Here is a 71,542-nt window from a genome sequence, read left to right on the forward strand (position 1 = left end):
ATGGTGATAAGAGTGAGAATGAAAACCTTGCAAGAAGCAAACACCTACCTGGGGCAGGATCAGTAAACTACTCCAGCAAAGGTGGGCCCAGAGGAGTGAAATTATCTTGAAAACAAGAAAACTGATTTCCTGTAAAGTCATATCTGTATTGCCCTCAACTGCTTTGTTCCTTATCTTTTTAATTAGCTGAAAGAAGTACATATCAAAAAAAAAAAAAAAAGGCACAGAAATAAGATTTCTCACAGGTTTCACTTTTCAAAAGGAAAATTTTCTGCTACGTAACCACCGTACCCTTTGATATAATACCTGCATCCTGTTATTGTTTTTATGAATCATAGTCTTCCACTTGATTCATAGTGATGAAAGCCAACAAAGCAGCCCTGAGCTCATATCCCTGCTGGAAAATGAGCATCACACCTGAGCACCGGCCTCACTGGAGCCATCCCTGAGCATCCCCTCCCCTGCCACCCTCTGCTGATTTATCCCTCAGCACCCTCAGCTGCCACCAGAGGTAGGAGAAGCAAATCAGAGCTCACTTACATTTTTGCCAGTGCATTCTGTGGTGGGATGGAGCTTTTCCCCCCTTTCTTGGCTGAGGATAACTGGGCTGTGAGTGTGTGTGCGTGACTCCTGGGTGGGGATGTGACAAGTGAGGGTCAGGATGTTTCTTTCAGCTTTTTAAAAGCTCAGTGTTCCCGCTGAGCCCTGTGACATCATCACCCCTCCAACCACAGCCACTTCTACATTTTCCCTTTGCTCTCTGCTGCTTCTTCTTCTTCTTCTCCTTCTCCTTCTCCTTCCCCATGCTCAGCAGCTCCTCTGAGGAGATGTTCTGCATACAAAAGGTGTCACCAAGGTGGGTTTGAACGGCCAAAGGTGGAACCTGCCTCTCCTGGGATTTTCACCACAAATTTGCAAAATCAGGGTGAAAGGTTGGGCAGCAGCAAAGGGTCTTTCAGGAAGGTTTTGACCTCTTGTGGCACTAAGGATGATTTTTGCTCAGTTTCTGCTGCTCTGGATGGCACAAACTCTTGTTTTCACACAGCCAAAGCAGCCCCCAGGCCATGCCAGCCTGGCCCTTTAAATGTTCAACCCTTCTAAAACCCAGAATTTGAGACTTTGCTCCTGCCTTATGAGAATCTCAACTCCCCAGGGCCACTAAATTTGAACTTGTGAGGAAACACCTGTAAACACTTCAAGCCCCATTAAGCCAGGGCGTCCTTCATTTAAAAAAGAAACCCCTTTTTTTTCTGTTTTGCTTTTTTCAAAATACAACACTTCCTACCCAGGGAGAAGCAGCCCTTCCAAAAGAGCCTGAAAAGCTGGAGGAAGGCCACAAAAGCCTGGAGAACTTCTTGGCATTAATGACACCATGAACCCAATCCTCTTCCCTCTAAAAATCAAAGCCCTGGGATCAATTTTCACAATTAACACTGACTCAGGAGCTTCATTCCCAGAGAAATGTTTGCTGGAGTTGCACAGTGAGGTCGGGATCTTGTCATTCCCATGTTGCTGTTCAGTTTTCAATCATTCCCCAAAAATTTGCTCTCCCAAATTTCTCTTCCCATAAAAAGAGCAAGGCAGGGTCTGCTGGGGTTTTTGGCCAGGATTCTGCTGAAGGAATTTTTATGTTTTCAGGTGTTTCAGGCAGCTCTTGGGAACAGATCCATTCTGTGAACCATCCCACGACACACCAAACTGCATTTAGTGAGGAAACACGGATTAATCAGGTGAACACTTCATTGTACTCACTCTACTTCAAAGACTTGTCCAAAACCCAAACAAGAAGCAAACCCCAGAGCAAGTGGAGTGGAAAGAATTAAGGGATGTGCCTGTCTGCCCTCCAAAGCAGCCCCGAGCTGCTCTGCTCTCAGGCACCAGGGCATTGTTCAGCCACATTTTGCATATCTGAATTATTGCTGAGTACCAGCCCCACGCTGGGACATCCTCCCTGCTGCTGAAGTGCTTAGTAACAGCTGATACTGCAGAACCAGCCAGCCAGCCTGGGCCAGAGCTCCCTGCCAAGCCAGGAAAAGCCTGAGATTGGTTTCTCTGGAATTTCAGCCACTCCAGGGCACAAAGGAGCCGTGGGCTCTCCTGTCTGTGAGACATCCATGTTGTGTTTCTCCCTAACCTAATGAAACTCCATTTTAGAAAGCTCCTACGTGTGTAGAATTAAGATAATGCAGCAGCACAATCTCTTCCTGGCAAATTCCAGCTGAAAGGCAGGGCCCTGAAGGACAGGGCAATGCCAGGGGGAACTTCTGGAGTTTGGCTGGAGCAAAATTTAGGGGGGTTTGAAGTGTTCTCTGCTGAAGTTTTCTTGTGGATTCTGACAGCACAGAGCTACTGGGACAGAACAAAGTCCAGGATGGAAACCTGACCACAGAATCAGGAATATCTTTATCCCTGTTTCTTTTTGCTGTTCATGTTTCCTAGTAGTACAATTCTCAGTGAAATCCTTCGTGCTTCCCTGCCTGGCTTGTTGGAGGGGTTGTGTGGGGAGAAGAATCTCATTGACAATGTTTGTCAGTGCTGAGCTTTCTGTTCCTGGAAGATTCCCTGCCAGGCAGCACCAGGAAATCATCAATTAGGAGGATCTGACTGAACAAATTGCTCACTCTCAGACTGGTACATTTATTACTTTTGCTATTTACCAGATCACTTCATTTCCCTCAGAGCCTGAATTCAAGAGCTCAGGCAGGACCCTGGGCTGGTTTTTCACCCTGAGAGCTCCCTCTGTGCACACCTGGGTGTGACCGTGCTCACAGGGGTCTGAGGGCGAGAGACCAGGATCTGACTCCATGTTTCAGAAGGCTGATTTATTATTTTATGATATATATTATACTAAAACTATACTAAAAGAATAAAAGAAATTATTTCATCAGAAGGCTGGCTAAGAATAGAAAAAGAAGGAATGATAACAAAGGCTTGTGGCTCAGACAGAGCTGGGCTGTGATTGGCCATTGATTAGAAACAACCACATGAGCCCAATCCCAGCTGCACCTGTTGCATTCCACAGCAGCAGATAACCATTGTTTGCATTTTGTTCTCAGCTTCTCAGGAGGAAAAACCTCAAGGAAAGGATTTTTCAGAGAATGTGTCTGTGCACACCTGGGCCCTGCAGAGCAGCAGCAGCGCAGGCTGAGGTTTGTACACAGCGGGTCTGAGTGCAGCTGAAGGCAGCCCAAAGTAAATATACAGGCTCATAGTAAAAGAATCTGTATGTGCTTATCATCCTGCCCTTAACTGGGCTTTAATTGAGCTTAGAAAAGCTGTGGGTAACATTAAATAACTCAGGATTAAACCGGTTTTCAGGTCTTTTCATCGATAATTTAAAAATACAGAGCCAGGCAGATAAAGTCTTATTGTAATAAACATCTAAAATGAGGAAGTTGCAGAAAAGGGGCATGTTTTCCTCAGATAAAACTGTTTTGGTGGCTGATAATCATCCATTTCCATATATTACACATCGTTTCTAGATTAACTTTTGAAGTGCTTAACAAAGAATCGATCTCCAAAAAGTAACTTCAGTTGTACATTAAGATATGAAGGGCCACATCACCCCACACCAAGGAAAGTAAAAATATGGATTTTCCCTCATTTAATGCATTTTATAAATGCAATTTAGTCAAGCACAATTTATTTATGAGGTGCAAAGGAAGAGACAAAAGTAGAGAGAAAGATCAAAACCATCATATTTGCCTCCTCCTCTGAAAACTCTGCAATTCATGATTCAGGCTTATAAATGTGAACGTAATGATTATAAACTATCAACTTTAGGTCTATAAATAAGTCTGCAGCCTCAAAGCTGTTGCAGACCATCCATCCTTCCCTTTTTTTCATGGCCAACCCTCCCTCCAGCCCCCATCCCTCCTGCCACTGCCTCTCCTCAGCACAGCAGTGCAGATGGAGGCTGAAGTCATGGAGAGAAAGCAGATTTTTGGTGATTTTTGCATCTAAGCTCTCTGCAAAAAACGTGTTTATACTCTGAGCTGATGCTGCTCTTAAGGGGAACTAAAACCAAGAGCCGGCCCTGCTCAGTCTGGTCTGGCCCTGCAAGAATTCTGAGTGACAAATAGAAATATCCCAATGATTTTCTGTCCATGTGAACCTGAGCTTTCATTCACTCCCTCATCTCTCTGATGTTGTCTTCCCAGCCCAGCTCCAGGGAATCAGTGATTTTCTCCCCAAGGTGGATTAATGCTGTTGACAGAAGTGTTGGGTTTTGTTGTTGTTGTGGGGTGTGGGGTTCATTCTCCTTTGTTTTTAAACAAGTCAATATTAACATTTCAATCCTTATGAGAGGTAGGAGTATATAAGGAGTAGTTTGACATTTCAGAAAGCTTTGTGGTCTGCAAGCACAAACATTTACCTTTGAGAACACAAAACCTAAATGAATGAATAGATCTTTGGATGGGTTTGCAGGACAACCATGCCTAGAAAAGGTTCTCATACTCCTTTCCTAATCAAGAGAGAGAATGGAGGAAATGGAAACCTGAGTCTTATTTAAGGCAACAAAATCTGACATAAGACTGGGAAGGATTTGTTATTTCAGATCACAAATTCTACAATCTGTGTCTTTACTTTGTAGCTTGATATTGAAAGGGAAAATATTGCAGGGAACCACCCAGAGGCAGAGCTCAGAGAGGCTGGATGTGCTCCAGCCAGCTGATGTGAATCCATGCCCTGCTTTGGGAGCATCACCGTGCCCTGTTGGGTGAATTCCCCAAGCAAAACCCAAATCCCACCCCTCAGCTCTCCTGGCAGGACTCAGAGCAGGACTGAACCACTCTGGAAGGGATGAGGTGATCAAACAGCAAAATTGCTTTGCTCAAAGTCACCCAAGAAATCTGTGCTAGGGCCAGGAGCTGAGGCCAAATTGTGGGGGAGCCTTGTGAGCAAGGTCCTGCTGATCCTGAGCTTCCCAAGAAGTGCATCACCCTTTCTTTCAGTCCCATAATTAACATTGAAACGAGCGTGGTGCAACAAACTCAGTTTTGTTGGGTTTTTTTCTTCTTCTTCTTTCGTTTTTTAATATCGATATCAGCCTCACACCTCCCACTGCACCCTCTGAAACGAGTTCTGATTCATCCCTCAGCTCTGATAAGGAACAAATGATGCAGCCCTGGGGTGTGCTCAGCACTGGAGATGAAATCCTGGGGCAGAATAAACCACCAGAGCCCTCGCAGGCAGCCAGGAGCTGATCCAGGTCCCCTCCAGGGCTATTCCATGGATCTTTTCACACAATTAATTATCCCTCACATCAGGCACAAAGGGAATAATATGAATTTTTAAAGGGGAAACCCTTCAGAACTCTGCCTGAGCGAAGATATTTCTAAACATCCTCAAGAAAATTCAGAGCAAAAAATTCTGGAGTAAAAAGTTCTGGAGTAACGAGTTCTGGAGAAAAGAGAAAATAAAAACAAAAAAAAATCCAACTCAACCATATTTGCCTGCACTCAGAGAGCTGAGAATTTCCCATCAGCAAGTATTTCTGGGAGTTTTAACACACATCAAGAACTAGAAGAGCTTTTCCCAGGGTTTTTTATCCTTAGGAAATGATCTGGTCCATCCCTGAGCTCCAAGATGCCACCAGTCCACCCCCTCCAAAAAAGCCCAGATGGACACAGAACCACCCCAGCACTTCTGAAAGGTTTAAGAACATAGAAATATTTAAGAATATTTAAATATTAAGGGGATGACTGCTTCACCCCCTCCAAAACAGAACCAGATGGACACAGAACCACCCCAGCACTTCTCAAAGGTTTAAGGACATAGAAATATTTAAGAATGTAGAAATATTTAAGAATGTAGAAATATTTAAGAATGTAGAAATATTTAAGAATACAGAAATATTTAAGAATACAGAAATATTTCTGATACTGTTTGCTGTGATCACCCCCTCCTCTCAGCCCTGCCCTTGCCTCTCCCCTCCTGCTGCTCTCACAGCCCAAGCCCAGCACGGCCTCGGGGCTCTGTCAAAATGAATTTTGCGATCCCCTCAGAGGCTCCTAAAGCACCTGGGCTGAAAGGAGAAGGGGCAGCAGCATCTCTGTGACTTCCCCACCTACAGCAGCATCCCCCTGGTGCTTTTCTGGCCTCCAGAGCCTTGCTCAGCACCACACACGGGGCAGAGCCCCCATCCCAAGAGATCTGCTGGGAAATGACGGGCACAGAGCTGCCCCCAAACACAGAGAAATGACAGAAATCAATCACAAACCATTCACTGAGGGAAAACAGGGTTAAGGCTATCACTGAAAGGCTCTGGGAGCTGCCAGGGTGAGTCCTCAGGGGAGCCTGGGCTGGGAAATAAACCCAGCACAAAGTTCCACCTTCCCTCTGGGCTCGCAGACTTTGCCCGTCTTGCATTGAATGAACAAAGATTTTTTTGCCCAAAAATATTTTGCTCCTTCTTTGCCAAGTCTGCCAAAGCCCAGCAGGATTTTTAGGGTTTTTTAAGGGGTTTTTAATGGCGTCTTTCTCCTCTCAGAGCAGAACTGAAGGGCAGGGAAGGTGTAACATGAACTCAGGGCTGCTTCTCACGCCCTACATTCGCCATTCGCAGAAGAGGCTTTCATTCCCAATTCCTGTTACTGCTGACACCAATCTGCCTTCTGAGAACAGCACCTTTGACTGAAGCACACCAAGGCAAGCCCTAGGAGGGCATTTTGGAGCTCACCCTCTGTGTGCTCAGCTCACACAGTGCAACAAACCCATCCCAAAGCCTTCCAGAAAAGCCACACTCAGCCGAGCCCTGTGCCCAACCCAGCACAGCAGCCCAGGGGCTCCAGCACCTCCTTCCACACTCAAATACTGGCCCAGGCTTGCCAAAACTGGCCCAGGCTTGCCAAAATCAGGGCAAAAGCAAAATCAGGGCAAAAGCAAAATCAGGGCGAAAGGTTGGGCAGCAGCAAAGGGTCTTTCAGGAAGGTTTTGACCTCTTGTGGCACTAAGGATGATTTTTGCTCACATTCTGCTGCTCTGGATGGCACAAACTCTTGTTTCCACACAGCCAAAGCAGCCCCCAGGCTATGCCAGCCTTTAAACACTCAGCATTTCCTCAAGACAATGGTGGTTGATATTTCACTATCAGGTCAGAAAATCAAGCTGCTTCATTTATCACACATTGACTCCGAACATCGACTCTGCCACCAAGGCAAAAGTTCAAACCCACACCGAGTCACAAGCAGAGTCAAATCCCCTTTGTCTGGCACCTTTTGGAAAACAATCATGCTGAGAGCACCCTCTGAGCACGAGAGCTTTGAGGGGGGACAGGACCCAGCAGCTTTGGCAGCATCCCCTGCCTGCCTTGCCCCAAATCCCTGCAGAGGGGTGGGCAGAGAGCTGCAGAGAACAATAGCGAGCTCGGAGTGTACACAGCAGCTCCCCTGCTTTCATTTACTTTTCTGTGGTCTCCTCCAAACCTCTGGGAAAGCCCCCTGAGGGTGCAGCTGCTGCTGAAAGCTCGGGAGGTTTACTTTTCCCAGGACATGAGGAGTGGGAGGGCTTGGACAGCTCTGCCTGCGGGGCTGACCCCGGAGCCCGGCTCATCTCTGCTCTCAGATTATTGCTCGGCTCGGTCCTTTAAGGCTCCACTAGGAAGCGGGGGGAGAGGGGAAATAGGAGAAGTTTTGTGTTTTTACTCACTCCATTGTGTTTTACTCACTCCATTGTACTTTACTCACTCCACTGTGTTTTACTCACTCCATTGTGTTTTACTCACTCCATTGTACTTTACTCACTCTATTGTGTTTTACTCACTCCATTGTGTTTTACTCACTCCATTGTACTTTACTCACTCCACTGTGTTTTACTCACTCCATTGTGTTTTACTCACTCCATTGTACTTTACTCACTCTATTGTGTTTTTACTCACTCCACTGTGTTTTATTCACTCCACTGTGCTTTACTCACTCCACTGTGCTTTACTCCATTGTATTTTACTCCATTTGTGTTTTACTCACTCTATTGTGCTTTTACTCACTCCATTGTGTTTTACTCACTCCTTTTGTGTTTTACTCACTCCACTGTGTTTTACTCCATTGTATTTTACTCCATTTGTGTTTTTACTCACTCCACTGTGTTTTACTCACTCCACTGTGTTTTACTCACTCTACTGTGTTTTACTCCATTGTATTTTACTCCATTTGTGTTTTACTCACTCCATTTGTGTTTTACTCACTCCATTGTACTTTACTCACTCCATTGTGTTTTACTCACTCCGTAGATGTTCCCCTCCATTTCTGCTGTAGCTGTGGTAGTGTTTGATCAAAACAGCAAATTCCTGGCCTCAAAAAGCAGCCACAGCCCCTTCAGTCACCTTCTCTGCCCTGCAACAGTCACAGAGAGAAGGGCATGAGGCAAATGGGCATTTTGGGGTTTAAAACAGCTCCTGCTCTGAGGAGAAAGTCTCAGCTCCCTGTCAGGGTGGATGTGATCTGCAGCTCCTGCAGGGCAAAGCTTCCAGCTCAGAACAGCCCCGAGCCAGCCCAGCCTTGGGGCAGAGGTGTTTAACAGCATTCAAAGCACCCGACTCGATTTTCTGCCACAAAAAACCCCTGGGACACCGAATCCCACCCAGCGCTGAGCCAGAGCCCAGAGCATCCCCACGACCCCAGCCAGAGCCGCCTCCTCCTCCTCCTCCTCCTCCTCCTCCTTCTCCTCCTCCTCACTGTCATTGTCCCCAGACTCCAGCAGGAACAATAAAAAAATTCCAAATGACAAATAACAAACTCCAAAGCTCAAGCAAAAGCCATAATTTAGCTAAAACCAGAAGTTTTGCAGTCGGCATTTATATATTTATATAAAAATTAATTTATCTTAACAGAATTGCATTCCTTGGGTGAAGCTGCCACCTGCTGGTCCCCTCCCTGCTGCTGCTGCTGATTAAGTTGTAAAATCAGGGGAAATACTCAAACAAAATAAATCAGAAACAACCTTGTTCCCCTCATTCCATGCAGTAAATCACGATTTAAAAGAAAAGAAAGTGCAGCAAAGGGAAAGATGCGATGTGAGAGCAGCATCCTGGGGCAAACAGAGAATTCGGCTCTGGTTTTTGCTCAGGACTCACAGGCAAATTTATCACACATTGTGTAAAATACCCCATAAAGCAGAAATTCCATTTGCAGACACGAATTTTCTGTTAGCCAGCTCTGCCTGCAAACTTTTCCTTTAACCCAATTTGTTCTTTTCTTTAAAAAAAAAAGGAGATCTAAAACACAGATGTTTAAAAGTTTCATCATCATGGCAGTAACATCAGCAGCAAAGAATGTATTTGAGAAAAAATGTTCAAACCAGACATTCCCAATTTAAATTTCTGATTGCTCCCTAACCATCCTTTCTGCAGATTTTTGGATAATCTCCCTCCTCTCTTGCAGTGCAGAGAGAGATAAGGGTGCTTTCTTCTACCCCAGATGTACAAAAATGATAAAAATAAAGGGGAAAAAAAATAAAGGTTTTCCCTCTGGAGGACTCAGCTGTGAAAATTCCCCCTCTCAGTGCCTGGAGCTCCCACTGGGTGAATTTTAATTGTGTTTAATCGAGGCAGAGAAACCAGCTAGAACTGAACTGGATGATTCTGCTGCAGGAACCAATGAAGGCATTTAATTTTCCATTTAATTCTCCCCTTTGTTCACCTGTCAACAACTCTGCACACTCTGCAGTTATTTATTTTCCACACAATTTCACCTCTGAGGGTGCTTTCAGCCAGGGAGAGACTAATGAGGGAAGTTCACCCTGCCAGGGAGTCTGGCCTCAGGAATCCTCACCTGCACCGTGAGCTGGAGCTGCCAGAATTCATTCAGCTCCTGCTCTCCTTCCTGCAACCCCGGGTGACCCAAATCTCCAAAAAATCAGAATAAATTCGGTTATTACACTCAGCGGGAGGTTATAAATGAGCCTTTCACTGTGGCTATCACAGTTAAATGCTCATTTGCACTCTCAGGTGGATTTTGTGTTGGATACACAAGTTCTGCAAGGAGAATTTGGGGATTTCCCTTCACACAAAATGCTGAATAAGTAAAAAACCCAATAAAACAGGACTGGAACAAACCTGGCTTAAATGATTTCTTTTTTTTTTTTTTTTTTCCCCACTAGAAAACGTCACTCCTAGCAAAAAACCCACAAATTGCAGGAATCCCTTCTGCCTTTCCGTGCTCTATAACGAGTCAGATTTACAGGGATGCCAGAGAACGAGGGGAAATCACAATGCTCGTGGGCAAAACTGGAATTAAATCCTGCAGGCATTAAAAACGAGGGGTTTTCCTTGTAATTCAGTCACTGAAAAGCATCAACATCCCATGAAAATCCCAGATCTCCCCTGGCACCCAGATTCTCTCTGGATGATGCTGTGGCCTGGCCGCTTTTCCATCAGCACTGGTTGTAAACTGCAAATGTCACATTTTGGGAGACCTAAACCCAAAGACTAAGACATATTTGTGGCTGGTTTTTTGAGTCTTTTTCTTTTCCTATTAGACCAGGCCATGGGACTTCCAAAAAAAAAAAAAAAAAAAGATTTTAATGTGATTTTCTCTTTATAAAAGGGCAGAATTTTCTTATGGGGTCAGAGCTCCCCGTGGTTTGGATCACACCTTAAACAATGTTTAAATCCTTTCTTCCCTCCCAGTTTCAGGCAGTGAGTTCAAGTGCATCACAAGGGCAGGCAGGTGAATAAATTCAGGGAAAAAAAATCAGTTTTTTGGGGAGAATTTGCCAAGAACACCGATTTTCCATGCCTGCCATCCTCTGCACTCCTGGGAAAAACAGCACCTCGTGCTCGGCTGCAGAGAGGACGCAGCAGAGCAGCTTTTCCTCACATGGAAAAGGGGAAAATCCCCTAAGTCCTGACAGGCAGCAAAAGAAACTTTGCCTTTTCTCAGCAATAATTAATTTATCTGCAGCCTTTGGAAGGCGCAGGGTCAGGACAGCGATTTCTGCGTCCTGCTGAGGGCTCTCCAAAATTTGCATGGAGTTTTCTGTTCTGATAACAATCAGAGGAAAAAATAAAACAAAAACCAAACCAAAACAAATCAGATTGTGCTGTTTCAACCATCAGTTGCTGCAAGCGAGGTAAACGTGGAATTTCCCTGCTAAATCTCTCGATGTTGTAAAAATATTGTGACTCATTTATTCTGATGTTTCCTCTGGCTTTGCAACTTCTAAATGAAACTTCAGGAGCCAACACACAAATGAGCTGAGGTGCTGCACGTTTTCATCTAAGGAAAAATGTTGTTTTTCAGTTTCCCTTCCAAGCTTTGTCAACACTCGATGGATTTTCTCAGCAGCCGCAGCAAATGGAACATTTCAGATTTTTCAGTCAGGCAGAAAGAGGCAAAGCACAGCAATAAATCCCATCCCGCCATTAAACCACTGAATGCTCAGAAAATGAATGAGCTTTTTGATTTTTCTGTCTGAAAAAAAAAAAAAACCCACCCAAAAAAGCAAAAATCAACTCAAATAACCAAATAAGACCAACCAAAGCCAAATTCACAGAGCATCCAGGTCAGGGCTCAGGGATGAAAGGTTCCTGCTGTTCCCACCCTTGGTGAAAATGGTTTTTTGTAATATTGCTAAATATCTGACTCTTTTCAAAATTCTGCCATAGATTTTAGCATCTCTCCACAAATCTCAGGACTCAGGAAGCAAAAATTCTGCTTTGTGTGAAAATCAGTCCCTTATGAGACATTAGGAAATGAAATTATTTCCTCACATAACAACAGCATCCACTAAAACACCTGAAGTTTTAAAATCAGTTTGCTCCTGTGACAGAGATGATTCCTTTCCACAGAGACCTCAGTCAGAGTTCGTTTTTTGGTGCATTTTAACCCAACAAATTCCATCCTGCAACCCTTCAGGAAGAGTCAGTGCTGCTGTGCTGGCTCTGGGAACAGAGAGACTGAAAGGCACCAAATCCTATTTAAAAAGCACCAAATTCTATTTGAAAGGCACCAAATTCTATTTGAAAGGCACAAAATTCTATTTGAAAGGCACAAAATTATTTTTAAAAAGCAGTAAATTCTATTTGGAAGGCACAAAATCCTATTTAAAGATCACCAAATTCTATTTGAAAGGTACCAAACCCTATTTCAAAGGCACAAAATCCTATTTAAAAAGTACCAAATTCTATTTGAAAGGTACCAAACCCTATTTCAAAGGCACAAAATCCCATTTAAAAAGCACCAAATTCTATTTGAAAGGCACCAAACCCTATTTCAAAGGTACCAAACCCTATTTCAAAGGCACAAAATCCCATTTAAAAAGCACCAAATTCTATTTGAAAGGCACCAAATCCTATTTCAAAGGTACCAAACCCTATTTCAAAGACACAAAATCCCATTTAAAAAGCACCAAATTCTATTTGAAAGGCACCAAGCCCTATTTCAAAGGCACAAAATCCTATTTAAAAAGCACCAAATTCTATTTGAAAGGCACCAAATTCTATTTGAAAGGCACAAAATCCCATTTAAAAAGCACCAAATTCTATTTGAAAGGCACCAAGCCCTATCTGAAAAGCACCAAATCCTCTTTTGAAAGGCACCAAATGCCATTTTGGCCTCTCCATGAAGGCTGGGCATGGTTAAATGGAGATGGGCTGAAGGCTGCCCTGTGCTGGGTGTGAGCTGAGCTCTCCAGGGGTGCCTGGCTGTGCTTGGAGCCATTTCACTGCAGGCACACAGAGATTGCAGCCAGATGCCACCTCTCAAACCTGGCACAAAGCTCCTCCTCGTTAGGCAATCAGCTAATTAAAATTAGCTCCAAAAGCTTCCAAGCGCTGGCCCCCATCCCCTGTAGCCAGCCGAGGTTTCTGGTTGATCTCCTGCCTTGGCTGCTTTGGGAGAAAATTTAAAGGAAGAATTCTCTAAAATTTGGGAATACACAGAGCCAGGCATGGCTGGGCCCTAGGAATTGTTCAGTAGGAAATGGATCCATTAATTAAACTTCATTTCAAAGCTCTTCCTGGAATTCCTGCCCAGCATCACCTCCCAAATGAGAGGAGCCTTTGGCTCTGCCCTCTATTTTCTGAGACTTTGGCTCTGCCCTGTATTTTCTGAGGGAGAACAGTGAATTAAACCTCCAATAATACCAACACAGCTCCCAGGAAATACAAAAAACACAGCGAATAATCCAATTTTAGAGCTTTTGCCCAAACATTCACCCTGTTAAGAGCAGAGAGCCCTGCGGGGAGTGAGCTCAGCCTGACAGGACTCAGCCAGGCAGGACAGAACCTGTTTTATGGGCATTTTTCTGCCTGTCCCTGTTTCATGGGGACCATTCCTTTCTCTGGAACCTTTTGGATGTGGCTCCAGGCAGGAGCAGCTCCTGACTCACCCTAAAATCCACTTGTCCTGCAGGAAAAATGGGATTTGCTCAATCAGGAGCAAATTAACAACTCTCTGAGAGAAGAGGGTGAAAAACTGAAATATCTCTGTGCTACTTCATTGCCAGGTCTGAGGTGCCAAGATTTTTCATTTTTTCCCTCCCCCCCCCCCCCCCCCCTTCCAACTGTTCTGGTTTATTTTCAAATTTTTGACATTTAACATTTATCTTCAAGAAGCAGCACCTGCAATGGAGTGGGTGAGAGTATTTCTGTAATTAATTTATTTTTAAAAAAGGCAAATCCAGGGACTTCAGCTGCAGGGAAGGACTTGCAAACATGAGCTCGAGTGTGTTTGAGGTTTTAGAATAGACTACAAATATGAGAAACACTGAGGTTTATTTAATCCTGCTAATCTCAAGGCAAGATTAATTAATTTGGTGAATCTCCACTGGATCATAACAATGAAATTATTTATGTTAAATATAAAAATTATTTCTATTTAATATAAATAACTTTTAAATAATAAAATTATTTCTATTATTTCTAAATATAGCTTATATTTAAAGCTATAAATTGAAATTAATTAAGTTCAATAATTGTAACACTATAATATAAATCTAGGCAATTCAAGGCAATTGTTGAGGATCAGATTGGGGATTTTGAAATATTTAAGATATTTATATGCATTATGCAATTGTTTTCCATGTCAGACCATCCCTGCAAATGGAACCTCCCAGCTCTGCACTATATTTATGTATGTAAATATATATATTTATATTATAGTGTTACAATTATTGAATTGAATTGAATTGATTGAATTTAATTGATTTAAATTTATAGTTTATATTTAATATAGATAAATTTTAAATAATAACATTATTTCTATTAAATATAAGCTATACATTTAAATCAATTCAATTCAATCAATTCAATTCAATAATCATAATACTATAATATAAAGATAGGCAATTCAAGGCAATTGTTGAGGATCAGATTGGGGATTTTGAAATATTTAAGATATTTATATGCATTATGCAATTGTTTTCCATGTCAGACCATCCCTGCAAATGGAACCTCCCAGCCCTGCATTAGAAATCCACAGGAAAAGTGCTCTGAAATCTTAAATTCAGGTTTGGATCACGAGCAATGGAACAGCTCAGAGCTCCCTCGGCGAGCTCTGCTGACTTCATCATTTCCTGTCTGCTTGTGGAGAGGAAATGCAAATGCAGGTGGGGTTCCACGGAGCAGCAGTTTCTCTCTAAAGATCATTTACATGAATGCAGAGTCATGAAAAGCTGTCACCCCCTCAGGTGACACCTCCCAGCACCGTGAGCTGATGGGGAGGAAAAACACCAGATGGAGCTTTGCAATTATTTCTACATCAAAATAGGGGAAAACAAACCAGGGGGGAAAACCCCAAATATCTGAGGGCTCTTCTCACCTGGTTCTGCCCCTCTCAGGGCTTGTGAGTTACCCAGAGATCTGAAAACTTCCTCCAGAAAATTCCATTCAGCGCAAAATTCAGAGCATCCACCACCCACTGGAGCTCATGTTGAACACTGGAAAAAACCTTTCGGCTTTGGTGGTTCTTAGGCATAAATCCCACATAAAACTTGACCTGGAGCAGGCCAGAATTGGGGTGGGAAGGGATGGAAAGGGAACAATCCCAGTGTTCCTGGGGGTTGCTGCTCTCCCTTCTGGCTTTGTCCCAGGAATTTGCTCCTCCTCCAGCTCTGATTTTTTGTCCTGGAATCATAGGAATGATAACAGAGAACCTGCATATTTAATCTGGCAATTGGCATTTCCCTCACTGGGTAAATATTGAATTCTTTGCCTTTTTTTTTATTTTAGCCAAGATCCCCCTTGTGTGAGCTGTGTTTTCCACCAGCCTCTTAACCCTGGATAAAGAGGAGCAAATTCCAAGCAACACCTGTATTTTTGCATTTTTCTCATTTCCCTACCCAAAGTCCCCCTCTGCCAGCTGCATATCCCAGAAAATTGCATCATCCTCCACCTCAGCTGCATGAGAAATGTCATTTTTTGGGAACAAGATGCTGCTTCCTGCAGGAATTCAGCACTCAATCCATGTACAGGCTCAGTTAGCAAAGCCCTGCTGAAATCCTGAATTTTAACAGCTCAGTCAGTGGTTTGAAGGGAGAGTTAGGAACCTTTTTTATGAGAATGAAACTTTTCTTTGGCGGGTATTTTTTATGGGTATTTCCATCCTCTTTTTCCATCCACACTTTTTTTTTTAATGGGTATTTCCATCCTCTGGCCAGCATGGCCCTAAAAACCTCAGGTTTTCAGGATTGTGTTCCCATTTTTCTGCGCCTCAGGTAAAAGGATTTCCTATAAAAAAGGTAAAATCTCTGATGTTAAGGAGTTAAATCTTTCAGGGGCAGGAATTTTAGGGATTTAGCAGAAGGAAGTGGTGCTGAATTTCCCCAGCAAGGAAGGATGAGCTGCAGCTTTGTAGCCATGGAGAAATTAGGTCAGGCTCCAGAAGACACAGAATGATTTATGCTAATGAAATATTAACTCCCAGCAAGGAGGGGAAGCTGTTGGCACTTTCATGGGAACTGAGCGCTCGAGAAGAATAAAAATAATAATAATAATAATAATAAAAAACAAACACGTGGCAAGAAACCAACCCAAACAATGCCCAGGTTGGACTGGTTTGGGCAGAGAGGCTGATCCTCAAAAGCTGCCAGAGCCATCATTTATTTGTTCATGGCTCAGGCAAATGAAAGCAAGAATAATCCCAAGGAAATCTCTCCTGTGGCAAAACAACACAATTTCTGTAAAACAGATCTGTTTACAGCAGCAGTCTGGCTTTGGTGAGATGTTTCTCCTTCAATTTTGTGCCTCAGCTCAATGAAACAAAGGCCTGGCTTTTAAAATTCTGTCACAACCCTTGGAGATTCACTGATCCCCCTACAAAGGAATTTAATGCCTCTGAATGCATTTCTCAGCCTTGCTGATTAACAGGATGAACTTCCTTATTTTGAGGTAAATATCAGCTGTCACAATTACCAAAGAAAACCAAAAAGGCAATAAAATACACATCATTTAACAAATCAAATAGCTCAGCAAGCTCAGAAGTTTTACAGGGCTGTTTTGCAGGGTTCTGCTCTTATTCAGAGTTATTATGCAAAGATCAAATTTCATAATTAAGAGTTAATTTTGGGTATCATTAATTTGGATATTGACCTTAAGAGCAGGGATTTTTCATTGCTGCATCCTCTCAGACCAGCCAGAATCCCAGTAAATTCCATTTCTACAGAAATTTTTTTGGGGTTTGCTTTGTGTTTCTCTTGAAATCAAAATTATTTATCCATTCCAGACTACTCTTTGAGGTTGAGCATAAATAATAACAATATTTTTACTCCTTTTTCAGGCAAAGTGCAATAACTTCCCAAGCAATGACCACAATCCTGACCTTTCCCATCCCTGCAGGAGCATCTTTGGGGAGCCCTCACCTGTTTTTCCCCACAGATCTCCAAATCTTTATTTTCCGTGGCTTTTTTCTGTCCCCATGTCCAACCACACACAGAACAAGCAGCATTTTTATGCCTCAATAAAACAATTTCTCCCCATTTTTTCTGCAGCCATGGAGTGACCTCAGTGGGAGTTGTTTCCCTGATGCTGAAGGAATTTGGATGGAGGCCACTGGCAGTGAAATAAAATCTGGGTGGATGGGAAAGGGCTCTGAAACCCGAGCCCAGATTAAACCCCATTGTTGTTTGTGACTTTCAGAGGACTCAAATGGATTTAGGGCCTTTATTTTCTTCTCCCCACTTGTGTATGGCTTTAATTATTAACCCCAAATAAGCAAATTTTCCTGCTGCCAGATTTAATACAGAGCAGGTGCAATTTAACCCGTCTTAATTCTGGTTTTATTCAGTTGCCCTGGCTGAGGATCAGGCTCCAGAGTCCCTGACATGGAGGTTTTTAGGAACATTGCAGATTTTTAGGGACATTGCAGATTTTTAGGGACATTGCAGGTTTTTAGGGACATTGCAGGTTTTTAGGGACATTTCAGCCCTGAAATTCCTGATTTAAGAGCTTGTTATTATTATTATTATTATTATTATTATTATCATTATCATTATTATTATTTCTATTATTATTATTTCTATTATTATTATTGTGAAAATTCAGGGGTTTGGTGCCCAATAATAATAATAATAATAGATGATAATAATGTGAAAATTCGGGGGTTTGGGGCCCAAATTCCCCATTTTGCCAACGTGCAAAAACCCAGTTTAAGCAAGAGAAGCTCTTTGAGGCCCTGAAGAGAAGAGCAGCTCCCAAGTGCTGCAGGAATTCAAAGGTGAGGGAGACATTTCTTGTGCAAGAGCTGGAAGGAGCCTGTTTGGCCTGGCTGCGGGCCAGGGCATTGTATTGCAGCAGCAAAGCAGAGAAACGATCCTTCAAAACACCCAGCTGTAAATGGAGAAGCTCAAGCACCCAGACTCCAAAAAAAAATAAGTGGTTTAGTGGCTTCGGCTCCCAAAATGTTAACCCTGAGCATCCTAAATTTGAGTTTGTCCTCTGCTGGGCCAGGAATAGGCCTCAGCTTTGCTGAAACTGGGGTTTGGTGTGGAGAGGTGGAAATTAAGAGAGATCTGAGTTACCCAGTGAGCTGCAGGGACACGAGAAGGGGACATTTCCTGTGCCACACGGCCCTGGTGTGTTCTACAATTCTCTCATTTAAACCCCACCTGCCGTGAGTCCCCCGAGCCCTCACCTGAGCTCTGCTGAACCCAGCTCTGCACCTCCCACCCCCCCTTTGTGCCAGCTCCCAGTGGAGCTGTCAGAAACCAGCACAACTGTTTGAGACATCAGCTCTGCAAGGAGGGAAAAGCATTAAAAATGGAATTTCTGCCGTGTTCTGCACGTGTTAAACCACAGGGAAGCCCTCACACATCATCCTCAAACATCGGATTTGTTCCAACATTAAATTTCCACTCCTTCTCCTCTATTTCCCCTTATGCTGGACTTGTTTGGAATCTGATGAGGGTTTTTTGCTGCTGAGGGTTTTTTTGGTCTGATTTCCAGCACCATCTAGTGACACAACCCGGGATAGAAAAACATTTTCTATTTATTTTTTACCTTCCTCTCGATTTTCTTGACCTCGTTCTGCTTTTCATTCATCACAAATTAAAATTCAGTTTCATTTCTACAAAAATATTTCACAACAAATCTCAAAAGCCAAACCTAATTATTGCAATTTTTCCCTGTGCTTTCTGCTCTAATCTCCTTCAGCCCAAATAACAGCACAGAAATTCCCAAACCACTTCAGGTAGCCTAAAAAAAAAAATCTGCATTTCAGAAGGAATAGAAAGTGCTGAGCTTGGAAATGCTTTCGCCCGGGTGCCCTGGAGCTGCAGTTGATGCCAGCACTGAAGGTTATTTGTTTGAAAGATGAACCACCAGTGCCTTTCAGAGTTTGCAAATAGAAATTAACATTTATTTCAGATCTCTTCCGTGCCTGCACAAATGGATGTGGCCAATTCCTCTGCGCTAATGTCTGGTTTTCACCTCAAGAGCAAAACCCCAAGAAGCCCCATGGGTTTAATTCCCATTTTTTCTGTCTGCCTCCATGCAGCCAGTCCAGCCTGAGGAAATGAGCCATTGTTCCCCATCACCTCTCATTTCTGAGCTCAGGAGCTGAGTGCACTTTGTTTCCAGAGGCATCGGGAGGAAGGGGTGAAAAATAATGCCAAGAACAAACATCCCTGAGCCCTGTTCTAGGGAGGTGGAACCCTGAGCATTCCCATTAAAATTTAACAGGAACGTGGCCCCAGGACTCGGCAGAGTGAAACATCTTAAACCACTCAGCTCCCTCCCTTGGTTGATAATAATAATTGTGGCTAAAAATAAAAATATTCTGATTTCCAAGGGGCAGCGAGGTGACTGGTGTGGAGAGCCAGACTGTGCCATTCCCAGCCCTGGAGAAAGGGCAATTTTATCATGGAATTATCACCCCAGCCTCTGCAGGAACGAGGAATCTCCCCCTCTGCAGCTGGGGAAGGAGGAAGAGCTCAAGAATAATAAAAGAGGATTCCCTGATCACTGCAAACTCATCAAATCCAGCCATTTATCCTCTGATGTGAGCCCACAGCACTGCAAATGCAGAGCAATTTCTGTAACTCAACCCCTCCAACACCACAAAATCCAAATTATTCCTCTCAGAGCTCAGCAAAGTCCTCACTGCAGCCACCAGCAGGTTTGGCTTCATCAGCTGCATCCCACAGCAGGGTTGAGTTCAGGGCTGAATTCTCCTCTGAATTCTCCTCTGAATTTTCCTCTCCATCTCCCATTTCAGGTGCTCTGCTAAGAGCCCAGCGCTGATCAGCTGAGGGAGCACACACAGGCTGCCTTTGAAACCACGGCAGATGATTCCTAAAGGTTTGCTTGGCAAAGAAATCAGAAGGAGAAAAAAACCCCAACAAAAGAAGGGAAATGTCTGATTTTTGTTGTTGTTGTTGTTGTTGTCTGAATAAAAAACTTTCTTAGTGGAAAATGGATTAAATGAGGAACAACCAAAGGAGAAGCCATCAAAATGCTACAGTAATAAGATTCATTTCTGTTGTCTTTCCATCCCTATTAGGCCTCCAAATCTAAACTTTTATCTGGATGTTTGTGCAGTATAGACTGATGAAGATCTCTGTCAGAAAAGTGATTAATAAGAAAGTTGATCCAAACTTATTTGGAAAGCTGGGAAGTGCAGCATATCCTTTGGGACTGGGGTGATCAATTCCATTTGGGATTGGGGTGATCAATTCCATTTGGGACTGGGTGACCAATTCCATTTGGGACTGGGTGACCAGTTCCACTCTGGATTAGATGACCAATCCCATTTGGGACGGGGTGATAATTCCATTCTGGATTGGAACAGGAGCACCCAGCGCTGGCAGCTCCTCCTGCCCAGGGGAGGTCACTGTTGCTGCACAGAACGGCTCAGACCGGGCAGTTTTAGGTTGAACGGCGCATTTTAAACGTGGAACACCAGCAAACCCCTCCCACGGCAGCTCAGGGCTCCTTTCCTTCCTCATCTTTCCAGAAATCCACCAAAAATCAAGCCCACAACTGCATCATTCCCAGTGGAGCCTGATAATTCCCAGGGCTGCACCAAGGGCAAACCAAATCCCATCCCCAGATGCCTCAAGGCATCAAAACCGGGCAGATTAAAATAATTTCTTCACCTTTAATCACCTGCAATTCAAGACCACACAGCTGAGAAGTCATCCACAATCAACTGCATCTGATCACTGCATTAAAATTAGGAAATGATATCCCAGGGGAGAAGAGCTTTGCTTGTGCTGAAGAGGTGAAAACTCTGGAAAGTTCCCCTCTGAGGGGGACAGAGCCTTCCCAGCAGCCCCACACAGGAGGAATTTCGTCACGGTGCAGCATTTCAGGGAGGTAAAAACAGTCTGAACACGCCACCAGGGAGCTGTGGATCCAAGGAAAACATTTGGAGGTAACCATGGAGCACCAGGAGGGATGAGTCAGGGCCAGGAAATTCTTGGAAATGAAACAATGGGGATCACCCAGCAGGGGACAGGGCCGTTGTCAGCCTCACCTGTGGGGTGGAGGGGCTGGAGAAGCCCTGGGGAGCTGGGAAGGGGCTCAGCCTGGAGAAAAGGAGCTCCAGGAGGGACCTTGGGGCTCACCTGGAGAAAAAAGAGGCTCAGGAGGGACCCTGGGGCTCAGCTTGGAGCAAAGGAGGCTGAGGAGGGACCTTGGGGCTCTGCTTGGAGCAGAGGAGGCTGAGGAGGGACCTTGGGGCTCTGCTTGGAGAAAAGGAGGCTCAGGAGGAACCTTGTGGCTCAGCCTGGAGAAAAGGAGGCTCAGGAGGGACCTTGTGGCTCAGCCTGGAGAAAAGGAGGCTCAGGAGGGACCTTGTGGCTCAGCCTGGAGAAAAAGAGGCTCAGGAGGGACCTTGTGGCTCAGCCTGGAGAAAAGGAGGCTCAGGAGGGACTTTTCTGGTTCTTCTTGGAGAAAAGGAGGCTCAGGAGGGACCTTGTGGTTTAGCCTGGGGAAAAGGGGGTTCAGGATGGACCTTGTGGCTCAGCCTGGAGAAAAAGAGGCTCAGGAGGGACTTTCTGGCTCTGGTTGGAGAAAAGAAGGTTCAGGAGGGACCTTGGGGCTCAGCCTGGGGAAAAGGAGGCTCAGGAGGGACCTTGTGGCTCTGCACGGCTCCCTGCCAGGAGGAGAGGATTTGGGATCTTATCCAGGGACATGAAGGAGAGACGGAGCAGCCCCAAATTCCAGCAGGGGAGGACATCAGCAGGAATTTCCCCATGGAAAGGGTGGCCAGGCACTGCAAGGAGCTGCCCAAGGAGGTGTCACCTGATGAGGTGACAAACAAAACATCAGGAGAGGTTGAAAAGCTCCTCTTTACAGACAATTGTGCATCTCTAAAGGTGAACGTAATCTGTGTGAACATAATCTGTAAATCCCGAGATAAGGGGATGGGGAGTGTTTAAAGGGCTGAATAATGAAGGTATAATGAATATATTTAAAATATAAATATAGAGAAAAAAGTATAGAATAAAATATAACATATAGAGTAATGAAGATATTTAAAATCCCCGGAGGTGCCCAGGGAAGGGCCGGAGGTGGCACTGAGTGCTCTGGGCTGGGGACAGGGTGGGGATGGGTCGCAGGTTGGACTTGGTGACCCTGGAGGGTTTTTCCAGCCTCAGTGATGCTGGGATTCACAGTCACAACTGTGCCCCCTGTGCCCTCCTGCCTTCAGCAGGGGTTTTCAGCTCCCCCAGAGAAGGTTCTGCTCCTTTGTGAAGCATCGCCCAGCTCAGGACACCGCTCCCAGCCACCCCAGGTGACCCCGCGGCAGTGCCGGCGTGGGTAATTAATCAGGGTAATTAATCGGGTGGATGTTTACTCCGAAAGCGTGTGACAAACCCCGCAGCGATGTCACAACCCCCCCTCCCCGCCACTGCCGGAATTGTCACATCTCAGTTGCAGCGCTTGCCATGCAAATGGAGCCTCCGCATCCCTGCTCTGCCTCCCAGGGGAAAATCCACCCATACCCCACTCCAGTTCTTCATTTTAAATATCCCCATTATTCAGCCTTTTCAACACTCCCCATCCACTTATCTCGGGATGTATTCACGCAGATTATGTTCACCTTTAGGGATGCACAATTCTCTTTAAAGACGAGCTTTTCAAATCTCTCCTGACATTTTGTTTGTCACCTCACCAGGCTCTGCAGAGCCTCCTCCTGCCTTTCTCCATCAGTGCAAATCGAACCCACCCCCTCCCAAATATGCAAAGGAGGATTTTAATAAAGGAAACCTTTTGCAACAAAGGCTTTTCAGCCAGGTGGGATCCGAGCTGGCATCCAGAGGGAGAGACAGACAAACACCTACCCCAGCAGAGGCTGTTAAAGTGGGTGTGTGCTCGGGAACATGTAGGAACAAGGGAGGAGGGAAGAGACAGGATTCACCCTCCATGCAAAGGCAGAAAAGGAGCTCAAACCTCGGGCAGCGCGGCCTGAACGTGCACAGGGAGAGATGTTGTGCAGAGCTGCCCATCACAAATCACCTCATTGCAGGGGTTTTTAATTTTTCACTGAGAACTTCAGAGGGTGCTGGTTATTTCTGCTGAAAATATTACGGCAGGAATCTGAATTCCTGCATCAGGATGTGAGGAATCCATCAGGATGTGAGGAATCCATCAGGATGTCAGGAATGTACAAAGGAGAAAAAAAATCCCCCCCCACCCCAGAACAAAAATGATGATGTGCTTTTTCCTACAGTGCAAACCTGTCTTTGCTAAAAGCTCAGCTCTGTTTCTGCCCAAACCCAGCCTGACCCTCACCCCTGCCCCAGATTGCCACTGAAGACCCTCACCCAATCATATCCTCTTTTCTTACACCTTTAATACTTGAAATTTTCTCCCTTTTTTTAGAATGGAAGCACGGAGAGTGTAAAAAACACAGGAATCGCTAAAACTGTGGAAGATAACGAAAATATTCCACACTCTTGTGTAAAAAACACAAGAAAGAAATCACTAAAACTGTGGAAGATAATGAAATTATTCCATACTCTTGTGTAAAAAACACAAGAAAGAAATCACTAAAACTGTGGAAGATAATGAAATTATTCCACACTCTTGAGTAAAAACCACTTTCCCCAGCCCAGGTTTCACTAGGTACTAAATGAAATAGTTCAGCCCATAGGGAGCTCCCTGTGGGAATCAGCACTGGCTGAAGCAGCATCCACAAATCCTAGAAAGTCATTTTTGGGATCTCCCTGTGCTTGCTGTGCAAGCTGGAGCCTGCCCTGCCTTGGTGGATAAAAGAGGACTCAGTGCAGCGTTATTAGAGGGTCCAGATTGAAAATTGCTATTGAGCAGCCAGGGATGGGGCTGGAGGTGGACAGCTCATAGCCAGCAGTGCCTGTTTGCAGAGCAAGACTCATGGGAGCTGTTTGAAATTAGAGCAACAAAGGATTCTTTCAAAACGCCAGGTACCTGTTGAGGTTGGAAGCAGAACCACAAAATTCCCAGTTAAACAAAGACAAAGCCCTGGAGACCTCGCAGTGTCCACATTCCAAGGGGGTTTGTTGGTAGATTTGAAAATCCACTTCTTTTCTCATGGCTAAAGATTGCATTTTGCCTTCTCTGTGCCATAGAAAGGGCAATTCCTCACCAGATTTGAAAATCCATTTCTTTTTTTGTGGCTAAAGATTACATTTTGGGCTTCTCTGTGCCATAGAAAGGGCAATTCCTCACCAGATTTGAAAATCCACTTTCTTTTTGTGGCTGAAAATTGCAATTTTGGCCTCTTCTGTGCCACAGAAAGGTCAATTCCTCACCAGTGCAGGTCAACACCTGTGCCAAACCCCGGCCAATTCCTGCTTTACTGTGGATGTAATCACAAGTTATAAACAAGAAGATAAAACTATCTCCCTAAAGATAAGGGCTGGAGGAGAATAGAAAGAGGAGCAATCTCTGATGTGATTTACTGGCCAATAAATGCAGTGAGTCACTGCAGTAATTTCCTGTTTGCAGGAGGCCAAATTCTCCCACCTCGAATTGGAAGAGTTCCTGAATGGTGGAGTTGGAACTGGAGGAGTTCCTGAAGTGGTGCCTCGTCCTAGAGACTTGCACAGGATATTTTCAGGGTCTTTCCAGGATATTTTCAGGGTATTTCCAGGGTATTTCCAGGGGTTTGTGGCACTGAGGCTCTGGATCCTGGCTCCAGCTCCTCCTGGACTCGTGCAGTCCATGCAGTAAAGCAGGGGGAATGGAAGGGAAATATTTCCCCAAAGAGAGCAGGAGGTGTCCTGTCACCCTGATTTTTAAAGTTTTTCTAATCCTTCTGATGTTGACATTCTTGTAATGAACTTTCTCGCACACTTTCTGTAAATAACTCAATGTTTTGCATTCTTTTATGGAGGAGGAGAAATTGGATGGGCTGTTGGTTTGTGCAGTGTCATTGGAGAGGTGGCACTGTCACTTTTGGAAATCTATGAATGTTGGAGTCAGAAATTAAACTGCTCATTTTACCTTAAGAACAGCAGCATCTCCACATTGTTTTATTCCATATAATGAATTTATTTCCTGTAGTGACAGTGCCCTTAGAGGAAGGGACACCTTGTGGCTGTCTCTGTGTCAGACAGGCAAACACAATCCAAAAGTGAAAATTTATCTGATAAATCCCTTCCCCTGGGACAAACTGAGGAGGGAACTCACTGCTGGCTCCCTGTGCCTTCAGGCCCTGAGCTGCAGGGATTTCACAGGGATAACAGAGGGTGCAGGTGAAGCCCTGTGGAATTTGCAGCAACCCTGATGAGGGGAGAGGTGGTAAATCTGACTCCATGTTCTCAGAAGGCTGATTATTATATTATATTATATTATATTATATTATATTATATTATATTATATTATATATTATACTACATTATACTATATATTATACTATATTGTACTATATATTATACTATATTATACTATATATTATATTATACTATATATTATATTATATTATATTATACTAAAGAATACAGAAAGGATACAGACAGAAGGCTAAAAGATAATAATGACAAATTTGTGACTCCTTCCAGAGTCCTGACACAGCCTGACCATGATTGGCCATTAAGTTAAAACAATTAACATAAAATCAATCAAATAATGACCAGGTGGTAAACAATGTCCAAACCACATTCCAAAGCAGCAAAACACAGGAGAAGCAAATCAGATAATTATTGTTTTTCTTTTTCTCCGAGGCCTCTCAGCTTCCCAGGAGAAGAATCCTGGGCAGAGAGGACTTTTCAGAAAATGTGATGGTGGCAAAGCCTGGCCCCAGCCGTGCCTCTCCCTCACCCATGCCCGTTCCCAGCTGCATTAATTAAAGGCAGCAATAATCAGTGGGGCAGGCAGCCAGGGAAGAGCCACTGCAATGCAGATCAGCTCCTGATTCCCTGCTTGTTCTACAAGCACCAAATCTCCTTTGATCAATACCTGAATAATCCTTTCAACATCCCTGAGCCTGTGGTTGCTGCTCCCGGTGCAGAGAAAGCAGGAGATGGGATTGGCCAGGCCAGGGAGAGGAGTCACTGCCCACTTTAAATCATAGCACAAATGTCATCTTGTTCTTTTAAATCTGCCCCAGAAAGTCTGGCTGCTCTCTGCCCAGGCTGAGGGCAAAGATGAAAAGATGATTTTGTTTGGGATTAAATCTGAAATGCTTTCCAGGGCACAGCCAGGGAAGGAGATGGAACTGATAACATCGTAATCCTTTTTTCAATCTAGCTACTTAAGAGAAATATCTGCTTGTTCAGTTGAAATGGCACAGCCCACAGGGTGAAATACATTTCCCAGGGACATGGGAATGGAGCTGAGATCTGACACTGAGATCTGGTGACAAGGAAATAGATTTCCTATAGGAAGTGTCCCCATTTGTCATGGCTTAACCCCTGTGGCACCACACACCCCACAGTGCCTGGCAGGGTGGGGAGAGAGCTGTGAGCAGGTAAAAAAGCCATGGTTGAGATAAGAACAGTTTAATAGACAAATACTGGAAGGAAATTATTATCATTTCATTATCAGAGAGATAATTTCATCATAATCATTTCATTATCAGAGAGATAAATAAATAAACTCCAATTAAAACAATAAACACAAGAGCTCCCTCCAGCTGCTGCCCTGAAACTGGTGCCTCAGTCCCTTAATTTAAATCATGGGTAATTTTCCTGCAGGACGGGATGTCCCTTTGGCCATGGTCAGCTGTCCTGGCCCTGCTGCCTCAGGGCTCCTCCTGCACCTCCTGTCTGGGAAAATTCCTTCATTTGGGGCAAGCACAGCAGCATCAGTTTGGTATCAAATATTCTCCTGCTAAATCCAAAACCCAGCACTGCACCAGGTACTGAGAACAAAACTCACCCTATCCCAGAAAAGCGCTTTTGAGAATTCCCAAAACATTTAATTGAGGATCTACTACCACTTTACTCACTTGCACAACTCCAAGTCAGAGGTTGCTTTTCCCTTCCCAGTAAATCAGTTTTTGGGTTTTTTTTTTTCCTGTTTCTCACAGCAGGGGAAAAAAAAAATCAACTTGAAGCTCAGCTTTTTCTTGGGAAAACTCATTTCCTCATCAGCTGCTCAGGTTGTAAGGAAAGAGGGTGGAGCCTTCCCAGGCTGCCATCCTCCAAACCATACCTGAGTATAAAGAGCAGAGCTGCAGCCAAGAAACTCTCAAAAGCTGCCTCCAGTGCCTGCTGGGATTCCAAGGCTGGTTTCATTCTTCCCCTGCTGGAACTTGCTGCTCCAAAGACAAGAGGGAAGCTGGACTCAGCTAATTACATTGGAGGATTAATTACATTGCCACGGTCTCCATGTGATACTGGATTGATTTTTTTTTTTTTAACACAACTGAACAGGGGTTTTTTTTCCCTCCCCTCTTCTCTTTCATCTTTTTCTGCACACACACACACACACACACAGTGGAGATGTTGCAAACAGTCTGCATGAGCCCTGAGCTGCTTGTCAACCAAAACATGAGTGAAAGTGAAATCTGTGGCTACAGCCCAGGCCAGGGATCTCCCCTGCCTGGAGAAACTGCCAGTCCCAAGAGCTGCTTCCAGCAGAGCCCATCTCTGCCAGACTCTGGATTAACTGAGCTGAACGTGGCGAGCCCCAAGATCTACCACCCTCCTCCTCCTCCTCCATGCAACCCTCCAGGGATGCCTGCTCCTGCTGGTAAGAGAAAAATCTTTATTCCCATTCCCTACTTTGTGCTTCTTGCACCGGCTGGCGGGGCCTGGGGCTCTGAGCAGCACAAAGCGAGCTCAGCAATCCCAGAGATGTTCAGATTCCCCCCACTCAGGCTTGGCTGGATTTTGCCGTGTTCTGCTGCTGAGCTCAGAAATTCCAAAGGATGCCCAATGTTCCATCCTTTCTGTCCATCTCCAGCGCTTTGCTGCTCATTTGCATTCTGAATTGCAAGTTTGGCTCTGAGCTAACAGCAGGGTAATAGATGTGACCTTCTGAGTTATTAACATTTCAAAGTCACAGCAAAGTGTGGCTGGTGAATCACGGCCTTTGCAGAGTCCCTCAGTTCCTAGGAAATGTCTGATCTGTCACTGGAAACTCTTCCCAGATAACAACACATAGCAATCTTACCAGCTTGTTATAAAGCTTTTCAAGATAACCTTTGAAATGCTCTCCAAACAGTAAATAATTCATTGCCAAAAACACCAATCTATGAAACAAAATAATCATTTCTAGAAACAAACTCCGCTTTTGGAGAGTTCAGTGTTTTGATTATTCAGTGATAGGTTAAACACTGAGAAGTGCCAGAAGTCTCAGCCCAGAACAGCAGCCCCATCTCCATTCCAAAGGCACCATTTGCTGCTCGGGATCGGGATGGGGATCGCTCCCTCCTGCTGGAGGGCTGGGAAACAAAATCACGCAACAAGAAACCACATCTTGTGGGGCTGGTTCCCCTGCCAGGATTGCTGCTCTCTGCCATCCCAGGGTGAGGAAAATGAACCCACAAACACCAGAGGCTGGTGTCCAAACAGGAGACAGAGGAGTCCTTTGGCTTTATTCCAGTCAAGGGAGAGGCCATGGGGCATCCCCTGGGGTCTCTCCAAGTTTTGGAGGATGCAGCCTCCTTTTTATCCCAATTTCCAGCCACATTTCCCTTCTCTCTTTCCCCAGTTCTGAGGTACTTGAGAAGTTCAGACTCCCCAGAACACCTGATACCAGAGATTTCCCAAAGATTCCCCTCTAATGTACAACCCTCTCCTTTAATTTTGAATTCTTATGGAATTTAGGGGGTTTTCCCCATTGGCTGAGGTACTTGAGAGTTTCAGACTCCCCAACACACCTGATACCAAAGATTCCCCTCTAATGTATAACCCTCCCTTTTCATTTTTAATTCTTACAGAATTTAGGGGGTTTTTCTTCCCCATTGTTTCTTTCATCTCTCAATGTCTCATTTTGTTTCTCAGCAAACCTAAAGTTTATTTGTAAAATCAAATCTCTTTTTCCATTCATCAATCAGTGGAATGCTTCCCATTGTTTCTTTTCTCTCCCAGTGCTGGTTTTATCCACCAGCAGAGCCACAGCTGGTTTGGAAAGACAAATCCACCATTCCTCTCACCAGGAGCTGCTCCATTCCCATCTGCTGAGCTCCCCTGCTTCCCCTCCTGGGGATCCCACACACAGATTTTGGTCAGGAATATTGGCTCAGGCAGCTCCCGTTTGATTTAACAGCACCAGCAGCCTCTGGACCAATGCACCTCTTTCATTTCAGGCTGTTGTGTTGTTTCATCCTGAATTGTGTTTGATCACAAGCAGTTGTTTCTATTCCTCCTGCCATGAGCTGCAGTGGGAGCAGAAAGTTTCTCCTGCTCTCAGGATCCCAGGCTCTGCTTCCTTTGGAGCTGGGGCTCTCTCCATTGTTCATTTCCATATTTCATTGGGAAAGCCCTGATCTGATGCATGAAATCTGTAATTTTTTAATGGTAATATCTGTTACTGAATGAATTTTAGATAAAGGTTATTCCAGGCAGGGGGGGACACAAGGCAGGGATGTGAATGCCAGAGTTACATAAAAGGTATTTCAAAAGCCAATGGATTTAAGCTCCTAATCTGGGCAAGTCTTTCAAGTTTGGGGATGCAGGCACCAGATGCAAGGAGACCTAACACAAACAATCACAGAGCAGCTTGTTTTGACAGAGAGGGAGCCTGTTTGGACAGCGAGGTATATTCTCAAGTAACTGTTCCATTTCAGTGCAGAAAATCATTGTTTCACTTTGAAGCACACAAACACTCCCAAACACACTGAGAGCCACGGGGCAAAGCCACTGGACAGAGCATCCCCATCTTAATTTTGAACAAATTCTGCTCCTTGTTGCACTGATAACAATTTCACAAACCACAGGACAGGAAAGTGCGAAGGCAGATTTACCACAACACAGGAAAATGAGAGTGTGAGAGGGGCAGACACCTAAACACCGCTGACACATTCCCCAAAAGCAAATCCATGCTCCATTCCCCAAAAGCAAATCCACGCTCTGTGGCACGCAGGAAAACTGAGAAGGAATTCATTGAAGGAGTTATTGAGCAGAGCCAAGGGAGATGTGGAAATTTCCCACAAGTGATGATGAGCACGGGGATCAGAGCCCGTTCCCCAGGCTGCCCTCGCCCTCCCACCCTTCCCCAGCAGCTCAGACAATTGTGTCACTTTCAGCATCGTGTTGTGACTTTTCCAGACTCTGAACTTAGCTCTGATCCCCCTCAGAAGCGCTACATGGGTGTGAGAGTGAAGATGCCAGTGCGGGAACTGCTGAGGAAAATCCGACTTTCCAAAGGCTTGGACCCAGCTCCAGGCAAGGTGAGAAATGCCCAGGGCTGGGAGGGTTCCTGCAGCACCCTGGGGCACACAGCCATACCCCACTGGGTGTCTGCAGGGGTCACACCTGCAGCTGCTGCCTCTTCCAGCCACCAATGCTTTTAAAAGTGGAGAATAAACCAAATTTCAAACAGAACGAGGGCTGGGCTAGGGGCAGTCCCAAGGCAGTGGCAGCAGGAGCCCATCCATGCCATGGGTGCTGTGCATCATTCAATCAAGGCAAAGATGGCCCAATAAACAGCAAAAATATTGCTCCAGACCCTGCAAAAGCAGCCCAAGGAGCTGATCAACTCCCAGGCTGCTGTAAAGATCCTTTTAAAGCTGCCATGAATTAATTGCCCGCTCGTGGAAATCTGTCCATCCGCAGCCCCTGCTGAGCAGAACCCATAGCCCAGGAGGCAACTGCACCCTGTTCATGTCCCAGTATTTGCCACTGTTTCATCTCTCCTCCCTGTAAGCTCCTCACACTGAAGCTGGGTGGTTTTGTCTCCTCAGGAAGCCTCAGCAGTGAAGATGGTAGCCAAAGGATCCTCAGGAAAAACAGGTTTGGAAACGCCTCACTTGGTAACTGAGCCTCCTTTGCTAGCAGGATCATCCCTGTGAGGTACCCAAAGAGCCAGAGCACTCCTGTCCCAAGCTCAGTGGTCCCTGCTGGGTCCCTTCCACTCCAGCTGAGCATCACCACCCTGCCTGGCTTATCTGGCTCTTATCTGGGGCAGTGCTGGTGGCAATCTCTGCTCTGTGTGTGTCTCTCCTCAGCTCTGAACCTTTCCTTCCCTTTTTTTTTTTTTTTTTCCAGCAGAGAAGAGGAGATCTCACCCTTATACAGAGAAACAGCTTAGACAGGTATGCAGAACACCCTGAACCCCTCTGTGCCAGGCTCCCGGGGCAGAATTCCTGTTCTATCACCCAGGGAGAACAGGACACTTCATGTCTGCCTCCCTCCCCTTCCCTCCTCCTCCTGTTGCTGTTTCAGAGCAAGCAGAGCGCTGGGCAAAGCCCCAGAGGCTTGGAGGACCTCGACATCCTGGTGGAGGTGCTGCAGGAGGATCTGAACCAGAGCCAGCTCGGGGAGGAGCCTCAGCGCCCTGTGCCAGACGGGCTCTGGCAGGGATTCAGCCGGGAGCTGCAGAGCTGCCGCTGGCAGAGCAGGGAGGCACATGGGGGCCTGCAGGGACCAGCAGAGCTTCACCCCCGCTCCTCCGGGAGAGGTTTCCACCCCATCCTGAGGGGACAGGCGGAGCCTGCCCGCCATGGTCAGCAGGAAAGCACCCAGAGGTCCGGCTCGCCTGGGATCTTCTCCAGGACAGGCGGGAATGGGGGCGGCTGGTGGGTGCAGGATGGTCCCTTGAGCTGCCAGGAGGGTTTCACGAGGGGTTCTGCACCCCGGGAATGTCTCCTGAGGAATTCTCCATCCCAGGGATGTCTCCTGAGGAATTCTGCACCCCAGGGATGTTTCCTGAAGAGCTCTCCATCCCAGGAATGTCTCCTGAGGAACTCTCCATCCCAGGAAGGTTTCATGAGGGATTCTCCATCCCAGGAATGTCTCCTGAGGAATTCTCCATCCCAGGAATGTCTCCTGAGGAACTCTCCATCCCAGGAAGGTTTCATGAGGGATTCTCCATCCCAGGAATGTCTCCTGAGGAATTCTCCATCCCAGGAATGTCTCCTGAGGAACTCTCCATCCCAGGAAGGTTTCATGAGGGATTCTCCATCCCAGGAATGTCTCCTGAGGAATTCTCCATCCCAGGAATGTCTCCTGAGGAACTCTCCATCCCAGGAAGGTTTCATGAGGGATTCTCCATCCCAGGAATGTCTCCTGAGGAATTCTGCACCCCAGGGATGTTTCCTGAAGAGCTCTCCATCCCAGGAATGTCTCCTGAGGGATTCTCCATCCCAGGAATGTCTCCTGAGGAATCCTCAATCCCAGGAAGGTTTCTTGAGGGATCATCCACCTCAGAAAGGTTTCCTGAAGAATTCTCCATCCCAGGAATGTCTCCTGAGGAATTCTTCATCCCACAAGGGTTTCCCAAGGAATTTTTCACCCCAGGAATGTCTCCTGAGGAACTCTGCACCCCAGGACACGCCTGCAGTCCCCAGCTTGGCAGAGATGCTGCTGGAAGCTCCCAGGGGCTCTCCAGATGTGGAGGGACATTTGAGGCCGACCCCAAATTCCTTCACCAGGCAGGACCTCTCTGCCCTCTCCTTCTTCCAGTTCCAGCTGCGCAGGGAGGAAAATTTGCTGAGGAACATCCCAGAGGAAGAGCTGCTGGCTCCTGATGAAAATGGCAACAGGTTTTACCCCTCCCTCTCTGTCCCATTTTTTGCAGACAAAATCAGCAACTGCACTTTTACTGTAGAGAGCAATAAACCCTTAAACATCCCAAAATTTCAGCATTTTTCCAGCATTAGTATTTTATGCTTTACAATGCACTCTCCTTGTTCCTTTGGGGTGTTTTTTACCCTTCCCTTTGGGGGCTTTCAACCATTTCTTTGGGCTGTTACTACCCCTCCCTTTGGGGGGTTTTAACTCTTTCTTTGGGGTGATTTTACCCCTCCCTTGGGGGAGGTTTAACTGTTTCTTTGGGGTGTTTTTACACCTCATTTGGGGTGTTTTTACACCTCATTTGGGGTGTTTTCACCACTCCTTTGGGGTGTTTCAACCATTTCTTTGGGGGGTTTCTACCCCTTGCTTTTGGGTGTTTCAACCCCTCCTTTTGGGGTGTTTTCTACCCCCCCTCCTCAGGGGTTTTACCCACTCCTTTGGGGGGTTTTAACCCCTCCTTTCCCTTCTGCTTGTTCCCAACTGAGTTCTCTTCCAGGCTGCTGCACAAGGCTGTTGCCCAGGGAAGGAGGGCTCTGACTTTTGCCCTGGCCCGAAGATTTGCATCCCTCAACAAGATTGACGAGAAGGATGCAGAGAAAAGGGTAGGAGGCTCATTTGCCATGAAAAAAAAGTCATTTTGTATCCCCTGAAAGCCTCTGTCAAACGCCAGCCAAGCACCAAACATCCTTCTGCTGTCCTGGAAAAGAGGGGAAAATGGGAATGGGGAGGGAGTGATGGAGCACAAGTGGGAACAGAACCCCAAAATCCCAACTCCTCACTTTATTATCTAAAAAATGTTGTTGTTTTTAAACTTTTTTTTTTGCCTTCCACTGCAACTCTGTGCCCTTCTTCCCTTCTCAGACTGCTTTACATCTTGCTGCAGAAAAGAACCAGCACCTGATGGTGAGCGACCTGATCTCCCTGGGAGCCAACGTCAACGAGCAGGACAGCTCTGGGAAAACTCCCCTCCACCTGTGTGCAGAGAATGGCTACCTGAGGGTTCTGCAGGTAAACTGGGGGCTCTGGTGGGGCCAAGGTGGAGTAAAAGCAACTCATGGACCTCCTGGTGTTGGAAATAACCAGGGGTGTTCCATACAGCTCTGCTCTGATGTGGTTACAGAGGGATTTGGTGTGGTGGCGTTCACAGGGGTCCCAGGATGAGGGAAGAGATGAGAATGTTGATTCCGTGTTTCAGAAGGCTTGATTTATTATTTTATGATATATATTATATTAAAACTATGCTAAAAGGATAGAAAAAAGGATTTCATCAGAAGGGTAGCAAGAATAGAAATAAAACAATAAACAGAAAATAATAAATAAATAATATTTAAATAAATGATATTTAAATAATCTATAAAAATAATAAAGGAATATAAATTAATAAATAAAATAAATAGAAAATAGAAATAAATATAAATAAAAGAAATAGAAAAGGAATGATAACAAAGGCTTGTGACTGACAGTCCGAGGCAGCTGGGCTGTGATTGGCCATTAATTAGAAACAACCACATGAGCCCAATCCCAGCTGCACCTGTTGCATTCCACAGCAGCAGATAACCATTGTTTGCATTTTGTTCCTGAGGCCTCTCAGCTTCTCAGGAGGAAAAAATCCTAAAGAAAGGATTTTTCAGAAAATATCATGGCTACAATTTGGGGGTGGAAAGGGTATTTTTATGAGGGATTTGGGGGAGGAAAGGGTATTTTTGGCACTGGCAAAAGTCAGGAATCACCTGGATATTCCTCATTTCAGGTCCTGAAAAGCTGCAAGAGCAATGGGGTGTGTGTGGAAGTGGATCTGCCTGACCACCATGGTGAGAGGCACAGCTCCAGCGCGGGGCTTGGCTTAGATCCCAAATCCCTAAAATGCAGATTTGCCAGGGGTCAGGCACTGGGTTTGACTGTGCCATGGTGTCCCACGCAGGTCTGACCCCCCTGCACTGTGCTGCCCTTGCCCACACTGTGCTGGTGACAGAGCCCCAGGGCTCTGCCAGGGACAGCAGCGCCGGGAGGTTCCTGAGGCTCCGGAGAGCCCAAATCCTGGAGGGGATTCTCTGCCTGCTCCAGATGGGAGCAGAGCCCCAGCTGCAGGTGAGGATCAAGCCCAGCACATCTCCAGCCTGGCTTAAGTGTTCCTGTCCTTGTGCAACCACGGGATTTGCTGTCATCTGCAGGTTCTGCACTCATGTCCAACCTCCACCCCCTGCCTAAAGCTCGAGGAGAACACAGAGCTCATGTGTTTGCTTCAGACTCATAAAGCCCAGGCACAGGATGTTCCTCAGGAGGTAACCATGGCTGCTTTACACAGGCAATGTCTAATTCCAAGATTAATTTCCAGGATTAGGCAAATATTCAGTGCTTAAAAGCAAAAAAAAAAAAAAAAAAAAAGTTGCATCTCTCTTGTCTTTTACAAGGTCTTTGTTGCCTCGGTCAGATAAGAGTTCCCACCAGAGTGCATGTAATAAATGCAATAATATAACAAGATTTCCATTAGAACTACAGATTTAAAGCCCCATTTCAAGTCACTGAGGTTCTCCCAGAACCCAGCAGAGAGGAAAAAAAAAAAAAAATCATTTCAGTGCAGTTCAGCTGGAAATGGACTGTTCTGGTCTCTTCACTGTCCAGAGCTGCAGCCTGCTGGACACTCCCAGAGGAATCCCCGCTCCCCCAGCTGCAGATAACTCACCTGGCCTTGGCTCCTTGTCATCCTCAGACCTCCTTGATGTCCTTCTCCAAGGTATTTTGTGGTAGGAGGTGGAGTTCAGGGAGTTGGGGGTTTGTGTGTCTCAGCAGCTGGGATGGAGTGGCTCAGTCCTGTCCCATCCCACAGAATCATTTGGGGTGGAAAAGAAAACCCCAAAATCATCAAGATCAAACCTCCACAGCATGGAGCTGCTGGAAAAGGTGCTCAGCACCTCATCCCAGCCTTTGAATTCACTCATTTTCCTTGCAAACCTCCTTCCTCCCCCAAAACCAGCCAGAAAAATGAGGGAATTTATTCCTGCTTTAGCAGGAACAGCTGGGCTGGGACTGGGCTGAGATTTGCTGCTTTGTTGCCTTGCAGGGAAATGCTGAGAGCTCTCACCACCTGCACCTGCTGGGCCACCTGCTGCAGAGGACAGACACCAAAATATAGAATATTTTATATTATACCTTGAACTGACTGCTGGAAAGATCTCACCTGGACCCAGAATTAAAAAAGCTGATAAATGAGGGAAATCCTCAGTGCAGGTTGTGGCAGGAATTCAGTGTTAGGTGCTCCAGGAAGAATTGCATCTTCATTTTCTCACAGATTTGTGCTTCTCTGCTCAGGTCTGAAGCTCTGATGATTTTTCACGCAGGTGTTTAGCCCAAGAAAAAGATTTTGACTATCCAGGGTTTAATCCTGGGGTTTCAGCCTAAAACTGATCTATGCACTCCAAATTCAACATCCAGATAGACTGAAAACCTCAGTGATTTTAAACATGAGCTCTGGGAATTCAGAGCCTAAATATTAAAAATATTTAATATTTTCTGCAGTCTGGCCCTGAATTTGGCCAAGGCTGGAGTGGTCACACTTTAAAGCACTCTCAAGGTGAAGTCCTTCCAAAATAGAGCATCGTGCTGAGCATGTTTCTTCAACAAAAATCAAGCTTTTTATTGATGCAATCAGAATTTTGCACCCTTAGTGGATTGTAGGTGAAGTCTGGGACAAAGTGTTTCGAATCAGCTCCTTTCCAACAGATCTAACAGAGAATTTTACCTTTATAAAATTTAAATCTAGAACAGCTCTTGAAGGATCACTTCTTTAAACAAAGCTGGGAGCACAGCAAGGAGCTGAAATGATCCTGTACTGCCAGAAAACCGAGTTATTCAGTAGAATTATTATAAACTAGATAAATTTTATTATTTATTACTTCTTCCCAGACTTACTCTCGTTTAATTTTAACTTCTGGTTGCGAGTTTGCTGGTTTCTATGAAACTTCCCTGTTTGCTACATAGGGAGCAATTCTGCTTTTACAGAACCTAAAAGCAAAACCAAAAACTGATCCAGCAGCTCCTCACGTGTCTCCTGTGGAGGAAAATGGGAGATTTCCACGTGAAACCACTGCAGGATCCAGTGTTAAGTACTCAGCATCTTTGGGGAATGATTTTAATGAACCCTTTGCATTTGTTTCTTGTGGTAAAAAAAAAAAAAAGGTTATTTTTGTGTTATGGGGTTTCCTTAAGTGTTAAGCTCCAAGAGCTACATTGCACAAGGTGAATTAACTTGGAGAAGTGGCAGTGTTGAAGTGAATTCCAGTGGGATTTGGGTCATATCCTGTGATTCTGATGCCCTGAACAGCTGAAGAGTTCTCTTTTGTATTTCCTTTAGCTTGAGTGAGACGTAATTATTCATAATCTTTCAGTATTTCATTAAAAATTCTATATATTATATGTTATTCTCATGAGGAGCTGCATAACTCATCCACCTCCTTCCAAAGCCTTCCCTCGTGTTTTAATAATCTTAAATATTTTCTTTTTCCCTTTTTGTCCCAGGTTTTATGGATGTTTTTCCTCTCTGAATATTTCTCTCTGTCCCTCCACCACTGCCCATCCTTCCTTCTGTTTGCATTTTAACTCTCACTGAACTTTTTATTCATTTGAGGGCAATTAAGGAAGAACTTCTGGGTTAGCTCAGCTTCCATTTGTGGGATTGAAGGGTCAGACCCAGCTCTTTATTTTCATTATAAACCAACCCAGAAATCCCACATCACGAGGGTGGAGCAGAGTGTTGAACAAAGAGAAGAGCAGCCATGAACATCTTCAGGGGAAAAAACCTGAATTTTCTCACAGTTATTCTTAAAAAAAAACCATAGAAAACTCTCATTTAATAATCCAACATTAATCTTTTAGTCATGGGAACCATTCAGGGGAAAGGACAGGAGTATTAAACTATTCTTATAGATATCATTTATTCAATATACTCAGAGATGAACTTGCTTCTACAGTGTATTCTACCACAGTTATCCATTAATTGCATTGTTAATTGCTTTACATTGTTTCATGCTCCTTCCTGTCAATAAATACATTTATTTCATGCAGTAACTTGGTTTTTTCTGTACTCTTCTATTCATACTAAGCTCCCAGCAGAAGGGACATCACGGAAAAGGCAAATTAAGCAGAGCTTGGAAGCTGAGAATGGGCACGTTTTGTTGTTGGTTTGGTTTTTAGGGTGGCAGAAATCCTCCAGCGTCCCCCTCTCCCAGCAGTAGCTCCAATAGTTCCCAGTTCCAGTAACTCCAATATTTCCCAGTTCCAGTAACTCCAATATTTCCCAGTTCCAGTAATTCCTGTCACTCCAAGGGGAAACAGGACCCAAATTCCTGGCAGAAGGTTCTGGAGGGATCCAGCTGCTCCCCACCCCTGGCACCTCACCCCCAGCACAAACCCAACCCCTGCTTGGTTTTCAGCCTCACAAAAAGCGTCCTTGAAGCCCCGATTTGCTGCACAGTCTCAGTTACTGCTCCAAAGACTCTTCCCCAAGGCTGCTGGATTTTGCTCACAGAAATTTTTGCGCCTCCCAGAGCCCAAAATCCTCAGCAGAGGAGCAGGGGGGATGCTGCCCACTAAAAGAGATCATGGCAGGCAGAGAACAATGCTGGGGCTGTAAGCAAAGCACAGGCAGGAAAAGAAAATAAATTAAAAAAAAAACAACCAAACCCTAATTCCCTGTGAAAAATGGGTATGTCATGATTGGCTTTTTGCAAATATTCAAATGAATATGATATGTGTTGTGTTAGAAAGGTATGCTGTGTTCTATACTGTTAAATACAATTTTAGGTTATAACAAAATGTTAAAATAGAAGCTATGGGATGTAGGATACTTTTTTTCCTAAAGAAAGGACTCTCACTGAGATAGCAGCCACAGGACACCTGAATCTTTCAGAGAAAGAGAATTTATTGCTCCCTTATCAGGAGAAATGAACTTCTGCCTGCCTCGCTCAGCCCTGCAGAGCTGTCAGGATTCAGAGGAAGCAGCTGACCCTGCCCAGCCAGAATCCTGTGTTTGGATGGAATTTCTGCATCATGGATGAGCTGTATGAATATGCAATAGGCTGCTGCTTTTAAGGGTTAATCCTCTGTTCATGTGGGCCCTTTTTCGGGCTTATTTTGCCCAGAAAAGGTACCCAGACTGTCCCTAACTCTTTGTTCTTATTGTCTCATATTGTCCTAATCCAAATTGTCCAAATTATTATCACTCTAATTGTATTGCTATTTTTATAACCATTTTATTACCGTTAAACTTTTACAATTTTAAAAAGAAGTGATTGGCATTTTTCTCAGTATATAAATCTGTATAACCACTGCGGGACCCAGTCTTTCTGCTCCTTCTCTGGAGGATCTGTAGGACTAAAAGGGTTTTGTTTTTTGCAGCTCTGCTGAGGCTGTGATGAAATCACTGAAATGATGAAATGTAATGAAGAACAGAGAGGCTCCAGGAACAGCAGGGAGCAGGAATGAAGCCCCAGGGTTCCGAGGTTCCCGGATTCTGTTCCACGCCCAGGAGCGCTGCTGGAGCCGCCAGGGGCTGTGACCTTTCCATGGAATCCTCGCTCACAGCCCAGGGCAGCCCCTGGGCAGATTTTATTGCGGATAAAGTTCTGCGGAACCCGGCAGGTCCCGGAGCTCGAGCTGGTGTTTGCTGAGTGCACGCAGTGAAAATCACCCTGCGGACCTTTCCCGGGACAGAGGCCGCTCCTCTCCTTTGCTCCCGTTCACTTCCTCCAGGCTGCTCAAACCCAGAACCTCAGCTGCATTCCCGCAGTGAAAATATCAACTCTGGGGTTTAGCTCCCCACATCACCTCCTCCCTTAGAGCTGCAGAGATAAAATTTATATTTTATCGTTAAATAAAATATATTTTATATAATGTATCTATAAATTTATATAATATATAAATTTATATATATATATATAATATTATAATTATATATATATACATATAATATATAAATATATATATATAATCTAGTAATTTATATATAAATTATAAATATATATATTTATAATTTATAAATATACGTGTAAATATATAGATAATAAATAATAATAAAGAATATAAAATCTATTTACAAAATAGATATATATTATGTATCATTATATAATTCTATATATGTTCTAATAATTTAGAACATATTTTAAAACATTTTTATGTTTTTATTAGATTCTATTTTAATTATGTTAATATATATTAAAATAATAAATATTTCAATATAATTTTATATTCTATTTTATCTTTTTGTTCTATTTTATTTTAATTATTTTAACATATGTTAAAACAGTATATAATAGATCTTAATATATTTTATATTATACTTTATTTTTATATTCTATCTTATTATAATTATCTTAATATATGTAAATAGTAAGTATTTTAAAATATTTTAATATTATATTTTATCTTTATACTATACTTTATTTTTATTATTTTAACATATATTAAAATAATAGAGAGTATATTTTAAAATATTATTTTAATATTCTATTTTATTTTTATATTCTAGTTTTATATTCTATTTTATTTTCATATTCCAATTTTATATTCTATTTTATTTTCATATTTTAATCTATCCATCTATTAAACACTCCCATTGTAAAAACACAACTACAAAGCCTAAAGTTTAAATAAACCATTCCAGTCACTGCCTTGTCCGTGGCATTTGGAGAAATTCTGAGCTCTCTTCGGCCTCCATCCTCATTTGTTTAAATTTAAATTGTGACTCAGCTGCTTTTCAGGATTATCTCAAAATAACCAAACTTCGGGGCTGTTTTTTTGTTTTTCTGACACAGGAATCCAGCCAGGTGCTTTGGCTTTGTCCCAGAGTTGGTGCCCAGCCTTTCCCCAGAAGCGATAAAAGATTATTTCAGCGTTTATACAGCTCCTCCTCACGGGATTGTAAACCCAGGGTTGTGTAAATAAAACCCTCCTGCAGCAGAGCCAAATCCTGCTCTGAGTGAAACCTGGAGAGGAAAGAGCTTGTAGGCTGTTCTTTCAGCCCATTTGCTGGGGTAAAATTCAATTTAATTCAAATGTAGGCTCGTGAAATATTTGCACTCAGCATATTCCACTTGTGGCTCCTTTTGCTGAGAAATTTCTGTGAAATTTTACAATGAGAAAAAAGAAATAAGACAAAAAAATTTGGCTTATCTGCCTTGCTAGCCATGGGTTTCACTGACAAATCAGTGCCTGCTTGTTCACGTGCTGTGGAATTAAACTAAATCATTTCAAAGCCTGATGGGCAGGAAGAAAAATAGATAAAAATAGCTAAAATTAGCTAAAAATTGCTTTAAAACAGCTAAAAATAGCTTAAAAGTATATATAGTATATAAAGTACCAAACATAAAAAAATAAAATAAGAAATAAAATAAGAAATAAATAAAAATCAAAGCCATGTAAATATAACAGGAATCTTGTGTAATAGAGACTGAAAACACCAGTGATTAATTCAGCACAGGGGAAAAACAACAGAACTCCAACCCAAAATAATTCAATGAGTTTAAAACCTCTCTGTGCGTGCACCAGGGATGATCTCACAAGCTCCAGAGCTGCTTTTGCTTTGCTCTTTTCAGGAGCTGCTTGAGCTCAAGAATTCAGAATTGTTTAATTCTGTGCTCAACAATGCAGTGAATTCAGGTGCTCTTCAGCCATAGCTGCTCATTTCCCCAATCCCTTTGAAAACCCAACAGAAATCCGAATTTTTCAGCCTTCCCTTCTTTTTTCCTGCCCCTTTCCCAGGCTGAAGAGAGGAGGTTGGGGATGAATAAATCAGCCAAGCCCGAGGGTGACTCAGGCAATGATTCCTGGGGCTGATTCATTGGATGGGGCTGGTAAATGTCTGTCCTGGCCAGGACAACGCCAGCCTGGCACCCAGGGAGCAGTTCTGGGGAAAAGGGAAATCCTGAGTGTGCTCAGCACAGCCAGGAACCACCGGGCCGGGAATCCCATTTTAGCACAAGGCACTTTATTTATTTATTTACTTATTTATTTATTTATTTATATATATATATATATTTTTAAATATATATCTGTATTTATATTTTTAAAAAATATATATATTTTAATGTATTATAAATTATATATGAATATAGAAAATATATATTTATATATTTTATAAATATATAATATATTATATACAAATATATAATATATAATATATAATGTATAATATATAATATATAATATATAATATATAATATATAATATATAATGTATAATATATAATATATATAATATATATATTATATATAATATATAGGTGATTAAATATATAATATATTACAAATATATAATATAAATATTAAATATAGAATATATTATACAAATATATAATATGTTATAATATCTATTACATATTATATATTTTTACATATAAAATTATAATACCCATTATATTAGATATAATTCTAATAAAGTATACATATATATTATTTGTATTTTAATATATATATTTATTTTATTTATAAATATACTTTATATATTTTATATATATTTATATACACGAATATATTTCTCTATATTTTTAAAATTTTTTATATTTATTTATTCATTTGTTTTGGCCACACAGCTGAGATTTGTGTGGCCAGCAGCAGATAAATGACTCTGGAATCCTTCCCAGGTGAAGGAAAGCTGCCCATTGCCCCTGGGGTTCTCTGCCTGTGGAACTCAATTCCTCAGGGAAGATCTGGGGGTTTTCCCACTTTGCATTCCCAAAAGTTGAGCTCTGGCAGACCCAGGGCTGGGAGGTTTGCCCAACTTCACCTTGACTGGATTAAAAATCTAACTCACTAACTCACTCACTAACTCACTAACTAAGTAACTAACTAACTAAATAAATAAATAAACACGATAATAAAAATAATAAGAGTAATTTTAAAATAAAAAGAAAATAAATAATAAAAAGAAAATAAAATAAATTAAAATTAAATTTTAAAATAAAATAAAAAAATAAAGGTAATTTTAAGATGAAAATAAAATGCATAAAAAAAAATAAAATAAATTAAAATTAAATTAAATTTTAAAATAAAATAAAATAATAAAAGTAATTTTAAGATGAAAATAAAATAAATAATAAAAATAAAAGAATAGAATAGATAATAGAAATGAATAGAATAGAATAAAATAAAATAATAGAAATAAATTTTAAATGTTATTATTATTATTATTATTATTATTATTATTATTATTATTATTATTATTATTATTATTATTATTATTATTATTATTATTCTCGAAAATCCAGCAGCAGAGCCTCTGGGCTCGCTGAGGAATCCTTCCCAGCACTGGGTGAAACCCAGACGAGCAGAATTTCAGAATTTCCCCTGAGGTGAAGCAGGGCCGGGCAGAGGCAGCAGCTCCGGAATTCCAGGAGCTCCGGGCAGAGCCCAGGATCCTCCCAAGGGGCAGCTCCAGGCACGCTCTGGGAACGTGAACCCTGAATTCACTGCATCGCTGAGCACAGAATTAAACCATTCTGAATTCTTGAGCACAGAAAGAATTAAACAATTCTGAATTCTTGAGCGCAGAATTAAACCATTCTGAATTCTTGAGCGCAGAATTAAACAATTCTGAATTCTTGAGCGCAGAATTAAACAATTCTGAATTCTTGAGCTCAAGCAGCTCCTGAAAAGAGCAAAGCAAAAGCAGCTCTGGAGCTTGTGAGATCATCCCTGGTGCACGCACAGAGAGGTTTTAAACTCATTTGATTATTTTGGGTTGGAATTCTGTTGTTTTTCCCCTGTGCTGAATTAATCACTGGCAAATACGGGCAGTTCAGGTGGGAGCAAATCCTGCTTTAAAAGTCAGATTTTAGTGTGGCACAGCCTTTGGCTGGGCACTCCAGGCTTTTCTGTGTGGAAAATCCAACTGATCCTCACTGAAACATCAGGGATTTGTCCAGGGAACAGCAATTTCTGACAATTCCTGCACATTCCCAGTTTAATCACGTAAACTTTGGTAATCACATAAATAAATATTTCTCTGAAAACCCCTCTCTTCTGTTTTTCTCTCAGGCAAAATAAATCAAAATATTCAAACCCCTCATTTGTTGTGTCCCTAGAAAGTCCAGCCAGCTGCAGGTCCTGGGACAAGCAGTTGTGTGAAGGAATTTAAGAAAAATGTGCATTTATTATGAACAAATGGGAAAATTCACCCAGGAATGTTCTGTATCATTTAATTATAAATCCCTCCAGGAGAAAACAGAAACTTTGCTGGATGTGGGACATCTCCAGCACAGCAGGGCTTGGATTTCTGCTCTGGGCGACCAGGGGAGGTCTCAGAAATTAAAAATGTGTATAAAAAATCAATTCCCTGCTCCCCATGCTGCAGGGAGCCAGGCTGCCCTCTGCTGTGGGAATGACTCCGAGCTGCAGAAATCCTGCCCAGATTTGGGTTTGTCACCTCCAAAACCCCCAGAAATCCTCCCAAACCAGGCCCCTGCATTGCACTGTGGATTTTGAACACCTCAGGGGGCAATCCAGGTGTGGATAATTAATTTGTCATAGCAAATTCCAAAAATACACCGATTTCTCGACAGATTTTTGCTTTAGGCTGCAGAGGTCGTGATGAGAATATCCCAAACCCACAGCTGATCCCACTTTAACTGCTGGTCCCTGGTGGGAAGGGGGATTTGTGGGCTGGGGAAAACGGTAAATGGGGTAAATGATAAAAGGGGTAAATGATAAATGGGGTAAATGGGGTAAATGATAAAAGGGGTGAATGATAAATGGGGTAAATGAGGATTTATAGGCTGGGGTAAGTGAGGTAAATGGGGTAAATGGTAAATGAGGATTTGTGGACTGAGGTAAATGGGGTAAACAAGGATTTGTGGACTGGGGTAAATGGGGTAAATGAGGATTTGTGGACTGGGGTAAATGGAGTAAATAAGGATTTGTGGGCTGAGGTAAATGGTAAATGGGGTAAATGAGGATTTGTGGACTGAGGTAAATGGGGTAAATGAGGATTTGTGGGCTGGGGTAAATGGTAAATGGGGTAAATGAGGATTTGTGGACTGGGGTAAATGAGGATTTGTGGGCTGAGGTAAATGAGGTAAATGAGGATTTTTCAAACCCAGGGTTGCTCTAGGGACCCTAAAACTCCAGCTGGCAGAGGAACAAACTACATCATCCCAAACCAGCCCTTCCCTGGCCTTATTCCACAGGAATATTCCTGGGCAGGGCAGGGAGCAGCCCTGCTCTGTGACCTGTGGGGCTCAGATGACTCCCATCAATATTTCACACCAATCTTTTCACCCTCCCTGCCATGAAATATTCAGCAGGGAAGGAAAGCTCTCCTCACTCCTCTGTCCTCACCCGCTTTGGCAGCTCGGGGCAGTAAATCCATGGCCCTTTTCCTCTTCTTTTTCGCTCTTTTTCCAGCCTTGCCTGGCATCAAGGGGGGAACACAACCTCAAAATGATGAGGAGTGTCCAAGAGGGGTTCACTGCAAAGGAGGAGAGCAGAGCCTGCCAGCCTGCCCAGCAGGTAACTGGGGATCATTTTGCTGATTATTTGCTTCTCAGTCACATTTTCTGCGATAAAAATGCAGTCAGGTTGGATTGTGCTGCAATAATTCTCAGATAGTTGACTGGGCTTGATGAAATTCATGTTGTAACAAGTAAAAAGCCCGGAGAACAAATGCAGGGCACTGGATTTGATTGCCATAAAATATTGTCATAAAATAAATAGTCAATATTGGACAATTTTTATTTCAATATGTCTAATTATGTTTAATATATTATTATTTCAATATGTCATTGTTTAATATGTGTAATTATGTTCAGTATATTGTTATTTCAACATTTCAAGACTGAATTTATATTAAATATATTATATATCGAATATATTCAATACAGGAAATATATTCAATATTAAATATATGAAATGTTATATTTATTCATAGATAAGAAATATTTTAAATTTCATATATTATATATATGAAATTATGTATTTTATATAATTAATGTATTATAAATTATAAAATTATATATTATGTGATGAATCTATTTTATATATTATACATATTATACATTATACATACTTTATATATTCTATTCTATATATATTTATATATTATATTATATATTTTTATATTTTGTAGTGTATGTTATATATAATATAATTAATAATTATATAATATACAAAAATATATATCTTATATATATATATCTTATAAATACAAAATATATTCACCAGTAATTTATATATTTCAAACATCCAAACTAGCGAATATTTTGGTTGAAGCAGGATGCATTTAACTAATTTATAACAAAAACACCCCTCAATATCAGAACTGCAAACACATCCGTTCCAGCTGCTTGGCAGGGATAAACCTGACAGGAACTTTTTGCTGTTCCCAGGGTATTTCTGCCCCGGAGGGAACAGCTCAGCGCCGGTGCCGTGCCCGCCGGGGACGTTCCGCCCGGCCGGGGCAGCGGTGCCAACGCCGGGCTGCCAGCCCTGCCCCGAGGGCTTCTTCAACCCCAGAACGGGACAGAGCTCCTGCCAGCCCTGCCCCGAGGGCTTCTTCAACCCCAGAAAGGGACAGAGCTCCTGCCAGCCCTGCCCCGAGGGCTTCTTCAACCCCAGAGCTGCCCAGAGCTCCTGCCAGCCCTGCCCCGAGGGCCTCTTCAACCCCAGAGCTGCCCAGAGCTCCTGCCAGCCCTGCCCCGAGGGCCTCTTCAACCCCAGAGCTGCCCAGAGCTCCTGCCTGCCCTGCCCCGAGGGCTTCTTCAACCCCAGAGCGGGACAGAGCTCCTGCCAGCCCTGCCCCGAGGGCTTCTTCAACCCCAGAGCGGGACAGAGCTCCTGCCAGCCCTGCCCCGAGGGCTTCTTCAACCCCAGAGCTGCCCAGAGCTCCTGCCAGCCCTGCCCCGAGGGCTTCTTCAACCCCAGAGCGGGACAGAGCTCCTGCCTGCCCTGCCCCGAGGGCTTCTTCAACCCCAGAACGGGACAGAGCTCCTGCCTGCCCTGCGGCTCCGGGGCGGTGCAGCCTGCAGAGGGACAGAGCACCTGCGTGTGCCTGGGGCCAGGACAGGTGTATCAGGTATGGCTTGGGCCAGGACGGGTGTATCAGGTGTGTGTGAGCAGCTCTGTGTGTGCCCCAGGCCAGGACGGGTGTATCAGGTGTGTGTGAGCAGCTCTGTGTGTGCCTGGGGCCAGGACAGGTGTATCGGGTGTAGCTTGGGCCAGGACAGGTGTATCAGGTATGTGTGAGCAGCTCTGTGTGTGCCCCAGGCCAGGACAGGTGTATCAGGTGTGTGTGAGCAGCTCTGTGTGTGCCCCAGGCCAGGACAGGTGTATCAGGTGTGTGTGAGCAGCTCTGTGTGTGCCCCAGGCCAGGACAGGTGTATCAGGTGTGTGTGAGCAGCTCTGTGTGTGCCCCAGGCCAGGACAGAATCACAGTGACAGAATCACAGTGACAGAATCACAGTGACAGAATCGCAGGTTCCAGGTATGGCTGAGCACCTGTGAGTGCCTGGGACCAGGACAGGTGCTCCAGGTATGTGTGAGCAGCTGGGGCAGCAGCTCTCTGGGTCATAAAATTCAATGACAGAGTCACAGAATCTCAGAACCCAGAATCACACAATCAGAGAATCACAAAACCTCAGAATCACAGAATCTCAGAATCTCAGAGACACAGAATGACCAGGTTGGAGGAGACTTTCGAGGTCATCACGGCCAACCCAGCCCCAACCCCTCAACTCAACCCTGGCACCCAGGGCCACGTCCAGGCTTTGTTAAACACCCCCAGGGATGGGGACTCCACCACAGAGAGCAAGGCACAGCTTCCCCAGGCATTGTCCTGTGAGAGGATTGTACATTGTGAGAGGATCGGGGAAAAGAATGATAAAAATTCTTATCTCCATTTGCAGCTCCTGTTGTTGTGCACGTGTGGAATGTGTCATGGAGATTTGCTCACCAAAGGGTGGTTTCTTAATTGGCCACTGCTGATGGAGTTTTAATTAAAGGACCAGTTGGGTCAAGCTGTATCAGACTGTCTGTAAGGGCGGCGGGTTTCTTAATAAGTAAAGAATAATAAAGAGATTGATCAGCTTCTGGACTATCAGTGCTAATTATCACCTTATCACTCCCTACAACTTCCCAAAGGTGCCTGTGCTCAGCTGGGCTGGGCTCTCTCTCCAGGCAGCGCTGACACAACCAGAGCACACAGCCTCGAGCTGTGCCAAGGGAAATTTCGGTTGGATATCAGGAAAAAGTTTTTTACAGAAAGGTGATAAAGTTCTGGAATGTTCTGCCCGGGGAGGTGGTGGAGTCCCCATCCCTGGGGGTGTTCAACAAAGGGAACCTATGGAAGGTTTGGGGTGGTGTGTGGACACCAGGTTTACAAATATTCTGAATTTCTCAGGGTGACATCAATCCTCCCGTTTCAAAATATACAAAATACATTCAATTTTATATATATATATATAAATATATTCAAAATTGAATTATATCTTTCGAGTATTGAAACCAGGAAACATAGGGAAGCAAATATTGGAACTGGGGGAAGTATGGAAGGCTTGGGTTGGCGTGTGGACACCGGGTTTATGAATATTCCGAATTCCTTGGGGTGACATCAATCCTCCCGCTTCAATACATACAAAATACATTCAATTTAATATTATATATATATATATAAAATGCATTCAAAATTGAATTATATCTTTCAAATATTGGAACTGGGGGAAGTATGGAAGGCTTGGGTCGGCGTGTGGACGCCAGATTTAGGAATATTCCGAATTCCTCGGGGTGGCACCGAGGCTCCCTGCTCGGGGGCAGGTTTGGGGCGCTGTGTGGCACAACCGGCGGGTTCCAAACGCGCCGTGCTTGCGTTTCCAGCCCCGGGACTCCCTCTGCACCTGCCCGCCCGGGTTCCGGAGCGCTGGCAGGGATGGAAACGGCTGCGCCAGGAGATCCTACCCCGTGTGCCGGGCCCCGGCCTCCCGCAACCAGCAGGGCCAGTGCCTGACCCGGAGGGGATGGGCTCGCTACTGCTCCCAAAAGGTATTCAGGGGGGTTTTTTAATTATTTTTAATTATTTTTAATTATTTTTACTGTTAGACCCCAAACCAGGCAGAAAACACCCCCAAAAAAGCAAAATTCCCGTGTCCTCCCTTCTTAGGGCACACCCAGCCTCAAGAGTTATTGGTGTTTTCTGAGGAGGTTCTCCCTCTTTTCCAGCCTTAGGAATCCAGAAGATATTTAAAATTTTTCTTTCTATAAATTCCCAAAACCAGGCAGAAAATACCCCAAAAAAGCAAAATTCCCAAGCTCTCCCTTCACAGGGCACACCCAGCCTCAAGAGTTATTGGTGTTTTCTGAGGAGGTTCTCCCTCTTTTCCAGCTTTAGGAACTCCCAAGATATTAAGATTTTTTAAATTAAATCCCCAAAACCAGGCAGAAAATACCCCCAAAAAAGCAAAATTCCCAGACACAGAAGGTATTACGCTTTTTAAAATTTTTCTTTCTATAAATTCCCAAAACCAGGCAGAAAACACCCCAAAAAAGCAAAATTCCCAAGCTCTCCCTTCCCAGGGCATACCCAGTGTGGTACTCAAGGGTTATTTGTGTTTTCACTGGAAGTTTTGCCTCTTTTCCAGCTTTAGGAACTCCCAAGGCACTAAGTTGTTTTTTTTTAATTTTTGTTTTTGGTTAAATCCCCAAACCAGGCAGAAAATACCCCAAAAAAGCAAAATTCCCAGACACAGAAGGTATTGTGTTTTTTTAATTTTTTTTTCTATTAAATCCCCAAACCAGGCAGAAAATACCCCAAAAAGCAAAATTCCCAAGCTCTCCCTTCCCAGGGCATACCCAGTGTGGTACTCAAGGGTTATTTGTGTTTTCACTGGAAGTTTTGCCTCTTTTCCAGCTTTAGGAACTCCCAAGGTACTAAGTTGGTTTTTTTTAATTTTTGTTTTTGGTTAAATCCCCAAACTAGGCAGAAAATACCCCAAAAAAGCAAAACTCCCAGACACAGAAGGTATTACGCTTTTTAGATTTTTTTTTTTCTATTAAACCCCAAACCAGGCAGAAAATGCCCCAAAAAAGGGCAAAATTCCCAAGCTCTCCCTTCCCAGGGCTGGTTTTCCAGTGTTATTTGTGATTTCAGAAGAGGTTTTGCCTCTTTTCCAGCTTTAGGAAATTCTGATTTTTTTGGCACTGCTGTTTTTCCTCTCTGCCCCAGGTCTGTGCTGACCCCAGGGATTTCCAGGGCTATGACAAAGTCCTGGGGCTCTGCATTTGCCGCTCGGACAGCCTGGAGAGGGTTTGCAATTCCCAGTGCAGAAAACACCAGAAATCCACCCTGCTGCTCTCCTGTGCAGAGCAAAAACCTCAGCTTCTCATCACCCACAGCAATGGGAGCAAGGTGACAAAAATTCTGATTTCCACCATCCCTCTCTTTCTCCGCCCCTCGTTCCTTTTTTGCTCAGAAAATCCTGGAATGCAAAAAACAACAAAAAAAACCCAAATGTTTTTCTATTACACACATAAAGTGCTTTTCAATTCTGTTTCACCCATGAAAAAACAACAGAAAAAAAATGTGAATTATTTTTCTTTCAGACTGCTGTTTTCTTAGAAAACTTAAGGAAAGTTCTACCAAGACCAAATTTCTATTTGGAAGATGTTTGTGCTGCAGGACAACAAACCCATCCAGCACACATCGTGGAGATGAGTGGTGAGGAAAAGGAATTATTTGGGTGTTTAATGGGGTTTTTGCACAATAAGCCTTTTTGTGGGGTTTAAAACACAAATAATGAGAAATCTCCAGGTTTATTTCTGAGAAAAATGTAATTATAGCACTCACACAAAATTTATCCTGCTTGGTCCCAGAATATTCATTTGAAATGTGTTTATTACCAAAGGAAATTTGTGTATTTCCAATGGAAATTTGTGTATTTCCAACAGAAATGTGTGTATTTTAAATGGAAATTTGTGTATTTCCAAAGGATATTTGTGTATTTCCAGTAGTACAGGAAAAATATTCAGGGGTTTCCTTCCTAAATTACAATAAACAGAGCTGGAATCCCTTCTCATCTCCTTTACCTGTACTGATTTTTTTCTTGGGATTGAGATTTTAATGTATATTTTAAATTATGTTTTAATGTGTATATTTTACCAGTTTGAATTTTACCAAGTAAAATTCAAAGGTGTTAAAAAAAATTCCCCTCAGAATTCCAGATCCGGGCCAAAAAGCACAATTTGCTCAGCCAGAAAATTGAATCCCAACATCAGAAAAAACTCATTTGCCCCTGAGCAGGTTCATTGACTTCAACCAAAGGTTTTAATTTAAAAAAAACAACTCAATTTTAATTAAAATTTAATTTTTAAAAGGCCCAAACATTTTCAAAACTGCCCTAGAATGAGAAGAATGTGCTGAAAATGCTCCCATCTGCGTTTAGAGCCTGGGGGCTTTGCTGAGCAGAGATTCTGGAAGGAAAAGCAAAATTCAGAGCAAAATTCATGGTGAAAACCAGAACTTCTTGGAATTTTTTTGTACCTCTCCAGGGAAAGGATTTTTAGGGGTTTATAATCCTGACCCTCAATTAATTCACGACCTCCTGGTGCAGGATGAGGCCTCAGCAGCTCAGGAATTGAATCCTCCCTCAGCAGCAGCTCCAGGTGAGTTCTCCTGCAGAGCTCCTCAATTTGGGTTTAATAAAAAATGTTTTTAAATGAATTTTTTAATTTTATCCAGTGCTCACAGCCCCTGCCCTACCCTGCAGGGAACAGCAGGTAATTCCCTCAGAAAATGCCAAAAAAAGCAGAATTCCCTGTGCCCATGCTGCTCCTGAGCTCCCGCTGGGGCTTTTTCTGTTTTTATATATGGAGTTATATATGCATATATACATCTATTATTTATTATTCATTTTAAAGTATTTAGAAATGTCTCTATATTTAATTTTTATATTGTTATATTTTTATATTTTAAAATAGTTATATGATGCATATAATATATATAAAATTAAATATTTTTATTTTATATAAAATTAAACTTACGTATATATAGGGTTTTTATATATATAGTTTTATATATATAATATATATAAAACTATATTTATATATATAGATATATAACTATATGTCATTTTAATGTATATATAATTATAGATATATAGTATATAACTATACATACATAAAATCTATATTTATATATATAGACATATAACTAGATATAATTTTTATGTATATATAATTAAATATTATTATTATATATAAAATTAAATGAACATATATCTGTCGGGTTTTTAATATATATATATACATAACTATATATATGTATATAGTTATGTCACTATTTATACCTATATTATTTATTTATTTATTTCTGAGAATTTAGAAAAATACATTTTTAATTCTATATTTTTATTTTACTATTTAAACAACAACACTGCAGTTTTTTTCTGTATTGTATATATTTATTTCTATATTTTATATATAAAATATATAAATAAATACGTATTTATTTCTATATTTTAATTTTAAATTGGTATGGTTTTATTCATTTACGGGCACATTTTTGAACACAAAAAGGAATTTCTGTTCCCTGAGGCTGCTCTGTGCCCTCCCAGATCCCCCCGGCCCCGAGGAGTGCAGGGAGCGAACCCCGAGCGCCCCCAACTCCACATCCCAGCCGCCGTTTTCGGGCATCCTGAACCCCATCACCTGCGTCAGCAGCGCCCTGACCCTGCTCTTCCTCAGCACCCCGCAGCATTTCCCCCTCTATGACGTGTGAGTACGGCCAGAAAAGACAGGAATTGCACAGCAGCCCCCAGAAATTCTGCGCCTTTTCCTTTGCAGCGTGGGAGTACGGCCCAACCATAAAATCCTGCACCAAAAAATCCACACAATTCCACGTCAGCGCCCAGAAATTCTTCGTCTTTTTCCGATAGAGAATTGAGAGAAAACACAGCGAGAAGCAGGAAAATTCTCATTTTTAAACATGATTCAGTATATTTTCACAGAGGGCTGTGCACAGCAGGAAACAATGTTTGAATCATTAAGGAATTCACATTTACTTGTTCCTCATTAATAAATTCACATTTACTTGTTCCTCATTGAGGAATTCACATTTACTTGTTCCTCATTAAGAAATCCACATTTACTTATTCCTCATTAAGGAATTCACATTTACTTGTTCCTCATTAAGGAATTCACATTTACTTATTCCTCATTAAGGAATTCACATTTACTTGTTCCTCATTAAGGAATCCACATTTACTTGTTCCTCATTAAGGAATTCACATTTACTTATTCCTCATTAAGAAATTCACATTTACTTGTTCCTCATTAAGGAATTCACATTTACTTATTCCTCATTAAGAAATTCACATTTACTTAGTACTCATTAAGGAATTCACATTTACTTGTTCCTCATTAAGGAATTCACATTTACTTGTTCCTCCTCACCCGGGAGCATTTCCCCCTTTATGATCAGTGAGTACAACCAAGGCCATACAGAAATTTTACATCAGCCACCAGAAACTCTTCACCTTTTCCAGCACAGAATCGAAAGGAAACAAAACAAAGAACAGGAAATTTCTCATTTTTAAACATAATTCAGTGTATTTTTACAGAGGGCTTTGCACAGTAGGAAACAGCATTTAAATCATTAAGAAATTCAAATTTATTCATTGAAATAGGCACAATTAAATCCCTGCTTACTGCTCCTGGTGTCCTGGTGATGCTGTTTCTGACCTAGAACTATTTGTGCACAGTAAATAAAAATTCCTGCTCCTCAGGGTTCATTGCTGTATTTTGGGGGTGGCTGGATCATCCCAAAACAAATTATGGTGTGGCAGCAGTAATTATAGATGGAATAAATGGAATTTGTACATGGAATAACAAATTGAAATTATACATGGAATGGTGAATTGAAATTATACATGGAATAATAAATTAAATTTATACTGGAATGGTGAATTGAATTTATACAGGGAATAACAAACTGAATTTATACATGGAATAACAAATGGAATTTGTACATGGAATAATAAATTGAATTTACACATGGAATAATAAATTGAATTTGTACATGGAATGGTGAATTTAATTTATACATTTACACATGGAATAGCAAGCTGAATTTACATGGAATAACAACTCTGAATTTATAAATCTCCACTTTATTTACCAGCCTAGAAGGAAAAAAATAATTAAAATAAAACAAATGACAAGAATTTATTTTTTTTTTTGTATTTTCCCTGCTAGAAACAACCTGTACAACACAAATGCTGAATTTGACTGGGGAGATTTCCGGAGCCTGCAGGAGGAAATCAGGGAAATTCCCAGAAATTCCCAGAAATTCCTCCTGTTCCCTTTCCAGTTCCAGGCCCCCGGCACCTACGTGCTCCAGCTGAGCAGCAACAAGCACAAGAGAATGGTTGGTACCCAGAAAATCCTGTTTTTTCTATTCAGAATTCCCCAAAATTATAGATATAATTATAATTTATAAAATTATATATGAAATTATAACGCACGGAAAGAATTTTGTGGTCCAAGTGAAAGTTTGGAAGCTGCAAAACCAACAATGAACGTCTTTTTATAGAAATAAATAGCATCTCTTTATAGAAATAAATGTGAGAAAAAATAAATAAATAAATATATTCCTGCAAATTTAACAGTGTAAGAGCAAAAAAATTACATAACTAGAAATACATGATATTACAAATTTAAATAATTACAAATATGAAATTGTGCTGTCGTGCAGTACCTCAGTGAGGGGACAGAAAACCCTAATTGGCTTTCTGGGTTTGTACCCAGAAAATCCTTCTTTTTTTTAATTTAGAATTCCCCAAAAAACTAAAAATTCTAATTCTAATGTATAAAATTATAATGCACAAAAAGCATTTTGTGCTCCAGGTGAAAGTTCGGAAGCGCAGGAAGCTGCAAAAACAACAGCGAGCATCTTTTTATATCGCACAGAAATCAATGGGAGAAATGATGAAATTCCTGCAAATTTGGACAGCGGAAGTGCAGAAAAATGAATTTCAATAACTCTAAATTGATTTTTTTTTGTGGTGCCATGCAGTACATGAGGGTGATGCCAGCAGGGGGACACAAAACCCTAAGTGTATTCTGGCTTAATAACCAAAAGATCTTAATTTTTTATTTATAATTTCCCTCTTGGAGAAGAATTTTGTTTTCCAGGTGAAAGTTTGGAAGCGCAGGAAGCTGCAAAAACAACAGCGAGCATCTTTTTATATCGCACAGAAATCAATGGCAGAAATGAAGAAATTCCTGCAAATCAGCGCCAGCGCAAACAATGAATTTCACTAATTTCAATGATTGTGAATTGATTTTTTTGTGTTTTCCCGCAGCTCGTGAGGGCGATGCCAGCGTGGGGACACAAAACCTTAACTGGATTTCTGGCTTAATAACCAAAAGATCTTAATTTTTTATTTATAGTTTCCCTCTTGGAGAAGAATTTTGTTCTCCAGGTGAAAGTTTGGAAGCGCAGGAAGCTGCAAAAACAACAGCGAGCATCTTTTTATATATATAATCTTTTAATATATATAATCTTTTTATATATATAATCTTTTTATATATAAAGGGCAGAAATGAAGAAATTCCTGCAAATCGGACAGCGCCAGCGCAAACAATGAATTTCAATGATTGTAAATTGATTTTTTTGTGTTTTCCCGCAGCTCGTGAGGGCGATGCCAGCGGGGGGACACAAAACCTTAACTGGATTTCTGGCTTAATAACCAAAAGATCTTAATTTTTTATTTATAATTTCCCTCTTGGAGAAGAATTTTGTGCTCCAGGTGAAAGTTTGGAAGCGCAGGAAGCTGCAAAAACAACAGCGAGCATCTATTTATATTACACAGAAATAAATGGCAGAAATGAAGAAATTCCTGCAAATCAGCGCCAGCGCAAACAATGAATTTCACTAATTTCAATGATTGTGAATCGATTTTTTTGTGCTTTCCCGCAGCTCGTGAGGGCGATGCCAGCGGGGGCGCGGTGCCCTCAGGACGGGCCCTTCCTGCCCTGCAGGCCCAGCGTCGCCGTGAGGGCGGGAATTGCCCGGGCCCGGGAGCTGCAGCTGAGCCCGGACTGGGCGGCGCTGGCCGGGCTGAGCTCGGCGCTGCTGCTGCTGCTGCTGCCGGCCCTGGCGCTGGCTGTGAGTGCGAGGAAGGGCGGGGATCGATGGCGTTTCATTGCTGATTGGGCTCAGTGTTTTAGAGAGTTGGTGGGAATTTTAGTCGGAATTTTTCTGACATTTTGATTTTTTTTGTGAATTTTATTTTGATTTTTTGTGAATTTTATTTGGAATTTTTGTTAATTTTATTCGGAATTTTTGTGAATTTTATTCGGAATTTTTCTGACTTTTATTTTGATTTTTTTTTGGTGAATTTTATTTTGATATTTTGTGAATTTTATTTGGAATTTTTGTTAATTTTATTCGGAATTTTTCTGAATTTTATTCGGAATTTTTCTGACTTTTATTTTGATTTTTTTTTTTGGTGAATTTTATTTTGATATTTTGTGAATTTTATTTGGAATTTTTGTGAATTTTATTTGGAATTTTTCTGACTTTTATTTTGAATTTTTGTGGATTTTATTCGGAATTTTTGTGAATTTTATTCGGGATTTTTCTGACTTTTATTTTGATTTTTTTTTTTGGTGAATTTTATTTTGACATTTTGTGAATTTTATTTGGAATTTTTGTGAATTTTATTTGGAATTTTTCTGACTTTTATTTTGAATTTTTGTGGATTTTATTTGGAATTTTTGTGAATTTTATTCGGAATTTTTCTGACTTTTATTTTTATTTTTTTTGTGAATTTTATTTTGATATTTTTGGTGAATTTTATTCGGAATTTTTGTGAATTTTATTCGGAATTTTTGTGAATTTTATTCGGGATTTTTCTGACTTTTATTTTGATTTTTTTTGTGTGAATTTTATTTTGATATTTTGTGAATTTTATTTGGAATTTTTGTGAATTTTATTCGGGATTTTTCTGACTTTTATTTTGAATTTTTGTGGATTTTATTTGGAATTTTTGTGACTTTTATTTGGAATTTTTTGTGAATTTTATTTTAATATTTTTATTTTAATATTTTTATAATAATAAATAATTGAATGCTTGTGACATTTATTTTGAATGTTTTCTGAATTTTATTTTGAATTTTGGTGACTTTTAGTTAGAATTTTGTGAATTTTATTTTGAGTTTTTTCGGAATTTTATTTTGAGTGTTTTCGGAATTTCATTTTGAATTTTGTGACTCTTCGTTTGAATTTTATTTTGAATTTTTATTTTAAATTTTAATTTTCTTTTTATCAACTTTATTGTTAATTTTGTGAACGTTACTTTGAAATTTTGTGACTTTCAGTTTGAATTTCATTTTGAATTTTATTTTGAATTTTCATTTTAATTTTAAATTTTATTTTTATTAACTTTATTTCGAATATGGTGAACTTTATTTCGAATTTTTGTCAACTTTATTTTGAATTTTTCTGAATTTTATTTTGAATTCTGTGAACTTTATTTTGAATTTTTTTGAATTTTATTTTGAATACTGTGAGCTTTATTTTGAATTCTGTGAACTTTTATTTTGAATTTTTGTGAATTTTATTTTGAATTTTACGACTTTTATCCAGAATGTTACGACTTTTATTTTGAATTTTGGGAATTTTTAGTTTATTTAGTTTTTAGTTGCTTGTTTCTTTTTTTTTTCAATTTAATTGTAGTTAATTTTATTTGGGATTTTGCAGCTGCGGTGCCGGGGCCTGGGCTGGGCCCCCAGGGGCCGCCCCAGCCCCGCGTTCCGGAGGCGGCAGCTCCGCTCCAGCCTGGACAGATTTTCCTGCAGAATTCCAGGCGTGTTTGCCATGAGAAAACCTCACCCCTCGCTGCTGCACCGGGCCGGGCACTCCTGCAGCGCTGCGGGGACAGGTCAGGCCACAAAAAAACCCTAAAACCCCAAAAAAATATTCCTAAAAACCCCAAACGCTCCAAAAACCCCAAAACGTCCCCCCAAAAAAACATCCAAAAATCCCAAAAAACAAACAAACAAAAAAAAAATCCTAAAACCTCAACAAAGCCTAAAAGCCCAAAAAGATCCTAAAATCCCTAAAAACCCCCAAAAACAACAAAAAAATTTTTCCAAAACTCAAAAAAACAAAGAAAGAAATCCTAAAAACCCTAAAAACCAAAAAGCCCTAAAACCCCTAAAAAACAAAAAAAACCAAAAAAACCCTAAAAATCCTAAACCTCGATAAACCCCTAAAAACAAAACAAAAAAATCCTAAAAATCCAAAAAATGCCTAACCCCCCCCCCCAAAAAACCCTAAAAATCCTAAACCCCAAAAAACCCCTAAAAACCAAAAAAAAATCCTAAAAATGCTTAAAACCCCTCAAAAAACCCTAAAAAACCCAAAACCCCTAAAAACTCAAAAAACCCCACAAAAAAACTGCACAAAATGGACCCCGAAATTCAGAGTTCAGGCTGCTGAATTCAGGGAGCGCCAGGAATTTGTGTTCAGAACCAGCCTAAAAACGAATCAAACCTCAATAAAATTAACGAAATTAATGAAAACGAATGAAATTAATGAATGCAAATTCCGATTTCCAGCCTCTTTGCCCGGCAGAGGGGAGGCCTGGGAGCCTGAGGCACAAATGGATCTGGAGGGTTTCAACACCAAAGTTTTCTTTGAGCTGCTGCTGAGGCAGTCCCAGTCCGTCAGCACCACCCTGGGCCACTTCAAAGAAGAGGTAAAAATTCTTCTTTTTAATCCTAATTCAATGATTCATTAAAAATTCGTTTTTTTCTGCTGCTGCTTTTCACGTAGAAAGGCCTAAAATTGAGTTTTTTTGTCCTATTCCTGTTGTTTCATCCAGCCTTGGTTATGAGGGAGAATCTTTACTTCAGCTTTCAGCTCTTTAAGTAAATCTGTCCTCATTTTATTAAATATTTTCTGAAAGTGGGAAGAGGAGTTTTGAGTTAAGAAGAGGAGTTTTGAGATAAAACACTTTGATTTCCTTTGATTTTCTTCTTTTGGTGCTGAACTGACAATTTATGGGAAGTGACTTCAGCTTCCAGCTTCAACTTTTTATCAGCAAAATGAAAAAAAAAATTGGATTTTCTGCACTGGAGAGCTGCAGGTTATACTGAGGAGAGATGAATAAATTATTAGATTAGTGGGTTATTTAAATTTTATAGGTTTTTTTTATTTTATAGTAAATATATTAATTTTGCTGCTGAAATCAATGGGAGAAGATTTCACAGCCCAAATCTGAGTCCACCTGTGGCACTCTGGGAACTCCAGGTGAGGTTTTAAAGACAGCAGAGGGAGCTGGATCACAGTGAGCATTTATAAATAAATAATTTTATTATAAAAAAATGAGAAAAAAATTAATTAAATAATAAATAATGTGGAAAAATCATCGTTCCCCAAGCTGTCATCAATGTGCCTACACCAAAAATTGTCCCCAGGTTGGGGCTCAGTACATAAAGGGGAATTTCACCAGTTCCAAATTATCCTTCACTCCTAAAATGAGCTTTTTATTTTATTGATTTGTTAATTTTTATTTCTTTTGTTTTTATTTCGTACCTCAGGTGAAAGTTGTGTACCTCAAGGTAATGAATGAAATCTCCTTGCTGAAAAACCTTTGGCTGAAGGCTCTGAGCATCCCAGCAAAGGGGGAGGAAGAGGAGGAGGAGGAGGAGAGCACAGAGGCAAAAGAGCAGGTAGAGCTCATCTCAGCAGTAGTTATGGATGGAAGAAATGAAATTTATACATGGAATAACAAATTGGATTTATACATGGAAAGGTGAATTGAATTTATACATGAAATAACATAAAAAATTGAATTTATACATGGAATAACAAATTGAATTTACACATGGAACAGTAAATTGAATTTACACATGGAATAACAAATTGAATTTATACATGGAATAAATTGAATTTATACATGGAGTAAATTGAATTTATACATGGAATGGTGAATTGAATTTATACACGAAATAACAAATTGAATTTATACATGGAACAGTAAATTGAATTTACATATGGAATAACAAATTGAATTTATACATGGAATAAATTTAATTCGTACATGGAATGGTGAACTGAATTTATAAATGGAAAGGTGAATTAAATTTATACATGAAATAACAAATTGAATTTACACATGGAACAGTAAATTGAATTTACATATGGAGTAACAAATTGAATTTATACATGGAATGGTGATTTGCAATTATACATGGAATAACAAGTTGAATTTATACATGGCAAGTTGAATTAAATTTATACATGAAATAACAAAAAAAATTGAATTTATACATGGAATAACAAATTGAATTTATACATGGAAAGGTGAATTGAATTTATACACGAAATAAATTGAATTTATAAATGGAACAGTACATTGAATTTACATATGGAATAACAAATTGAATTTATACATGGAATAAATTGAATTCATACATGGAATGGAGAATTGAATTTATAAATTGAAAGGTGAATTAAATTTATACATGGAATAACAAATTGAATTTACACATGGAATGGTGAATTAAATTTATACATGAAATAACAAAAAAAATTGAATTTATACATGGAATAACAAGTTGAATTTAGACATGGAGCAGTAAACTGAATTTAGACACAGAATAGCAAATTGAACTTACAAATGGAGTAGTGAATTGAATTTATACATGGAATAACAAACTGAATTTATACATGGAATGATGAATTAAATTTATACATGGAATAAATTGCATTCTGTTCTAGAAATTTTAGGCACAGCCACGTAAAATGTCACTTTTAGTGCAGCAGATATTTAATATTTTATTAGCTGCAAAACAATTTGTCCATAAACAAGAGGTGACACCCAAAAACTGCAAGGGATCAGAGCAAAATACCAAAAAATTGACACGAGAGAGGTGTTAAACATCGGGCAATATTCAAATCATATTTGCAACATTCCTGTTCACTTGGAGGGCGTGAAAACATCTGAGAGTTTGGGGGAATAATCCTTGGGAAAGGCCTTGAAATGGCCGCAGGATTTGGTGGGTTTGGGACAAATCCGTCATTAAAGTCTTCCACCAACAGGCAGGGCAGGCCTGGAGGTTTGAGTTTCTGATTTTGTGGTTTTTGATGCACATCAGAGAGCCCCTGTGCTGTTCCAGGGGCCCCTGCCTGGGTGCCCACGGGGATTTGGGAACCCCCGGAGCCCCAGGTCTCACGGCAGCAGCGACATCCCAAAGGATCCCCAGGAATTCATCCCCCAAAAACTGATCCCGCTGCTCCAGTGCCTGCTCCAGATGCTGCAGGAAAGCAGAAAATGCAATTTATCACCTGAGAGCCCAGGTAAGAGAGGAGAGGAAAGCCCTGCCACTCCCCCTTATTTTACTCTTGTATCATTTCAGCTTAAAATCCACAAGATTCTCCTACAAATCAGATTTTGGTCCCATTTTGTTGAGGATCTCCTTGGGCTTAATGAGCAAATAAAACTGGGGGAAATTCACCCCAGGGTGGGATGAGCTCGCAGCACCTCCTCTGCAGGGTAAATAAAACCTGAAAATAAATCCTGAAATAATAAATAAATTACCTCCTCTTCAGGGTAAATAAAACCTGAAAATAAATACTGAAATAATAAATAAATTACCTCCTCTTCAGGGTAAATCAAAACTGAAAATAAATACTGAAATAATAAATAAATTACCTCCTCTGCAAGGTAAATCAAAACTGAAAATAAATAACTAAATACCAAAATAATAAATAAAATAAAATAAATAAAAACTGAAATAATTCTGACTTTTCTTTCTTTCCCCACCACCGTTTCACCTTGCCTACAAAACTCCCCCTGCCAGAAACATTTACTCCAAAGCCACAGTGAGGAAGGGATTGTTAAAAACCAACATTTCTGGCTTTCTTTGCACACGGGTGGAATTCAGGGCCAAATCCCCTCTTTGCTGCAGGAGGTGAATGAGGAGCTCATTCAGCAGCAGCAGCAGGGCTGGGACACAGCCAAAGGCTGTAGAAATGTCAATTTTACCTCTTTTTCTTCTCCTAAACCAGCCAGAATTGGGTGTGATTGGGAGATTTCTGCTTCATCCTTGATTAAAATCACATTTTGCTGCACAAACACCTCATTTATTCTCCCCACATCACCTGAATTTGCTGCTCACCAGCTCTAATGCCACTTTTCCACACCTTGGTTTTGATGAGTTTCTCTAAGAAAAGTAAAATTTTAGACATTTCCTTCGTTATCTTTGTAATAATTCACAGTGCATCAACAGGGATTCAATGTGCTTTGAAAAAGATTGAAATAAAGATGAGAAATGGTCATTAAAATAAATAAAATATATGCTCAATGAAATAAAAGGGTTTTATCCACTCATATTGCAGCAGACCAAAAAAAGGCAAGTTTTAATGGCAAGAATTAATGAATCTAATTAAATTAATTAGTCTAAAATTCTACTGTTCTTGCAGCAGAATCCCACAAGAAGTGGCTGATGAAGAAAAACCAGAATTTCCTTCACCTCCTGAGCAGTGGAAGGCACAGCCTTGCACAGAAGGCACAGTGAGCAGAATTTCCTATTATTTACTATTTAATCTTATTATTTCACCACCTCATACAGTGAAATTTGTCTTTCTGGCTTGTTCCTGTGAAGATGAAATTTTAATACCGCCTTTCCTCCTCTCTCAATTTCAACTTTTCCCTGGTTTTTCTTTTAGCCCTGCAGAGGAAACTGTCAATTCCTTGTCCCCGTCAGAGCTGGAGGATAAAGTGGATGCGCTGACTGAGGAGCTGCTGCAGATTGCAGAGGAGGAGGAGCAGTTTTTAAACAGCAAAGGCAACGAAGATTTGCTCTCTTACTACCTTGAAATAACCAGCCTGGAGAAGGAGAGCTTGGTGAAACAAATAAATGCTTTAGAAGAGCAAATAGCCCAGGGCAGGAAGTTGTGATGCTCAAAACTCCCTGGTGTGGTTCCTGCCCTGTGAGAACAGAGATGAGGGATGTGGGACCCCAGGCAGCTCCTCAGAATGCAGCTCATGACAAAATGCAGCTCAGGACAAAATGCAGCTCATTGTACCCAAGGTGTCACAGCAGTCCAGGGTGACAGAGCTGTGCCCAGAGCCGTCAGCTCCAGCTGCAGGCAGGCCTGGAGACCCTTTGGTTTTGGTCACAGTGCATTCTATCCATCCCTTTCTTTTGGTCACAATGCATTCTATCCATCCTTTTCTTTTGGTCACAATGCATTCTATCCATCCCTTTCTTTTGGTCACAATGCATTATACACTTTTGTTTGCTGAGCATCTTTATACAGTAGAACCAATCTATGCCTGAACTTTTACCTCTAGCCTATCATAACTCCTGTAATTTCCATATTCATGTTACTGTTCTCCAATCACTCAAAGTCAGTGCATTACAGCTGAAGCTAGAAGTTGTTTTTCAGTTTTCTTGCAGTAGAAAATTCTTTTTTTTTTACTTGCCACATTTGCTGCCTTGTTTGCCTGTGCTCTCTTCCTGCTTGGTAAAAACATCTTCTTGTTTGGGGTGGGTTTATCCTTTGCTCTAAGCCATAAAAACCCCTTCTAACCAACACACCCTTTGCCTCCTTGGTTAGCCAGTGAGACTGGCTCAGCAATTCTTTTCTTCTATATCAAAACTTGCTTTTATTTCTATTCCTTCTTCAGATTCTACATTCAAAAAAATCTTTCTGCCAAGCACACAAATCTGTGAGACTTTCTTGTCAAACTTTCATCCTTCCCAACACTGCTCCCCTACAACCCAAAGGAAATCTCTATTTCTGCCTGAATTCCAGTGTGTCCAACCCAAAGGAAATCCCTATTTCTGCTTTAACTCCAGTGTGTTTCTGCTCTCCATCCCAAAGGCTCAGTAAATCAGGAGGGAGAGCAGTGCAGGGAGTGAAGTGACGAGATTTTGGCCAGAGGAAATGACATTTCTGGCCACATCCAAGTGCTGAGAAGAAATATTGCTGCAAAAGCCCCGACTCAGAGCTTCCAGGAACAGGAGCAGGAAAGAGAACCACTCAATTCCTAGTGTGAAAATAAATGATTCTTTAAACTAATGCATCACTCCACGAGGTGTTCTGAGGCCTCTGCAGCTGAGAGCTGCAGTTTTCTGATTTTATGACACAGCAAAAACTGCAGATGCAGTTACTTGGGTTAATTATAGCTGTTTAATTACACTTCAAGTGCAAGAAATATTCTTTTCCACCATTGAAGCAGCTTCTGAAGTTGCCTTATTCAGCTCGGTGGTGCCACCCACCCAGGGATGCCCTGTCCAGGACCATTCCTGCTCTTCAGCCTGGGCAATCAGTCTGTCCTCCCAAGTTCCAGAGCCAAACCCCAAAACATGAACTATTCAATATTTCCCAATATCAGCTCAGCCTCCACTGTAGATAAAAAGCAAGCGAGGGAAGAGCAAAGTCACTCAAAACTCTTCTTTCCCCCCCATCAATACAAAACTCATGGGGCCACAGCAGAATTTAAATATTTTTTGTGAGTCATTAAATACCCCAGACTTTTCTGCTGGTGATATTTAGGTCTTGGCTCCTGACACCTCTGCCAGAAGGAAGCAAAGTGTTTTTCAGAGCAGCTTGGGGGTGTTTTTAATCTTCCTTCACCTGCTGGTATTTCCACCAAAAAGCTCCTGAACACCCTTCAAGGCACCACCAGCAGCTGGCTTTGATAAAAAACATCAGCAGATTTATTGATTTATGCATTTCCTTTTTAACTCACAAGCAGAGTCTCACATTACATCTTCAATCTTATGTTAACATCAATTAAAAACATTTAAAATCCTGGAGAAAAAAAAAAAATCCCCCAAAATATTCATAAATACAGAGTCAGAGACAGGGATCAGACAGGAAGTGCTGTTTTTATGAGGTTTTGCAGTGCCAGCCTTCACCCCCTCACAAAATCAGGGCTCCAAAGTCCCAGAGGAGCCCTGGCTCTACCTCTTGGTGTTGATCCAGTGGTACCTGTCCACCCGTGGGCCAGCGAAGGTGGCACTGGGTCTGTAGGTCCTGTGGCCCCTGTGCTGGCCAAGGTGGGAGCCCTCACCCAGGTGGGGCTTCCTGTGCAGGTGCTGCCACCAGGGCTGGGGGGGAGCCTTGCAGAAGTCACCAAACTGAGCAGCAAAAATGGGGAAAAACGAGGTTAAAGTGTGCTGGGCAAGGAGGGGGAGCAGTCGGGCCACCCCAGTCCTTCCTGAGGAAGCTGGGCCACCCCTGCTGCCTCCTCCCAAAGCTCATCCCACCCACAGCACCACCGAGGCTGGGAAAACCTTCCAAGGGCGAGCCCAGCTGTGCCCAAGTGCCACAGCTTTTAAACCCCTCCAGTGACTCCATCAGGGCTGGTCAGCACCCCATGGAACAATTCAGTTCTTCAAACAGCTCAGACACTGTTCATCCCAAAAGCTCATCCCACCCACAGCGCCACTGAGGCTGGGAAAACATTCCAAGGATGAGCCCAGCTGTGCCCTAAGCCGTGTCCCCAAGTGCCACATCCTTTGAACACCCTCCAGGTGACACCACCAGGGCTGGTCAGCGCCCCATGGAACAATTCAGTTCTTCAAACAGCTCATCCACAGCTCATCCACCCACAGCACCACTGAGGCTGGGAAAGCATTCCAAGGACAAGCCCAGCTGTGCCCTAAGCTGTGTCCCCACGTGCTACAGCTTTTAAACCACTCGAGGGATGGTGACACCATCAGGGCTGGTCACCACCCCATGGAACAATTCCATTCCTCAAACAATTCATACACTGCTGGCAAAACACATGGAGTGGGATAATGAGAATTAGTAAGAAATAGGGCCACAGTTGCTAAACTTGGTTTCACAAAGCATGGACACATTTGACATTTCAAACCAACTTTTACAGGACAGTGACACCACGTGCCAAGGCTGGAAAAGCCTTTGAGGGGAGAAATCAACCCTGAACCTCCCGTGGAGCAGCTCAGGGCTGTTTCCTCCCATCCTGTCCCTGGGAGAGGGGCCTGACCCCACCTGCCAGAAGCTCTTTGGAGGGACTTTAGGGTGGGACTGTAGGGTGAGGAGCTCCCCCAGAGCCCCGGCTGACCTGGTAGATGCTGTTGGGGTTGCTGACGGTGGGGATGGCTCTGGGCTCCCTGCTGAAGCTCTCCTCGTCCGAGGAGCTGCTGGAGTGATAGTCCAGGGCTGCCCTGCCCACGGCCAGGCTGATCTGCTGCGGCAGCTCGGGGCTCTCCTCCCCACCAAAGTGCGCCACGGTGAAGGGCCGGCTCCTCTCCCCGTACCTGCAAGGGCGCACCCGAGCGCTGCTGGCACTGACAGACCCCCTGAACAATACCCTGGCCAGGATTTCTCTGCTGAGAGGCCTCAGAGAAAACATAATAATTGTCTGATTTGCTTCTCCTGTGCTTTGCTGCTTTGGAATGGGTTTGGAGATTGTTTACCCACAGTTGATTGTTTCATTTGTTTTTACTGTGAGTTGTTTTCACTCAATGGCCAATCAGGGCCAAGCTGTGCTGGGACTCTAAAGAGTCAGGAGTTTCCATTATTATCTTTTTAGCCTTCTGTAAGTATCCTTTCTGTGTTCTTTAGTATAGTTTAGTATTTAATATAATTTAATATACAACATTTATATTATATAGTATAGATATTTATATATTATATACCCATATATATGCATACATATTATATACCCATATATATGCATACATATTATGTATAATATAATTTAATAAATATGTAATATAAATTTAATAAATATATAATATAATATATTATACTGTACTACATATTATATAATTTATGTATTTTTATATTATTATAAATATATAACAATGTGTTATAGTATACTATAATATAGTATAGTGTACAGCATATAGCATGTTATACTATAATTTAATATAGTATATATTATATATATTTATATATAATATTAAATTATAACTATATATATTAAAGTATAACATACCATAAATTAATTTAATATAGTATACTATATTATAGTACAATAGAGTCTTCTAAAATAACAAATTACCCCTCTGAGAACACGGAGCCAGACTCATCATTGCCCACAAGCCCAGCAGCAAGGCGCGCCCCGGAGCTCACCTGCAGCACACCTGGAAGGGATCCACCCACAGCGTCATCTCCTTGGGCAGCCCCAGCAGCTCGAAGTCCACGTCGCTCTGCACACACGCCTGCTCCAGCAGGGGCTCCCGAGCCCGGTGCCTGTTGATCCTGATGCACCTGGGGACAGCAGGGATGTCACCGGGGGTGTCACCGCAGCCCTGCGGGGTCTGACCGTGCAGAGCGCGCCCAAAATCTCAATTCATGGTCCCAGCACTTTTAACTTGTTGATGCAGGCTCTCACTTGGAGCCCCAAACAGAAATTCAGCCTCACGAACTGATTTATCAGCTCAAACAGGGCTTTGATCTTAGTTCTCATCAATGAGCCAAGTCCCTGCTTTGAGTGTTTGAAACAAAACCATCCCAAAAGTCACTGTAAGAGCACCTGAATTCTGCATCCTGGGAGTCAGGGGCTACTTGAGGTGGAAATCTTAAGACAAGTGTCCCAGTTCTCTAATCCCACATCTAGAGGTAAAACAACCATTTCCACCTCAGTTCTCTAATCACACATTACAGGTAAAAAAAAATAAAAATATTGCCACTTCACTTCTCTAATCCCACGTTTACAGGTAAAAAAACCCCAACATTTCCACTTCAGTTTTCTTATCCCACATTCACAGGTAAAAAAAAAAAAAAAATTCCACCTCAGTTTTCTAATCCCACATTTACAGGTTAAAAAAAAATAAAATTATTTCCACCTCAGTTTTCCACCTCTAATCCCACATTTACGGGTAAAAAAAACCCCAAAGTAATTTTCACCAATTAATAGTTCTTCCTTCAGGTTTTAGGGTATCCTGGTGGTTCCCTCTGCATTATTTATCTCACTTTAAGGCCTCTTGGATGCCAACCTGAGGCTCCACGTTCTGCTCCTGGGCCTCTCTCACCTGAAGGCCTGGCCTCGGGAGGGGTTGTCCAGGTACCAGTGATTTTTGTACTTTTCAAACATCAGCGTGGTCAGCTTGGCTGCAAACGTCTCCATTTTGTGCTTGCTCAGCCTGTCCTCCCTCCTCACCAGCTTGGTGATGAAGAAAACCGTGGCAGCAATTTCATCTTTCATCTTAAATTGGAGCACAGGAGGTGCTGGAGCAGAGATGGAACAGCACAGCAGAGATTTAATAACATTAAAGCACTATCAGCTTCCAAGAACTGATGCTGCAAAATCCACACAAGCCAGGATAGAAAAGCCTGACTGCCAAACAGCATTTTAAATTTAGTTTGGGATATTAAAATCACTCTAATGCATTACTAGAAAGTACCTGCACTAAGCAAGTTAAGAGAGAATAAAAAAAAGAATTTAAAAGATAATAGTTCTTATTTGTCACATATATTACAAGCAGCAGACCTTACAAAAAGAGAGCTTTTTATGTAAAAAAAGACCAAAAATATCACTTTTTCACAGCAGAGAAAAACTGATGCTGCAAAATCCACACGAGCCAGGATAGAAGGAGCCTGGATAAGCCTGACTGCCAAACAGCATTTTAAATTTAGTTTGGGATATTAAAACCAGTCTAATGCATTACTAGAAGGTACCTGCACTAAGCAAGTTAAACTCTTCTGTTATATTTTTTCTTAAGCTATAGTAGTTCTTATTTGTCACATATATTACAAGCAGCAGACCCAACAAAAAGAGAGCTTTTTATGTGAAAAACACCAAAAATGTCACCTTTTCACAGCAGAGACAGTAAAAACTTGAGATAAATTTCACAAACAGCTTAAAGAGGCACCAAAAAAAGCAGATAAAAAAACCCCCAAGGCTCTGGAGCAACCCCAATACCCAAAGGCTCCCTCCCTCTTTCCCTGGCAGAGCTGGGTCAGGTTTTTATGGAACAGGAATCATGTGGGGCTGAGGGTTGTAAGAATCTTCAGGTGTGCAGGAGCTGCAGGTGTTGGATTCATTAACAACCTGTTCCAAAGGCATTCCCAATCTCCTTGGCTTCATTCCCACCTCAGCTCCTTCTCCGAGCTGACAAAATTGGTGTCCAGGGAAATGTCAAAGGGCAAGATTTGCCACTTTAAAATGATGGGTGGTGCACATAATTATCATTTTTTAAGTTCTTCTCAGTACATTTAATTCACTCTGGGTTTCCTAGACAATCCCAGACTCACAGATTGGGAATCCTCTAGGGATGATTTTGTCTTTCTGGCAAAGTCTGGATATTAAGTCTGATTTCTTTGATTTCACAACATTTTTCCTCAATATCAGATTGTAACCTAATAAAAGCCATTGCCTCTTCCTCTCACCTTTGATTTCCTTTTATTTTTGAGCTACCCAAGCTAAAGCAGCAGCAGCAGCAGCCATGGTGGGGAGTGCAGAATTTCCTCATCACTCCTCACCCTGCCACATTTCAGCCCCAGGAATTCCTGAACCAAAACTGGCACAGCCATTAAAGAGCAGCCAACAAACTCTGTTCCCACTCATCCCCAGCTGCATCCAAACAGGAATTCTTCTCATCCCAGCAGATTTAGCAAAACCCAGCATGGGCAGCCAAGTGTTCTGACTGAGAGGAGGCAGGAGATAAATGAGGAGATTTTTGTGCCTTTTAGAACATGATGCTCTTTTGATTCTTATTAGAACAGGGGGAAAAAAGCCAAACCACTGAAAACCAGTGCCTGGATATCCATGGGACTGATCCAGAGCTGCTGGAACCACAGAAATGTGTCCAAAGGCTTGAGTGGGACTGAAATGGGGCCCCAGCTGGGCAGGAGCATTCTCAGCCAGATTAAATGAGCTGTCCCTGGGTCAGCAGGCAAGCCCAGGCTTGAGCCAGGCAGGGCCAGACCCAGGGACAGTTTCTGTAGTAACTGCAGCCCAAACCAAGAGCAAACACAGCTCCCCCAAGCACACTCTGGCAGGAGCCACCCCTCCAGGACTTTTTTTTTTTTCAGTTTTCCTGCTTTAAATGAATAAAATGGAAATAAAGAAGCCAAGTGCAGTCTCCCCTCTGCAAGGCATTTGATTTTTGTGGGTGATGGATGGCAGGCAGTTCCTCCAGGTAAGCAGCTGCAGTTTGTAGATATTGATATAAAAATCAAGAAGGCTGAGTGATTCCCATGGGGAAAAGCATCTTTGGTGACAACCTCCTGAGGGAAAAGCAGCTTGCATTTGTTTGGTCACTGTCCTGGTCACATCCAGAAGCACCAATTCCATGGACCACTAAATCAGAGGGAGAAGAAACTTCCTACCTGGAGGTTACAAATTTATACTACTGTACTTAAGCCATGCAGTCTCTGTAAAAAGAATTATTGTGTACTGGAGTGAACCAGGAGCTGATTCTGATCACCACCACAAAAATTGTAAGGGTTTGAGTACTCCATATTGCTGGAATTTGATTTAAGATTTAGTGATTTAAGTAATAAAACAAACCTGAAAACCCCAGTGGCGTTGACCCAGGATGTTCTAAAATTAAACAACAAAGAAAAGACTGCAAAGCTCCCTGGGTTTATTTCATGGAGTCTAAGAGCTGTTGCCAAAACTCTTTAAATTTTCTGGGTTTGCTTCCTCTGTGTGTGTGCCATGATTTTCAGAGCTGGACAGACCCAAGAGATCCAATGGCTGGGCAGAGCCCAAACACCAGGGCGGAGGTGGCACAGCACGGGACACTCACCCCTCTGAGCCCTGCTGGGGATTCCTGGTGGGAATTACACCAGGCTGGAGCCCCAGGGCCACCAGCTGGGGCTGCCACCAGGGCTCTCCCTCCCCTGGGGCCATTTGGGTGGAAATTCCAAGCTCTGGGTGTGTTGCCCGTGTTGGCTTTGCCCATGGAAACCTCTCTTGCAACAAAGCTCCCACGGCTGGGGCCACCTGAGCTGTCCCCAGGTCCCTCTGGCGGGGTGGCCATGGTGACAGGAGTACACAAAGCTCCCAGGCAGGGCTGGCCTGGGGACACTCGGAGCCAGGAGCCCCAGGGGAAAGGACGGGAACATCCCAGGAGAAAAGATGGGAATATCCTCAGGGAAAAGATGGGAGCATCCCAGGAGAAAAGATGGGAATATTCCAGAAGAAAAGATGGGAACATCCCCAGAGAAGAGATGGGGGCAACCCAGGAGAAAAGGTGGGAGCAACCCAGGAGAAAAGGTGGGAGCATCTCAGGAGAAAAGGTGGGAGCAACCCAGGAGAAAAGGTGGGAGCATCTCAGGAGAAAAGGATGGGAACATCCCAGAAAAAAAGATGGGAGCATCCCTAGGTGAAGAGATGGGAATATCCCAGAAGAAAAGATGGGAGCAATCCAAGGAAAATATGGGAATATCCCAGGAGAAAAGGTGGGAACAACCCTGGAGAAAAGATGGAAGCAACCCAGGAGAAAAGGTGGGAAAATCCCCAGGTAAAAGATGGGAACAACCCAGGGAAAAGATGGGAATATCCCAGGGGAGAAGATGGGAACATCCTCAGGGGAAAGCTGGGAGCATCCCCAGGGAAAAGGATGGGAACATTCCCAGAGGAATTCTGCCAGGGAAAGGCTCCTGGAAAAGGGAACAGGGAAGAATCTAAATACTAAATATAGATATAAATATTATACATAAATATAATTAAACTAAATATAAATATAAATATCGTTTCAAATATAAATATATATATTTATAGTATATTCATAGTATATTTATATACATCTAAATATGGATATTAGATGTATATTTACATCTAACAGAAATATATATCTAATATATATTTACCCCTAATTTATATTGTGTATAGATGTAAATATGTGTAATTACATATAATGGAAATATACCTCTAATATAAATATAAATATAGATATAAATATAAATATAAATATAAATATAAATATAAATATTTGGAATTTAGCAGAATAAGGGCGATATGACCAATATTTTCCATTATTTCCAATTCTTTGTTATTTTAAGAGCATTTGAGGAGATG

General features: G+C 42.2%; 3 protein-coding genes across 3 annotated transcripts in view; 1 reads left to right on the forward strand and 2 right to left on the reverse strand.

Annotated features, from left to right (window-relative positions):
* The window catches only part of POU2AF1 (POU class 2 homeobox associating factor 1), an 11,411-nt gene extending 10,775 nt beyond the window's left edge, over positions 1-636 (reverse strand). The window contains exon 1 of the mRNA XM_036397601.1: positions 541-636. Within this exon, the coding sequence (XP_036253494.1) occupies positions 541-556 (16 nt within the window). The 5' untranslated portion in view covers positions 557-636. The remainder of the gene's footprint in view (positions 1-540) is intronic.
* Positions 637-20,458: 19,822 nt separating this feature from the next.
* LOC118695722 (NF-kappa-B inhibitor zeta-like) lies at positions 20,459-37,608 on the forward strand. The gene is made up of 15 exons (XM_036397475.1): positions 20,459-20,807; positions 27,302-27,556; positions 30,079-30,200; positions 30,714-30,762; positions 31,018-31,064; positions 31,195-31,582; positions 31,733-31,912; positions 32,183-32,513; positions 33,041-33,146; positions 33,406-33,552; positions 34,295-34,355; positions 34,466-34,632; positions 34,716-34,826; positions 35,167-35,278; positions 35,606-37,608. Exons 2-15 carry the CDS (start codon positions 27,307-27,309, stop codon positions 35,614-35,616), a joined length of 2,082 nt encoding a protein of 693 aa, XP_036253368.1. The 5' UTR covers positions 20,459-20,807; positions 27,302-27,306; the 3' UTR covers positions 35,617-37,608.
* A 26,894-nt stretch (positions 37,609-64,502) lies between these two features.
* Positions 64,503-67,720, reverse strand: BTG4 (BTG anti-proliferation factor 4). The gene is made up of 4 exons (XM_036397557.1): positions 67,548-67,720; positions 66,646-66,783; positions 65,630-65,825; positions 64,503-64,679 (listed from the first exon to the last, which is right to left on the reverse strand). Exons 1-4 carry the CDS (start codon positions 67,718-67,720, stop codon positions 64,503-64,505), a joined length of 684 nt encoding a protein of 227 aa, XP_036253450.1.
* Between the last annotated feature and the right edge of the window lie 3,822 nt (positions 67,721-71,542).

Source organism: Molothrus ater, chromosome 22, assembly GCF_012460135.2.
Source record: "Molothrus ater isolate BHLD 08-10-18 breed brown headed cowbird chromosome 22, BPBGC_Mater_1.1, whole genome shotgun sequence".
NCBI lineage: Eukaryota > Metazoa > Chordata > Aves > Passeriformes > Icteridae > Molothrus > Molothrus ater.

Bases quoted from the DNA above. Each gene is read 5' to 3' on its own strand.
- LOC118695722 (XM_036397475.1), top strand. From the start codon at position 27,307: ATGTTGCAAACAGTCTGCATGAGCCCTGAGCTGCTTGTCAACCAAAAC. The intron at 30,201-30,713 runs GTGAGAAATGCC...TTGTCTCCTCAG, and splicing joins TGGACCCAGCTCCAGGCAAG to GAAGCCTCAGCAGTGAAGAT. The intron at 31,065-31,194 runs GTATGCAGAACA...TTGCTGTTTCAG, and splicing joins CAGAGAAACAGCTTAGACAG to AGCAAGCAGAGCGCTGGGCA.
- BTG4 (XM_036397557.1), bottom strand. From the start codon at position 67,720: ATGAAAGATGAAATTGCTGCCACGGTTTTCTTCATCACCAAGCTGGTG. The intron at 66,784-67,547 runs GTGAGAGAGGCC...TGCTGTCCCCAG, and splicing joins TCCCGAGGCCAGGCCTTCAG to GTGCATCAGGATCAACAGGC. The intron at 64,680-65,629 runs GTCAGCCGGGGC...TTTGCTGCTCAG, and splicing joins ACCCCAACAGCATCTACCAG to TTTGGTGACTTCTGCAAGGC.